The sequence below is a fragment of the Chelonia mydas genome, chromosome 1 (assembly GCF_015237465.2).
Source record: "Chelonia mydas isolate rCheMyd1 chromosome 1, rCheMyd1.pri.v2, whole genome shotgun sequence".
Lineage (NCBI taxonomy): Eukaryota > Metazoa > Chordata > Testudines > Cheloniidae > Chelonia > Chelonia mydas.
Window position 1 is genome coordinate 29,618,911 of NC_057849.1, and position 72,089 is coordinate 29,690,999.

Consider the following 72,089-nt stretch of genomic DNA (forward strand, 5'->3'; position numbering starts at 1 on the left):
AGTTGCAGCTGCACTTGCCGGTGGAATGAGAGGACGTGACGGAGGGCGGGGTCCTTGCAGCCCAGTGAGAGAGGGCTCAAAACAGAGATGGGCTTCCCCAGGGTAGAGAGGGCAGGTAACAGGGCAGCATTGGGAAGGAAGGGAGGGACGGAAGTCAGGACCAGGCGGATGCCCAGGTCGTCCAGCAGCTCCAGGGGGACTAACGCCCCCCACCGCCAGGCCCTACTCCACCGCCTCCTGGGCGGTGGCCTCTGATGCAGGAAGAAGACTACCTTCCCGTACATTTTGGAGGCTGCCACAATGGCTGTGGGCCCCAACGCCCTCGCCAACGCCCCCGCACGTACGTTTCCACGTGGGGCGAGGCGGGCACCAGGAGGCAACGAACGCCGTGCTTCCTGGTCATGGTGGGAAAGGGGCCCCGGCCGCTATAGCTGGTAGCGGAGGCGGTGGGTGGGAGAAATGACGTAGCAGCAGGCGGGGGGGCTGCCGCCACCTGGGCATACGCCCTGGGGGCCGGGGGAGGGACACCCACAGAGCTGGTGGAAGGAGCAGCAGGGTGGGAGGCCGCGGCTGGTGGCAGGGCCGCAGCAGTGAGGGCAGTCCCTGCCATGGAGGGCCTGGTCTTCTTCCTACCCTGGCCCTTCCCGCCGGCTGGGGGGGCTCCCCCAGAATCTAAGGGAGGAAGGGACGTGGCAGCAATGGAGGTCACCCTGGTGCCCGCCACTGCCGGCGCCCCGGAGGGGGTGGTGACAGGCAGTTTGGCAGCGGCGGTTGAGGTAGAGGCTTGGGGGGGGGTGACAGAGGGGCAGGCAGGGAAGGGGTATCTAGGGCTGCTGGAGGGACCCCACCCGTCGTATCCCCTGCCATAATGAGCAGGGAGGGAGAGGAAGACACCAGAGAGAGGAGGGGAAAGGGGAGGCAGGTCAACCACTCCTCCCCGCTAGGCTGCAGGCAGGGGAGGAGGGCGCCAAAAGGGATGGGCTGGACAGGGGGGCTTTCAAGGGCTTCTGGGGGACAGTCACCAACTCAGGGTAGGAAACCGGCTCCTCTAGCTGCACTAGGGGAGGGGGGTCATAACAACGTCCGGGGAGTGCATTGAGATTGGGGCAAACTCAAACAGGGGAAGGGCACAAGCGCATGGGAGGGGGCATGGGCGCACTGAGTAAGGGGCCAATCAGGGCAGGGGTATCACGTGGGGAGCAGGGAGAACCAGGCTGGAGGCAGGACAGGGAACCTAGGGGCTGACTTCAGAGGCAGGGGTGGGGCAGACAAACAAAGGCCGCAGAGGGAAAAGGGCAGGGCAGGCAAACAAACTGAAGCCAGAGAGGTGTTGGGGTAAAGGGGAGGGCAAAAAGGCTGCAAGGGGCAAAATGGGGCAGGGAGCCAAGGACAAAGCTGGGGGCTTGCTGAAGGGGGTCAGTCCAGGATGGGGCGGGGGGCACGTGCGCCCACGGGCGCTTGCAGAAGAGTCAGTGTGGGCTGGCTGATGCTGCAGGTCCAAAAGGTGGTGAAAGGGTGCGGCAGGCCAAGCAAGCATCGGAGTCCCAGAGGCAGGAGCTTGAGGCAGATGGTAAATGTCCACTGGGGGTGATGGAGGGGGCAGCGCCGATGGTGGTGGTGGTTGGGGGGGGGACACACTGATGGACTAGGGGGCAGGCTCCACGCCATACCCCCTGTGTCCCCACAAACACAGTCAGGACCCCCACCACAAGAGCACAGTCCAAAAGTTACTCAGCTTTCAAGCCCCCTCCACAGTGGTCTGCAGAGTCCCTGTGCGCTCCCCCAGCAGCAGATGGCCTCGTCCTCTCCTCCTTCAGGGTCCGGCAGCTCTCAGGCAGCAGCAGCAGCTCCAGGCAGCAGCCCAGTGGCCAGGCAGGCAGAGAGGACCCCTCATAGGTGGTGTTGATGGTGGTGATGGTATCCACAGCAGCGGTAGCAGCAACGGCTGGGGTAGGGGTCCCTCACTCCCCCCCTCTGGGGAGTGGGCCAACAGCCCCCCCAAAGGGTCTGTAGTTGGAACAGTAACAGCAGCACCCAAGGGTGGGTGGGGGAGTCCAGCAGCTAGCCAGCAACCAGGTAGCGGAGAAGGGGGGTGGGTGGAGAGCGTCCGGCCCGGCCAGGGGAGGAGCTGGAGCAGGGGCAGTGGCGGCAGCAGCAAGGGCCCATGGTCCAGCAACAGGAGCAGCAGTCTCCCTCCTCCCTCCAGGCCAGTTAGGTACAGCAGAGGAGCAGAAAGCCGATATGCTGGCCACTGGATTAGCAGTTTTCTGTTCCCTGACTGACCAGAGCAGGGGCTGCTCCAGGCTAATGAGAACACCTGACTCCAATTAACCTACAAAGAGTCAGGTGAAGCCATTAAGCAAATGTGACCACCTGACTCTAAGGCCCCTCTGATAATATAAAAGGGCTTACTCCAGTCAGGCAGAGAGGAGCCAGAGGAGCGGAAGTGTGGCTGAAGGGCTAGTTAATGAAGACACCCTCAGATTATTGGTAAGGGTGAAGAAGGGAGAAGCAGGAGAGCTGTGGGGAAGTGGCCCACAGAAATGTAGCAACTCTGGCAGTAGAAGGTTGGCTGCCAACAGCTGCTACCATTAGGGTCCCTGGGCCGGAACCCAGAGTAGAGCGCGGGCCTGGGTTCCCCCAACCCACCACTACAGAAACACCTCCTGGGAGGGGAAAATGGTTTAGCCTCCTGTCCTGACAGGGGCCTGTTTTGGCAGGAGGCCGTAGGAGCAACAGAGACTGTGGGAATTCTCTCATCAACCTCCAGTGCTGGCTTACGATGAAAAGGGCTCAGTAGACTGTATCCCTGGCCCTAGAGAGAGAAGTGTTGCAGTGAGCCTCTGAAGCTAGCATAAATCACCTGGAAGCGCGGGACCCACGGGGACAAGGTCTGAGCTCTGCCACAGTTCCAATCAGAGCAAAAGCACATTTTTGGCAAGACAGAGTTTGTTTGCCAGCCAGTCCTATATCCCCCAGGATGCTTTGAAAATCTCGTCAATAATATCTAATACAATTAAAACCCTAACCCTGACTAATGGTGGGGTTGTGGGGGAATGCCTATTAGAAGCTCTTTGGTCTACAAAACTGGCCTGGAAATTTCATGGCTCTACCATGAGTATATACTACATTGTGATTATAGATGGGTGAAAATACCCTGAATACAACCCTTCTAGCTCTCTTTTGGCACTTCTGCTTCTAGTTCTTGCAGGAACTAGGATGTGTAAAGCCCTGCAAAACTAAAGAAAAATTTGTTTATTTTTAAACTGGAGAAGAGATTCAATTTGGTCCTGTGATTTAGTTCAGTCCTTCCTAACCTTAGTCCCTTCCAAAGCAATATTGTCTGACCTGAAAGTGGAAGCATTTACCCAGTTCAGATACTCTCTGGTGCAGGGGCCCCCCCTGACCTTGGAAACCCTGCACAATACACTTGCTCTCTTTTTGGCATAGCAAATGTTCTTTCAGTCAAACTATTCTATGTTAGTCTCTTGTTTCTTTTCCTGTTGTTGCTTTGTATTCTCTAACTCACTTGCAAAGACTGGAAAGTGTTCCCTCACTTCCACCAAAGCTGTTTTATCTAATTGAAAGCAACCAGCAGGTTGCTCATGTAAAGTCTCATTAGCCTTTGATTGTGAGACACCTTTATGAAGGAATGGTTCATTATCGTACAGTTGGAAAGGCACCCTGCTTCCAGGCTAATTGTCAAGAATAGTAACGTATAGAACATTAGTTTCCTCAAGATTTATAAAAAAATACAATTCATCTGTCAGAGGGGCGTCCCCATAACTGTAGTTTCCAAATGCCTCACCCCCTTTAATGTATCCGCACAACACTCTGTGAGGTAGGGCAGTGCTCTCACCTTTGTATTACAGATTGGGAATGGAGGCAGGGAGACTATGGCCCAGGTGCCTAAATACTTTTGAGGATCTATCTGGTGCTTTAGTCACCCAAGTCTACCATTTAGGCACCACTAACACTTCCAAAATCACCAGTCACCTGCTGCCTTACCTGGAGGTGCCTTGGGACATTTCCACTACTTGGCATTCACAACATGCCTACCTAACCACTGACCCTGCCAATGAGCTGCTTAATGGCCTAGCCCAAGGCAAAGACCTGGAGGTTCGGAAGCAGGCTTCTCAAGCTAGGTGGGTATCCTTAGCGCACGCCTAAGTTCTGATACTTGGCAGACCCTGCAGCAGGAGAGCAAAGTGCAGGCTATGGGGAGTGGGGGTGGGACAGGGACGTGCAGCACCTGCACTGAAGATCGCTTGAGGCACAGGGGAACGTAGGGTGAGTGTGAGAGAGGTATTGAGTTTGAGCAGGAGACAGACATGATTTTGTCTTCTAGGGCATGTAGACACCTAAGCCAGGTCAGTTGCTTAACTCCTGGAGAGGCTTCATGGCTGAGGATCCCAAGTGGAGGGAAATGACTATCTCTGGCCCATCAACCAGGAGCATCAGGTCAGCTGCTTAGGCACCCAAGTCCCTCTCCTCTCCCTGCTATTTCACTCCTAGCTAGCTTAGACAGCTCAGCTTGCTAGGTTCTGAGGATCCCTTTCTTGGGCACCTAACTCTTCCCAGGCATCGTATGGGGAGTCTGGGCACCTAACACGGGGCTGAGGATTCTATTAGGTGACAGGATGCCTTGGGGTGAGGTGCTGCAATGCTGAGTAGAACAATGCGTCAGTATCTTTTGAGGGTGTGGGCCTAAGCGATTTGCCCACACTTACACAGGAAGTCGGTGGTGGAGCAGGAAATTGAACCTGGGTCTCCTGAGTTGCAGGCTAGGACCCTAACCTCTGGATCATCTTTCCCCTCTCAGGTACCAAAAGACCAACCGCCATGAAGGTCAGCTCCAGCAATCCTTAGTTTGGTAAACAGTTCTCGTCTTGGATCCCAGAATGACGAACACATTACAAAAAATCTAGTTAGATGGAAACATTTTGGCAAATCTTCTTTTGACCCTTCTTTTGTTGTCTGAGTAAAGATGGCAGCATTTTGGGCCAAATGCAGCTGAGCACAGTAATAGCAATTCTCACAGACACTTTCCCAGATACACCTCTTGGTGCATGTAAATGAAAGGGCCTGCCTGGGGCTAATAATAAAAACAACCCCATTCAATATTATCTTGGGGTGATTACCAGAAGAGGATGTATTTTCCTAGATTTGTGTATAATATGTGAATATATTTGTATTCTAACTTGTAATTGTTGTATATTATTTACAGCTTGGGATTGTTATTATACACATTTTAATAACTAAATGCATATTCATGACATAATAGTAAAATATATAACCATTTTGACATGATTTAGGATTCTGGGAATAATATTTATCTTTCAAATTTTCAGCATCTGAGCACACATTGAAATATTCTTCCTTTTCTCATTATCAGAGATTTTCAATGTACTATCTGGCCTAAAAATGAAGTGTGTATTTCACGCAACTTCTTCTGTTGTCTACAAAGAACCAGAATGAAAATTGCAATACCTCTCTATTCAGACCCAAATGCATCTGCTTCGGCAGCAAGAAGAAAAGTCTGATGTCCAAGCTTTTCTGGCTGATCAGGAACAATCTTGATGATAGATACAGACTCAGCATGCAACACAATCAGTTCCTTGGATTTCAGTGCGTTTCGCCTTATATACAGTACTAGTCTTTCCCAGAAGGCCCAGTTGAATCTCTTGAAGGATTAACACGCCCTCATGTCATTGAGTTATACCTCTGTTCCTCATTAATTATGATCAGACAGATCCTCAGTCAAAGGTGAACTGGCTAATGGCTAAAGGTGATTTTCATAGACCTCTACACTCAATTTCTTTAAAGCTATTTAGACATTGCTGTCCTCATCATTGCAACACCTCACTGATTTAGGAGCTTACCAGTCAATGGAATTTAGACTAAGTGCCTAAATCCCTTTTGAAAATTAGGATTTAGTTTCCTAAATCAATTGTGGTGTGGTCCTGAGTTCAGTAACATCTAACTAGCTTTAAAAATCTTAGAGAGGACAAGGAGATCCTTACCTCTGTTGCTTCTAGGTCCATAAAATACTGTGAACCATAAATCATTTTCCATGGCTTCCTATTTGCTAATAACTGGACTACTATAAACTCTCACTTGTAGTTGGCAATACAGACTTACAGTGTCTTCTCAGCTTCTTCCTCTTTTTAGGCTGCCTGCCTAGGTTGGCCAGCTACCCCAGAAAAATGTGAATGTTCTGATTCCCAAGGTCTGGCCCAGTCTTCTGAGCTCTTATAAACCATTTCCTAAACTGGGGAAATAGAGAATTAGCCCTGCTAAAATGCAAATACGACAGTGAAACTGGTACAGCTGCAGAGTATTTACGAAATCTGGTGTTAGATCTGTAAAGATGAAGCATTGTTGAAACTAACACCTGCACGGTGCAATTGTAAAGTGTGAGTCTTTGTTTTGAATGATGTATCTTGACACACTGCCAGTGACTTGATGAGATATGAAGCATTGGTTTACCTTGTCACCAGTTGCAATGATTTTACTAAATGAAGAGGTGACAAGACAGGATCCAAATGTACAGTGGCAGCCTCATCTTCAACCATCAGCATCCACCGCACAGATCCTTCAGATTTTGGGAAGACCTGGATGGATGATCCCAGAGGGATGAACCACTGTTGCTATCAATAACACAAAAGCTGTTGTAATCATCCCTCTAAGGTGGCTGGCTATAGCTGAGCTGGCTCTTCTGCACAATAGCTGAGTAATGGTGACCAAGTTGGGTTAAATTTTCAGAAAACTTTTCTTCGTGGCAAAAAATAAAATAAAATATAAAAATGCAGATTTGGGTTGACCAAAACACTTTGCAAATTTGTGTCAAACTTGTGGAATTAGTTCAGTTGAAAAAAATCAGTGTATTTTGTTTTAATATTTTGAAACAAAACATTCTGAGGTGACATCACTTTTCATTTAGAATTTTACTTTAATTTTATTTTTAGAAAATTTACAAAAACTCAGTGAAACATTTCTTTCATGTCAAACAATGTTTAATTTGATCCCCACTGAAATCTTTTTTATTTTTATCAGTTTGCCAAAAAAATCATTTTTGTTTGTTTTTGGGTTTACACAAACTGAATTTTTTTTAATTTTGTTTGTATTGGTTTGGCCAGTGAATCAAAAAATCAATTATTCACACTGCTCTAATTGTGACCTCTACCTAAATGCAGGGGCATCTTAATAGCATCAAAGTGAATGAACTGAGCATGGGATTGAGAGCAAGGGACTCCTGTAGTCTGAACTTCAGGCCAGGTGGCTCTGTGGTGTGATCACATTTTTATAAGAGAGGCAAAAACCTGGTTCAGAATCGTGCCCAAAATGGCAAGGACAAATCTATCTCGGACAGTGTGATGGATGAAAAGTAAACAAGTCTGAGTGCCTAATTTACATCAGGAACTCATACAGATCCACTCAGAGTATTAGCTGATAAAATGGCTGTGATAAATATAAACCATAGATTGTATCCATTAAATCCAAAGAAATACGTATTGACGCATTCATTTAAATGTGAAGTCTGCCTTAGTCTGCTATAACCATTACTCAAGTTGTAACTATTGGTGTTCATCAAAACTGGAGAATATCTCCCTTGTGTTACAAAAAGCTTGCTATGCTCACATTAATAGTGATTCTTAGATTTTGGAATTTGATGAGTACTGGATATTACTTTGAATTGTTGCGAGATGGTGGCATAAGGATCTTATTGGCTTGAATGGAGGTCTAAGCTGCAGACGTTTCAGCCGAACCCCAATGAAAAGTAACTAAAATGTATTCTGATACACAGAACAACTTGTTACAAGTTTTCAAATAACCCACTTTATTGTTGGCTCGAAGAGAGACTTAAACAACTTTCCATTTAACCTTTATTCTTGTTTCTCAAACAGCAATGGAAGTGATTTACTCTATCTATGGCAAATTTGTGTTACAGCTAGAGCTCCGCAAATTTATTTGATGACTTTATCATGCTGTATGTGGGATATCCAGGAGCAGATTGATTCCCTTGAGTTCTATTTGTTGTTTGAACTTAGTCAACAAATCTACTTTTGAACACTTTACTCTGTGGAATTGAAAATTCAAGCTGTGTTGCTCAGTTGTGATTAGTAGTGAAATCATGTGGTATTGTTTCTGCTTCATGTCAAGGTGACTACTCAAGCTCTTCTGGTACACTTGCTCCGAGGAGTGAATTACACAATTTCTGCAAATTTTTGCGTATGCTACTTTGAAATTCACTTTCTATAAATACCTGTGCAAGTAACGGGGCTCTGCACAAGAGGCAGGATCTACCCATAGCGAGCTGATTGCAAGATCAGGGTCTTAGATTGTCAGCTGTAATTGAGGGATGGATTCCACCAACCTTATTCAAGTCCAGCAGTAACTTACTCCACAAGCAGTCCCACTGAAAGAAATGGAACTCTTTGAAGAGCAAAGTACTGCTAAATGTGAGCCAAGGTGACAGAATGTGTCCCTTAGACTGTAAACTAATGGGTAGTAAGGTGCTATTAATTGTAGGGTGGCAACATTGGACTCAATGTGAGTAATGGTGGCAAAATTTTACCTTTTTGACTGTAAGCTCATTGGGGTAGAAAATGTCTTGAAATAAGTTAGTGCAGCACCCAGCAAAGTGGGGTTCTGATCCAGGTTGAAGCTCAGGGCATTACTGTAATATAATTAACAGTAATTATACTAATAAAGTACACATCATGTGATAGAGAACTCCTACTTCTTGCTGTCAGTGTCCTGACTTGTTTTCCAGAATTGATTTCATCTGGTTTTGCAGATGTTAAAACGAATGTACTGTAGAGTCAGTCATTAACACCATCATATTTACAAGTTGCACTAGTTAAACTTATTTCCCATTCTGAGAATAGGGGATACCACAACTTCTGTGGTAATTATAGAAGAGTAAATTGCAAGGGGAATTTCACTTTTATTCAAAAGAACAAGGGCAGAGTATACTATCATTACTTGGGTCATCCTCAGGCCTATGCATTACAGAACCTCATGTTATTAAAACATGTTTGGGACTATCATACTGTTTTGCACCAATATGAATCTGTTATGATATCTAACCTAGTACAATAATTTTAAACAAGGTAGAAATCCCTACTGTTTCATCAAGATGAGTTAATCTCCCTTTAGTAGAGGCAAAATTATCAGAAGCCATAAAATCTTTAAATTCCCATAAAAACCCAGGTAGAGATGGTTTTCCCATACAACTTTATAAAATATTTCAGGCTCAGTTGATTCCAGTTCTTCAAAAGGTATTTAAATATGATGAAAAGAATAGGTCTTTTTTCTATAATCCAAAGCATCTGTAGAGTCCCTTGCTCCTAAAGGGTTGAAGTTCCTTTGCATGGTCCCAATTATCTGCCCATTTCCCTAATTAATGCAGACAATCTCTGGTCACCTAGGACTTCAAAGATCTCACTGCAGTGTCTCCAGTGGACACCTAGAACTTCATGGCAACAGTGGGAATAGTATTCTGCTCTTTCTACGCCAAAAAGCACGGTTCCTCCCACTAAAGGACTTACAGATTAGTATTCTGCAATAAAAGGTCCTTTGAGTTTAGTGCAGTAATAGGCACACTCATTGATCAAGTGTGTTCCAACTCTGGGAAGTTGAAGGAGAGGAATAGATGGGAAATGTATAGCTGGCTACTTCCAAATCCATCTCCCACCCTGTGCAAATACGAATCTGTTGCTGTGGCTAGAGTGGCAGGCAGCTCTTGGGAAGATGCCTATCTTACCTTCTTGCATCTTTGGTGTCCCCTGACACAGCTTGTGTGTACCTGGCTGCAGACTCAGGCACTAGTTTGCCACTTAAAGGGATATGGGAATGACCACTAAAATGGGAAACAAGAGTACTGGAGCAAATGGATAGAAAATGGGTGTGGATGTGCAAAACAGAACCGAACAAAAGGGGAAGGGGGAGGGGATAAGAGATCAAAAAGGGCAGTGGAGAGAGAGAAAGGAGAGGTGTCAGCAACTTTTCTGAAACTTGTCTTAAAGGAACATAGGCAGACCCCCTGCTGGCAATCCACCCCAATAAGAAAGAGGGGAGAAAAAGGGAGCTACTGAACCAGACAGTCCATTCCAGTATTGTCCAAAAAGGAGGAAGTAGTACTTCCAACTATCATTCATCCACCTCGAGTGGATTTTGTATGGGCTAGATCCTCAGTGGGGATTGGGGCACCTAATGCATGTGTTCTGCACTGTGACGGATGTTGGCAGCCCTGCCCTCCCTCTAGGACCAGATCTCTTCCCACTGAGGTCAATGAGAGTTGAGTTCCATTCAGTGGAAGTTGTGTGCTTAACTCATAGACCACTTTGATCAATGAGCTCACTAGGGGAGAGGGGACTAAAATTCATGAAGGATGTTGTTAGTAACAAATAGTTCAGCCAGCTCTAAGCCCTGAGACCATCCAAAGGCAGATTTCCTATAGAGAAATGCCTAGTTCTAAAGAAAGTCACTACATCTTGTTTTGCAGAGAAGTTAATACCGACTAAGGAGGAAGTTTTCAATCCTCCCTGTGCTGTTACTGAAAATAAGAGATGCAGTTATGTGATGAAATAAGGCTGTGAATAGCTCTGTCAGCAACCTTTGTGATATGTAGAAGTTAGCTGCGCTTCATCAGAGCCATCATTAGCTGACTAGTAACTCACAGATTTTCTTTATGTGCAGCATTCACAAAGTAATAAAGGTTCTTGTCCTTGGTCCTGACAGAACTAAGACAGTGAGAAAGGCCTGGCTAGCTCTTCATGCATAAAATATATTTACTCATTATCAGTAACAATAAATCTTGGGAGAAAGAGAGACAGGAATTTGCTCCTAGCCACCATATCATCATTTCCCCAAAATCAATAGTACATTATGTAGCAAAGGATCAGATGGTGGGCAGTTATATTGAGCAGTTATTAAACTCGATTCTAATACATACACATCTGTGTTTAATTCTCTGCCCTATCCTGCCTTACTCAGGACTTGTGGATAGGGAACCTTGAAAAGTTTGTGCTGGGATTTCCAAAGGAGTCTACAGGAGTTAGGTGCCCAACTCCCATTGACATTCAATGGAAGTTGTGTGCTTAAATCTTAGACCACTTTGATCATCCCTGTCTTGGGTTTGCATTTCTTTCTGAGAAGCATCTAAGTAGGACCTGTTCCCCAGCTAGTGTTAATTGATGTAGTCCCACTGAAAGAAACGCTGATTTGCCCCAACTGATGATCTCTAAATGTCTAGGATGCTTGGGCAAAGCATCTCCAGAGCTCTTGAATATGTAAAATTGGATGGAAATGGTCATTCAGACAGCTTTCTTGAATGATTTCAGGCTCTTCTGCTACTAATCTTTGCTGGAAATACTACAAGTGTTTCCAAGTGGGCGTGCACACATGTGTGTGAGTCAGTGTGTTAGTTTTCCAAACTGGTTCACCTATGTCTATATTATTTTCCTCCTTTAAAAAAAAATTGAGCATGCTTGCCATTTCATCCAATCCAACGTATCCCCAAAGCCAAAACATGTTGTTTAGAGGAATCTGAGTTTGGGGTAGTGGGCTTCAAAGGAAGGCTGAGTTCTACCATTGTCAGAGAAATCACCCTCCTACTTTGAACTCCTACTTCAGTTCAATCGGAGGGCATATCATTTTCATGTGAAGGGATTTAAATTTGTAGTTCTCTGTGCCTCGCAAATTCTATTCCTGAACAAAACATGTACAAGGAAAAAGAGAGCTGGATAGGAGACAAAGTCTTCTAAGGCATCAGAAAGGGAAAATTTTAAAAGTCTGGAAAGAATTGAAGGAAAAAAAGAGGAATCACAAAAGGGGAGGAAAGAATAGTCCTATGTGATGCTGAGCAGTATCAGTGTTTAATGGAAAGCAATAATGCTCACCACCTTCCAGAGCTGCCCAGTGCCTTCCAGGATCAGACCCAATATCTGAGAGGATGAAAAAATAGGGAAGGATGCACCAATGCAGCATAAAAAGAGGGTTAGTTTAATGGCAGAAAAGTAAATGGAACCATTGTTCTTAAACTGTCTGTCGGTATTTAAAATGGACAAAATACTGATCCATTTTTAAGAAGGCGCCTTTGTAGGTTTAAAAGAGAGACAGAAAATGGCATATGAAAACAAAATGTCACAATACTCTGAAGGCCAGATCTTCAGCGCATGTAAACTGAAGTAGCATCATTAAAGTCAACCGAGAGACACTGATTTACACCAGCGAAGGATTTGGACTTGAGCATCTTGTTCTCTAATGCCTGGGCCCATAGATTTTTAGGCAGACTCCTCATTGATTTCAACTGGGATGGTTGCTTATGAATGGATGAGAGAATATGGCCCCCGTACTTCGTATAGTCATTAGCTATCTGTGCAAGTGCAGTACATTAATCAGAACAATCAATTGTCCTCTGACCCCCAACAGCATCCCAGTCAGAGGGAAAAAAAAGTGGCCCATCTTCCTTTCATTAATGAGCCCCAAGTATCCATTTCTGAAATAGACACCTTTTCTTTTTTTTAGAAATTATTTTAACTGGATGTAGAGCCTGATCCTGTGTTCACTGAAGACAACGGAATTCCTTCCATTAATTCCAATGGCTTTTGCATTGGGCCCTTTAAGATGCAGTGTCATTGGCTAATTTGTACTAACCCCTCGTGTGAAATGACTCTGATGGGATGCACTGGCTTCTCTAAACAGCTATGCTAAAAGGAATAATATTAGCACGGGGGTGGGAGGCAAAGATGAGCTCTATCAGACGAGGCTGGATAGGCACGTTTTCTTCATCGTTTAAAATGATAGATGTGCACAGTGTGCCAGCACACACAGCAGTCAGCACTTGCCAGTTATTCCCTTGTTACTTACTCAATGAATCAACTTAATGAGAGGAGGTAGAGTTCAGAATTTCAATAAACGCTTTCACATGGCACTTCTGAAACATGCCCTATTACCCATTTAATCTGTGCTGTACTCATTTTCTCCCACTGAGCCACATAGAATTTTTTTAAAACTTTACTCCTATTTACTTCTTGCCTGTTGGTCATTTAATGTCAGTGGGCTTTTTATTCTTCTCACTTATCCTAATGAATGTATCTCCCAGAGAGGAAGAGAGTAATAAAAATAGAGCATCTTTATTACTTTGCATGGCTGGGTTTTTCTTCTTTAATATTGAATTTTTTCTTTCCAGATGCCCTTCTCTCCATTAGCAAACCAGCAGTATTTTAATCTAGCTTTCATCAATAGAACTAGTTGGATTCATTCTGGTGTTCAATAATATTAAACTCAGCTGAACTATGCATGCAGGGTTTTTTCCCCCTTCTGCTTACAGAATCCATCAGAATGAAGCTAATTCCCCGGTCAGTTACATAATTGGGTCACCCCAAAATGTCATGTAATAAAGTAAATTGTGACGTTGTTGCTGTTCAGCTAAAAATTGCTGGAGTTAAGTGAAGTAAGCATATCCTTGTATGCCATTGTTAAACCACTGAAATGCATTGCTGTTAGGAATTTCACCAATTCAGACTCATAATTTACCTTTTAATACTTACACATACTGTTTTCCTTATTCATTCTAACTAGCTTCTACAAACCCATGCCAATACCAATTAAATTCTGTTAACACAGTGAACTTCTCTATAGCTGAGCAATGTCACTGTTAATATTAGATTAACAGCATACACTACATCACTCAAAAATACTCAGTTGTCTTTTACGTAGAGATACAGAGACTATTCTGAAGATACCCTTCCCAACTCTTCTACAGCTCTTCAAGGTGCATTTGCATCTTCATTTAATTTAATTCAGGAAACGAAAGCTAGCTACTAGAATATTTTTTTACTCTTTGCAACAATATTGAGAAGTCATAAACAGATGTTAGGAGTAGAGCTGTGCTGCTTACTTTAAGGTCATCATGGGAGGATAGGGAAGCATGCAAAAAAGGTGTTTACCAATATTTTGCCAAAAAGAGGGAAGTAAAAGTCCTAACATGTACAAGATGGTGGTTACACAAAAGAGTGATATTTACTGAGGTGTCCTCTGATCATTTTTGCCATCTCTAGAGAGGATGCTGGTTTTAGGCATTGTCAGTGACCAGGACATGGGAAGTCATGCCTAGTGGTTGGAGCAGGAGTCAGGTTCAGTGATTAGTCAGGTCTTGTGGTTAAAGCAGGGGTCAGTAGCCAGGAGTCAGAGCCCAGGGTCAGAACCAGGTTACCTGGAGTGGGGCTAGGTTCTGGCTAAGCAGACAAGCTTTCGCAGCCACGAGTAAATGCTTTGAGGAGCCAACAGTCAGCTGGTTTGCTGACTCTTCCAACGAATCGGGCAGTGTAGCCAGTCAGGCAGCCTACTATAGGTCAGCTATGCTTATTAGGGTGCCTGGAGACTAGCGATGCAGGCCCTACTTGCAGATTGATTCTGTTGCACGTCCTCATTCCTGACGGCGTAGGTGAAATAGGCAGCCACCTAGGGCACTGTGTTCAAAGTAGTGGGAAGATCAAGGGAGGATGGGAGACTGGGGGAAAATGGGGAAAAGTTTTCCCATGATATTGTGAATTAATTTCAAAATAATAACCCCTCTATGGCTCTGTGCTAATTAGTCCCCTGACCTCCCGGTGCAGTCTATTTCTGATTGGTATGACTTGTTCACTTGGTTTGTGACATCCTGGGGCGACAAATGGTGTCTCCTTCTATTTTCTGTGTAGTGTATAGTGTTCAGTACACAGCCCTGCTTGTTTTGCAGGAGCTTGATCCGAAGCCCGTTGAACTCAGTCCAAAGATTCTGATTGACTTTAATGGACTTTGGACAAGGTCCATTTTGCTCAGGAAATACATAATTATGCTAACTTACTTTGGATGTCTCTTTTCCTTACGCTAGGATCTGGGGGATCCAGTGGCTAACTGTTATGAGACAAATCTGTACATATGTAAATAATTAGTTAACAGATGAAGTGCCAGTAAATGGTGCTCAAGAACATGTAGCATAGTTCCTGGGTTTTGTACGACCAATAAGACTTCTTGTTTGCAGCGCTCTGCAGGAAGCATTGAGGAATCAAGCAGCCCTAGGAGAATCACTGGACCTAGCTTCTGACTAGGAAAGAGCTGGGCATGGGCCAGTCTCTCAGAGAATGATAAGTTGCATCAATTTCAAAAGCATCAGTTCTCTCAATATTCTATATTTATTTCTTGGAGGCAGTTGAACGTTAAGTTGTTTACAAAGCCTATTCCTTTATGAATGCTCTGATATCCCAAGTAATCAAATATTCAGTCATCAGTGTCTGTTTTCTGAAAATCATCTGACCACGTTTGCATTTCATCTGAATTAGCGGCAGAGATAAAATTTCAAATTTCCACTGACTCGTCACATTGCGAGAGGTGGCTCCTTGCTGGTGAAAAGTTTGTTTTAAATGAACAGATTGTTAGAAGTAGAGATAATCAAGGCATCAAAGTACCTCATTCAAAACTGACATTAAGGTGTTGTGCATTGTGTTGTACCTTTAGTTCATCCAGTATTGCGCTAGAAACCAGTTGTGAAGTTTCCTGCTCCTTCCCTCTGTGTGAAATCCTCACCTTTTGAGGGCCACTGTGGGTTTTCATTTTTTTCCCCAGTAGTTTTTGTCTAGGCTTTTGGCCCAGTTTACCTCCACTTCTGTGTGTAAAGTGTAAGCAGACTAGGCAGTTATCTCACTGGCTGACTTTGGGCTACGTTCTTGTCCTGGGTAAGGGGCGGGGCATTACAGCAGTAATGCAGACAAGGAATTGTGGTTCAGAGATGCATGATTCCCTCTCTCCTCCTACCGTGCTTCAGGGGAGTAGCGATTTGCTACTAGTTTAGATCTGCACCCTGTGCTTGGACCTACCTGCTTGTAGGGAGGGAGTAGTGGAAGCACAGCACCATTTACCATTGTTTGCTCAGAATCATGCTCCAGAGATACCATGCAGGAGCATAAGAAGTGATCTTACTCCCCCTTGTACCTTTGTGGACCTGTGCAGTCCATCTAACAATCTAGCCTTCTTGTTTTCATGAACATTTGGTCAGAACCTTAACATGTCAACTACTCAAGACAGAGCTCAGGCTCTTTCCTCCATCAGAGGGGAATCATGGGAGGTGTGAGTACCCTCAATTCCTGTAACTGAGGCCACTCAGTGCCTTGTAGGATTAGGTTTCAGCTACCAAGAAACCTTCCTGAGCATTCAAGGTCCTTATTCCTGCTATTAATATACAGACCATTGATTCTATGACACTGAAACACACTGTTGGAAAAATCCATCTTCTCTTGGTAAAGTGGAAAGTACTTGAAATTCTTTCTGACACATATGTAGTTAGTAATCTCCTGGGTTTCAACATAACACAAGTGTTAAGTACCAGAAGATGAGAATACAAAGATACAGGCAGAAGCCATTTCTGACAGGCACAAAACCCCCTGATCTGATTTACTTGGGACTATCACAATCAAAACCTCGTTAGCCACCAGAGCCTGTAATAATATTGGATAGGTAGAGGATTCCCTAAGACTGTTCTATCCATTACAAGAAGAACTTGCACTGAATTCCTCTGCTCATCTGAAAGGATATTTTTGTCTTCCCTTTCAAAACTGAAAGAAGACTGATCGCGTCAGCATGGATATTAAAATGATATAGTAATTCCATTGTCCTGTTCTCTCTCTCTCTCTCTGCTACCTAGTCTGCCATTTTTTTTCCTTGTCTGGGCTTTGAGCAAATAATTTAAAAAAAAAGTAAAATAATTACTTCAAAGTGCCCTGTATACTTTTCAGAGTATAAGATTCTCAGGATGCTGAGTTCCTGTGACAAAACAGTGAGATTTGCTTCAGTGAAATCAGTGACAAATGCCATCCACGATGACCCTTTTCCGCCCCCCCCCGTTCCTCAGTCTGCTGCTCAGAAAATCAAAATCAAGTAAATACTATACAGGATGTGCTTGAATGTTCCCTTATCACTTCATATTACGCTTTTGTAGCCTCTCCAAGTCTCATGTGGCTCAGAGCCGTTAGTTAAAAGTCCAAGCTGAAAAGGGATTTCCCCTCCCCCCAACATTAGCAAACTCACATCAACTGAGATTTTCAACAAGCCAGGAGACAATGATTGAGCAGAGTTTGAAATGCTGGTGAACAGCTTTCATGCCTTAGTGTCAGATCATCAGCTGGTGTATACTGCTGTAGCTCCGTGAACGTATGGCCCCTATTTTTTATTCCTTTCACTCATCAGTTGACTGGGAATCCGCACCTCTGACTGCTATTCTAGAAACTCAGTCTAACCTGCAACAGGCCATTTAACTTCTCCTTGCCTCCGTTGTCCCATACACAAAATAGGGAATGCATAATATTAACTTTGCTCACAGGACTGTTGTAAGGATTAATGCATTAAACTTTGAAAATGGGTTTCAGATGCTTGGATAAAAGGCACAATGTGCTAATGTCCTAATAATACTTTTAATAATATCAGACCAGCTGATGGGTTTAATTATGTTTGACCTGTGGTATATTCAATCAATTCATTATCTGCCACACACAAACACACACGTCCTGATATGGGAAGTAAAAACATATTGAAATAGGCCAAATTTCTCCCTGTTATACAGCAATGGAATTAAACCAGGGATTCATTTGCCCCAATGTGCTTTTTATTGTCAGATTATAAACTATGCAAGACCATGATTAATTGCAAATCTATTCCATGGAGATTCTCTTACAAGGAAATCCATAACTTTTGTCTAAGATTGTCAGACCAGCTCTTGATTTGGCCTAGCAATAAAGAAAACATGCATACAGTAATAAATTCCACTTTATTCTTATGTGGATCACCTAAAGGTCAGTTTAAACAGACTGGCATAGACGTAATTAGGATAATTTCTCAGATGGGTGGCTCATTTTCTTTTGAGAAATATGTTTTGGCAGTAGATAAAACAGTACTGAAGGCTCTATCCAACAGCAGATAGTTGATGATTATATAACACTTTCACATTTGGGACTTTCACAGCCCAACCTCCATGTCTGGGGGATTAGAAAGGTTTTTCTTCACTAAGTTCACAATTCTCCAACCGCCTTGGCTAATTGCACCATCTTCATTTTAATTCTCCTCGTAAGACCCATTAAACAAGGACCTAAACCTGAAGTCCTAACAACTTTCTCATGTTCACTTCATTGATAGTTTTGCCTGAAAAGGGGCTGGATAAAAACTGAGACTACATCTACACTGGAATTTGTTGCCAGTGCAATTATTTTGGTTGTCTGATTTTTTTAATTATATTTTTATACTGGCAAAATCCCTCGTGTAGATGCCGTAAAACCAAGGAAAAAGTGCTGGTGAGCTTATTTTGTTTCAAGCACTGGTATAAACTGTATCGGCAAAAGTATATTTTTGCTCATAGAAGTTGCATCTACACTAAGAACTTTTCTAGTGCAGGCTAGAACTACATAAAGGCTTCATGGTTTTTCTCCCAGTGATTTCTGTCACATTCTGGGTGCAATTCAGACCAGTGAGAGGCTGTATCACCACTTGCCTTGCAACCATGGGTGCCTCACGATGCTTTGCTGCTGTAGCTCCCAACCTGGGCTCCTCACAAACAGCATGCAGGTCACACACTGAGTGTCTGTGTATAGCTGCAGCCTGCCAGCAATGCTAGCAGCCTTGGCTACTGACTGCAGGATGACACTAACACAGTCCTGAATTTCCCTCCAAAACGTGTGTTCTGCACTATCCAGCCCTCTCCTGGATAGTTCAGGTATCATAAGTCTGTTGCCCTGGTAAGCAGTTAATATACAACAGTTTGCTACTTTAATTGGAGTTATCCAACATTTCAGTTTAAACAGAACACTGGATTAGTTTGATTAAGGAATAAACCAAGTTGATTTAACTACAAAGAAATAGATTTTAAGTGAGTACAAGTACAAGGCATTAAAATCAGAAATGGTTACAAGAAAAATAAAGATAAAATACTTTCTAGTGCTAAACCTTAACAAACTAGACTTGGTTCAAGATAAAATCCTTACTACAGGCTCCCAGCAACAGTATTGACCAAATTTTAGGTCAGGATCTCTCCTGAAGTGAAATGGCTGCTTCCTTTGTTGTCTTAGATGAAATAGAGATGGATAGGGAGCGATTCCTTAGTGTTTTTGCCCCTCACTTTTATACAGTCACCCTTTGAAATGCATTTTCCTGATGGTTACCCCTGGATACCCCTGCTGTGAGGTTCGAGTCATGGAGTCTGATGAAAGAGGTTCCATACTTTTGTTTGCTAAAATGTATATTGATGTGTTCCTGCCCCCTTCTTTGCCAAAGAATGGCCACTTGACAGGTGGCCCATCAACTTTGATGACAACTGGCTAGAGGGGTCAGCTTGTCCTTTGTCTCTGGGAAACAGGTTTATCCACTTCCCAGACTTATCTGGTAACCACATGTCACCTTATATGAATACTTTACATGTAATGTTGCTACATACATTTTACCATGATATTATTGACTAGCAAGTTGTTAGTTTTCAAATGATACCTCACAAAGCATATTTTGTTCAAAGATTATTACAATAGTGTGTAGGGTGTGAATAATAGCAGTGCATTTGGTCACAATTTATTTTATAAATATATACATTTAGAAGTGAAATATAGTAACTGTCTCAGAAGAAGAAGAAGTGGATAACTTGACATAAAAACATTCACATTTTTATAATTCATTATCTTCTCTTTCTCTGGGGAGCTTTCAACTTCTTTCCTCCCACCTTATTGTAACAGTCAAAAAATTGATTTCCTCAAACTCTGTTTTCCTGTTTCTTGGCATATTTTGACATTCTCCTTTTGTCGAAAAGCTGCTCAGCTGAGTGACAAGAACCTGGGATAGGTGTCTTATTGCTAATACAACAAGCTCTGATCTTCAGGTGTATACTGAGATTGGACTGATTTAGACCATTTCCAAGTACCTGTTTAGAACATTTCCAGGTCAGCACCATCCCTAAAATGCTTTATCACATTTTATATGGGCATTTATTGATGAAGATTCTTTCCCATTTCTTCTTCTATTCATAACTAATTTGATTCCATCTGCTAGTTTATGTAGCCCAATAATTTGCATTAAGTTTACAAATGAAGGGTAAGACAACTAATTACTGAGCTGATCAAAAATGGAAAACCAATCTTGTAAAACAAAAAAATTAAAATTGTTTTTGTTTTGAAGGTCCGAAAATGGACCAATTTTTAGGTTTTTCTTAACATTTTAAAAAGAATTTCTCCCTCCCCATATTCTCATTCAATTTTTTTACCAAAAATTATTGAAAATGTTATGCAAATAGTTATTTTTTGTATAATATTCTTGATATTTTCAATGCAAATTTTTTGTTAAACAATTTAGAAAAATATCAATCAATTCTACTAAATAAACTGCTTCTGGATTAATATGTTGAGGGTCATTGTTATAATATGCTGTACTTGGATGATCTAAAGGTGTTTGGAGTGTATTGCTTGCTATTGGGCTTGCTTTATTTATGTACTTAAGGAAGTCTAAGCATATTTGGTTTTAAAATGTCATTCTTAGTGTGCACTTAATGTGTACTGGTCTAAATCTTGTAACAGAACAGTATAATAGGCTAGTTGTCTTTTTTATTTTGTGATAGCCCAAAACATGGCAAGATTTCTTATACAGGAGAATTCGGGCTGTTCTGTGTCTCCATGTTCCCCTTAGAGCTGACTCAAGTTCCCAATCCAGGACCAATTCCGATAGAAGCGTTTTTGCTTGGAAAGATCCAATGACCCTATCTTCATTCCACTTGCTCTAGTGCATCTCTTAGTAAATTCTTCATACTAGTATGAATCTACATCTTCCGAGATATTAATTTTTATTTCCCAGTGACAACTTTTTGTGCTGTTACAAGTTAGATTAGGTCTCTGAATCAACCCGTTCCTCAAAGACAGGAGAATCCTTCAGAGACAATGAAGAGATGGAGATTGACTTCCATATTCCTCATTGGTTTACTTGTGCTCCAACAAAACTGGCTTAATTTCCTGTTGAAAAGATCAGTTCTAGATTCAGGCTTTTATCTTCTATACTCAATAAGGAGTCCTCAGAAATAGAAACCTAGCCAGAAAGTGGGTTGTCAGCTTCCGATTCATTTTACTGAAAGCTGTGCAGGAACCATAACTTCTATTCTGTGAAAAAAAATGAGATTTCAAAATTTTGCTTTCATTCTGAAAACATTTTCTGTGAAATTAAATTTTTGAAAAAAAATTTCACTTGGGTTGATTGGAACATTCTGTTTCTATAAAATCAAAATTCATTCTGTTTTTGAATTAAATGCAAAGTTGTTTTGGAATGAAAAATGGCCACATTTCATTCTGATAGTGTTGAAATGGAATGAGGGATTGTCAAAACACTTTCCTTTTTTATTAAAAGGTCCCTGTGGAACATTTCAATTACAATGAAATGGCATTTTTACCAGAAAATACATTCTGGCAGAAATTGTTTTTTGACCACCTCTGATTTTATTCCTAATGAGTTTGAGTGTCACTGGAAATCACTAAAAGGTGGTAACTGAGAATTTGGGGTGTCATGTCAGCATGGCCTGTTTGAAATGTGCTGAAAGGAAAACCTCAGATCCAAATACCATTGAACATTTGGAGGGGGGATTGGTTCTCAATATCATACTTCTGGCTCATCTCTTTTGAAACTAGTCCTAGCTATTGCTCTCTATGAGGCTTGTGTGAGTTTGTGGGATAATGATCAGTGTACAGATTAGCTCCAATTACAGATTTCTAATCTGGATCTGATTCAGGGATGTTTGATCCAAAGTTGCTTTTGCTCCACCTCTATTGCAAGGATGAATTCCTGGCCCTCCTAGAATCAAGGGGAGTTTTGTGATTGACCTCAGTGGGGCCAGGATTTCACTCATGGTGTTAGTTTGCCATGCCCAGTTCCAGCACAGAACTCTGCAGGCTTTGCTGCAGTCCTGGGCATAACTAGCAGTGTGAACCAAAGGTTGGGAACCAGAGTAGGCCTGGGTTTGTCAGAATAACCACACATTAAGTATTAGCTAACACCAAGTAAGCACATTTCTGACTGGACAGGAGGGTACACAAACCCACAGATGTCTCAAGTAACTATGTAAACACATTCCTAAGAGAAGGTACAGGAACACACCCACCCCTCAGAAAATAAGGATGGGATGACAGGATAATGGATAAGGATGTTTTGTTCGAACTAGCAGGTATAAGGATAAGGGTGGTAACAAACCATGTCAGGAGTGTAATATATAGCTTGTTTGTATTAATGTATAAAAGGAGAAGTCATACGAGGGTTAACGTTGTACCAGCGTAGGGGATAGGAAGGATCCTGGTGTCCTGACTGAGCTGGTACCTTGTCATTGGCATACATATGTTAGTGTACTTCTAGCTCCTATGGGTGCTCGGACCATGCTTTGTCAAGCCAGGAATTGAACTCCCATCACTTAAGTGCTAGAGCAGTGCCTTGACCACAAGATCATCCATCATCCCTGACTTCTCAGCGTGAGCTTGGAAGAAAATCTGCTGTCCAGCCTTGAGGTATTCATCCTTTTTTAAAGCATACATTGTGAAAACTCCATAGCTTTTAATCCCAAATACTCATAAAACATATTTTATTAGCAGCAGCAGCAGCTCTTGCTTAAAACAAACACAGAGGAAATCAGAGCTGTAAAATCTTTGCCACAGAGAGCATTGAGCTGCTAACCATTTCCTGGTCTCCGAATACAGCTATCCAGTTAGCTTAAAAGGTGCTTGAAGACCTTTCACAACCAGATTGGCCTAGGGCTTGTGATGGAGTAGAGTTTTTGTACTTTCAAGGAGAAGAAAGAAATAACAAGATTAAAAAAAGACAACCCATTTGTACATTTCTTGAGGGAGCCCATTGGGAGTTCTCTACAGAATACCTTCTCCTAAAGGAAAAAGCATAAATTGCTTGCGTAGGCTAAAAATAGAATGCCACAGTATATGTTTTAAATCCAGAGAAACTGACCAAACATTCAAATAAAGGACTAGGTTGCTTGCAGAAAAATGGTTTCATTGAGGGTAGGCTGTAATGCACTTTGGGTTTATTAACTCTTATTGATAAACAGCCAATATAGCATATATGCTGGGCTGTTGTCTGGACTGTCAGATTATTTTTTGGGTCCTTAATTTTAATAATTGTTTTGGGTGCATCTTAAAATATAATTGGTGCATTGCAATAAATCACCTTTAGATGTTTCATTCATAGTGAAGGATGGAAATGCATGCTCCTTCAGTATACTGTTCTTTAACTGGTAAGTGTTACAATTCATGAGTTTTTTTAAAAAAATGATATCTTTTCCCCCACCCTACTGTCCTGCAATACTCAGAAATTGTGACATAAATGTAAAACTTCTAGGAATAACGCTGTAGTTGAAGGCTGACCCCCACTGTGGGGTCACTCTATACACTTGGTAGTAAGCTTACAGCCCAGCATGCTAGTCACTTCAGAAGCTAATGCATATAGGGGCCAGAATCTGATGGGTTACCAATAAACACACCTTATCTAATAGGAAAGGTGTCTTTACTAGTGAAGGCAGAAAGGATAGTGTATAAACACCCTGGGTACAAAGTCTAAGTCGATGACAATAAAAGATAAATACTGCTTCTCCTTAAGGGCCTGCTAAAATCAATGGTAGTGCCAAGGTAGGTGCAAAAGTATTATTGCCTTTTGGTGCTCCTTCAATCTAGGATCTGAGGTACCCCTTAAAGGCTGTGCCATTATTAAAAGGTTCTGGTATTTCTCTGGAAAGAACTTGATTCAGGCCCTGGTTTCAGGGATGATCTCATCCCTGAGTGGCCCCTTTTCACTGTCTCCCTGCTGCACGCAATGTTGAATGTCCAATTTGGTTTGCCTGACACTCCCCTAACAGTAAGAACTCTCTCAGCTACATCTCATCGGTACGCATGGCTCCTTTCAGTCTAATCCTCTGTTGTGGCCCAATCCACAGGCTTGGCTGGTTGAGACTAACCTGATGGTCTGTTACTTTGAGGGTGGTCTGGAGGACCGGCTCACAGAGAAGGTCCCTCTGCTGAACTTATAAGGCTGATCTATTTGTTGAATGCAAGTGCTTTTGAAAACTTCTAATTGCTAGGGGTTAACAGTGCAGAGGTTAAAAGTTTTATGTTCTATGAATCAGATGAGCAAGGTGACTTGCTGTGTTAATAAGGCAAACAAAAGCAGTCATACATGAGGTGATTTTATAAAAGCCATAAAAGAGCCTAAACTCTTTTTTTATTTGATATCATCAAAATGAGGGTTTAATCAGCTATGATGTAGCTGAATTGAGCCAATAAAAAGTATCATTGATTATAACCTCTATATAGTGGTAATGGCAGCCATTTTTCATTGTATTGGCACTCAAAATTGCATTTCCTCTTTGTTTCAGGTCACTTACCATCCAAATGAGCATTTGTTAATGGAACCAGATCATTAGTGGCTGCTTTACTGATTTCCGTCACTGCCTGAGTGCACATTTAAATGTATACGAAATATTCAGGCCTGGCTTCTTTTGCCACCTGAGTATTGCTTCTGAGTTTTGACCGATTGCTCTTTTTTTCAGCTAACGGAGCAACTGTGCAGAAAATGCTGACTACTGACTAGGGCAGTCTAATTATCCCTAGAGAGAAGCTGGATCATTATTGCAATAGACATTAGAGGAAACTGAGGGAACAATAGAGCAGGTCAAAAAGACACAGCCTTGATGTTCATTATTTTCTGAGGCCTGTTTGAGGCAAACCTATTTGTTCACATTCAGTAAATATGGGGTTTGTGCTGAGATTGTGGGGATGGGGTGAATGTGTGGAAACGGATGCATTATTTCATTACTGCAGTGTCCGGGTTTATCTGTACTTGAGGTTATGTGCTGTATAATGCACAAATTTCCCCACTGATACCATGTGAAAGCAATGGTCACGTTTTTGGTGTGACGAACATGATGAATAGGAGCCTTAACCAAGGTTATGATCATGGATTGTGCTAAGCACTATGCAAACATATAGATGATCCCTGGCCTAAAGTGCTTACAATCTGAATGGACATGATTGACAAAGGGGATATTATCATTCCCATTTTACAGATGAGGGACTAAGGCACAGAGAGAGTGAATGACCTGCCTAAAATCATCTAGCAGGTAAAGAGGTAGTAGGATTTGAAGCCAAGTCTCCTAAGTGCCAATCCAGTGCCTGAATCCCTATACTTGCCTTCCTTTCCTACTTTATATAGCTGCTGTTGGATCACAGTTTCATTCAAAACTAGTATGATTATTTGTATGTATTAATGATTTGTTATGCATTAGCAGCATGCTCCGAGTTGTCCACAGTAGTTTACACATGATATTAAAAAAAAGTGGTGCACTCACAGCCCAGAGGAGGAAGTTAATGATTTGTGAGCATTACTGAAGATGTGAGGTTTTTAGTGGGATTAAGGAGGACAGATGGCACAGTGGTTAGGACATTAACCCTGGGCTTAGAAAACCCAGATTCAGTTTCCAGCTGCTCTCCAGACTTCTATGTGACTTTAGGCAAGTCCACCTCAATTACCCTTCTGTAAAATGGGGATAATAGCACAACCCTACCTCACAAGGGGTTCTGAGGATTGTTACATTAATGATTGTGATGTGCTCAGACACTGGGGTCATATATGTGCCTAAGATAACTGAGGGCAGGCAGTATGTTGGTGACATGGAATGGGAAGATTATTCCATCCAAAAAAAGCATGCAGATGGGAGTAGGAAACAATGATGAACAAGAAACTGAACCTGACACAGTTAGTGGAGCAGAAAGTGCGGCAAGAGGCAACCTGAGATGTCAGGGATTTGTGAACAGACTTGAAAGCGAGGACGAGATATTTAAACTTCATGCAGGGGTCAAGGCAAGCCAGGATAGAGATCTTTGGTCTGATTTTTTTCCCTTGCATCACTACACAATACCACCTAGTGCTCCAGTTCTGCTTTGTGGAAAATTTAGCCACAAAAACAGCCCCCCACTTTTTGTTTTTGCAAAAAGTCAAATGTCGTGAAAATGTTCAGTGTGAAAAGTAATTATTCTGCTAGTGCAAAAAAAAAAAAAGGGGGGGGGGGCATTCCATTGCACCCAACATGACAGAGCCTGAAGAAAAGTAAACACAAGTTTCTTGTAAAACTGGAGAGCATTTCACCACCCCAGTCCATCTTGCCCTTTTGGTGGTCTCTGAACCCTGGGTCTAAATCTCTAAACATTCCTCAGTAGTTTTGTTGTGACAAATGCATTGAAACACTTGTGCTGGGTGGGAGAGTTGAGTTCACTGCAAATCCACCCAGGTTATATCAGTGGGCAAAATGACACTACTAAAATCTCCAGCAACTCAGAAGGGATTCTTCCTCATTTCCTCTCATAAAACGTTGTGTAGGTCACTGTGTGCTTTTTAACTTCCTCCATGTTGCACCCTAGAAGTTGTTGCATTTCATTTATGGCTGAAATGAATCATAAATATGGTTATATTTTCCCCTCAGTGGACAATTTTTTTTTTATTATAGAGGGTAGCCTGGTATCATTTTAAATGATTTTAAAATGGACATAAATCTCTGTTTCTTAAAAAGCCTGCCAGTGTAAAATTCCATGCACACAGTTAGGCCCTTTGAATTCTTCATGCAGTTGTGGGTTCTGTTCATAACGTTTTACTAGAAAAAGGTTTGAAATTTGATTCTTTCTGAAATCATTTTGGCCGTCCCGCCATCCATTGCGGATTGATGTCTCTTCTAAAACATTGGTTCTCTGAACAAAGTTTAGTAGAGGGGTGAATCCATTGGTGCAACATGTAGTTAAAAGTAATAAATAAATAGACATTTTTGGCAGTCTTTTTTTCATCAGACGCAAAAATGTATGCCCAAAAGGTTACCGATTGGGAGGTTTTTTGTTCACACAATTTTTGCACATAAATTTATTATGTACAGTTGTGCCTCAACTTTATTATGTGCAGTGTATGTTCAGCCGTTGTTGCACAAGAATTTATGTGCAGTAGTTTTTGAACATAACAGAGCAGGCTTTTTTATGTGCAGCGCCTAGCACATAAAGGTTTATGAGCAGCTTCTGAGCAGAACAAAAAACACTTTCATCTGTAGCCTCTCTAGGGTTGCCAGACTTCCATCACCCCCCTTACCAGACTCTCCCAGCACAACACACACTATACCACACATTTACACCGACTAGTGTTAGGTGAGTGCAGTACAGAAAGGGTGTATAGCTAAGGGAATATTAAAGGAGACATTGTGAAGGCTGTGATGCATGGGTTATCTTCTACAATACTTGTGGTCAGGGGTAGGTGTGCGCCTCTGAATGGAGAGGTAGTGTAAGCAGGAAAGGAGGTCAATTTTTTGAATTTACCAAGGTGCTAGTTAGATTTTAAAACTGAAATCTAATGAACTAGATTTGCTAATTTGATGACTTTCATAGCGAATATTAGAATGGAATCTAACAGGATAATCCCTTTTTTTTATTAAGGTCCAGGAGCATTTGCTTACTAATGGCTGGAAGTTGAAGCTAGACCAATTCAGACTGGAAATAAGGCATACATTTTTAACAGTGAGTAATTTACTGCTTACCAAGGGTTGTGATGGATTCTCCATCATTGGCAAATATTAAATCAAGATTGGCTATTTTTCTAAATACTATGCTCTAACAATTATTTTGGGAAAAAGAAAAGGAGTACTTGTGGCACCTTAGAGACTAACAAATTTATTTGAGCATAAGCTTTCGTGAGCTACAGCTCACTTCACTGGATGCATTCAGTGGAAAACACAGTGGGGAGATTTGTATACATAGAGAACATGAAACAATGGGTGTTACCATACACACTGTAATGAGACTGATCATTTAAGGTGAGTTGTTACCAGCAGGAGAGCGGGGGCACGGGGGGGGGGAAGCCTTTTGTAGTGATAATCAAGGTGGGCCATTTCCAGCAGTTGACAAGAACATCTGAGGAACAGTGGGGGAGGGGGGTGAATAAACATGGGGAAATAGTTTTACTTTGTGTAATGACCCATCCACTCCCAGTCTCTATTCAAGCCTAATTTAATTGTATCCAGTTTGCAAATTAATTCCAATTCAGCAGTCTCTAGTTGGAGTCTGTTTTTGAAGTTTTTTTGTTGAAGAATTGCAACTTTTAGGTCTGTAATCGAGTGACCAAAGAGATTGAAATGTTGGTGTTTTCAGGAAGATCACCGATGGATTGTAGTTTCCTCAGGAAGTCAGTGGTGTCTCAAAGATAGCTGGGAGTGCTGGTAGTGTAGGGCCTGAGGAGGGAGTCTACATAGCCAGACAATCCTGCTGTGAGGGTGCCAATGCCTGAGATGATGGGGCGTCCAGGATTTCCAGGATTCAGGGGACACCATCATAGGGCCTAATCACATCAGCCACACTATCAGAGGCTCGTTCACCTGCACATCTACCAATGTGATATATGCCATCATGTGCCAGCAATGTCCCTCTGTCATGTACACTGGTCAAACTGGACAGTCTCTATGTAAAAGAATAAATGGACACAAATCACACGTCAAGAATTATAACATTCAAAAACCAGTTGGAGAACACTTCAATCTCTTTGGTCACTCGATTACAGACCTAAAAGTTGCAATTCTTCAACAAAAAATCTTCAAAAACAGACTCCAACAAGATATTGCTGAATTGGAATTAATTTGCAAACTGGATACAATTAACTTAGGCTTGAATAGAGACTGGGAATGGATGTGTCATTACACAAACTAAAACTCTTTCCCCATGTTTATTCCCCCCCCACCCGTTCCTCAGACGTTCTTGTCAACTGCTGGAAATGGCCCACCTTGATTATCACTACAAAAGGTTCCTCCCTCCCCTCTCCTCCCCCCGCCCCGCTCTCCTGCTAGTAATAGCTCACCTTAAGTGATCACTCTGGTTACAGTGTGTATGGTAACACCCATTGTTTCATGTTCTCTATGTATAGAAATCTCCCCACTGTATTTTCCACTGAATGCACTCGATGAAGTGAGCTGTAGCTCACGAAAGCTTATGCTCAGATAAATTTGTTAGTCTCTAAGGTGCCACAAGTACTCTTTTTCTTTTTGCGAATACAGACTAACATGGCTGCTACTCTGAAACCTGCAACTATTTTGGGAACATTCTATGGCCTATTCAGGAGGTCAGACTAGATGATCACAAAGGTCACTTCTGGCTTGGAGTCTATGGAATTTTAACACTGGGTTCTTTTTCAGACCAGTTTTGGACACTGTTTCTCAGATTGAGACACTTGTCTATTTTTAACAAATCAACAATTTATGAATTCACTGAGAACTGTATCAGTATACAATCAACAGCTCATCAATCAAGTGTAGACACAATTGATATTTTAGGCATGTACTGAACACACCAATACAGTTCTAAAAGCAGTTGTCAGAGACGATGGTTGAGGCTCAGCAGCAATGCCCTTGAACTATGCAAATCATCGGGACTTCTTATAATTTACTTAGGTTCTAAAGAATTAATGATCATAACACACTTATCACCTTTCCAGTAATTCCCCAGGGAGTAAGGATGTATCAGTCATTAATCCACTTTTGAGAGTGTGATTTGTGCTATTTCAATGGATTGATCCTAAAGAGATAAGTTTGGAATATCAAAAGCATTTGCTTAAAGTTATGGTTCAAATCTCTCATACACCAGTTTGTTTGGATTTATAAAGGAGAGCATGTATATAGCATTAGTTAAAATCTAAACTATAGTTATTTCATGTCTTACTAGAGAGTGTAGCCTTAACAAGGTAAACTTCAGTTATTTATATTAAAGAACAGAAGGGAAAATACAATATTTGAAATGAATTTTCATCACTTTTTAACTGGACATTAGTCTCACGGGGGGTTCTGCACCTTCCTTGTGGATTCAGTCATCACTTAGTCCTCTGACCCCAGACAAGGGGGACAGTCTTTCCCACACAGGGGCTTGGCAACCTCCCTCTGGAAAATTCTGAGGTTCCACACAATGACTCAATGTCATATACCCTGATTTCAGGGCTCCTTGCAGGGGCCACCCTCTAATTTCTACTGCTCATTTGCCAACTGCCTCTTAGATTTTGCAGTTTCTTTGCTTCTTTTGTCAATATCCAGCAGGTGGTGTCAGTGTATAACACATTTCTTTCTGTCTTTCTTTTAGTCGGAGAATTCAATTCACTTCATGGATTGTATTTCATTTGCAGTTCTGGCTACCAGTTGGGGTCCCCCTTTTTAGGCAATTTCTCTTAATATTTCAAATTTATACCTTGGTTAGGTGATTATATCTTTCAACATTCCTTTTTGTGCTATGCAACTTTTATCATAAGAACCCAAGAATGGCCAATGGTCCATCTAGCCCACTATTCTGTCTTCCAACAGTGTCCAGTGCCAGATGCTTCAGAAGGAATGAACAGAACAGGGCAATTATTGAGTGTTCCATCCTATTGTATAGTCCCAGCTTCTGGTGGTCAGAAGCTTAGGGACATCAAGAGCATGGGGTTGAGTCCCTGACTGTCTTGGCTAATAACCACTGATGAATGTATCTGTCACACACTAATTTAATTCTTTTTTGAGACCAGTTATACTTTTGGTCTTCACAGCATCCTCGACAATATGTTTCACAGATTGTGTGTTGTATAAAGAAGTTCTTCTTTACACTTGTTTTAAACCTGCTGCCTGTTAATTGCATTTGGGTGATCCCCTGGTTCTTGTGTTATGTGAATGGGTAAATAACACTTTCCTATTCACTTTCTTCATACCAGTGATAATTTCATAATGATATTTCTCTATCATATCCCCTCTTAATCCTCTCTTATCTAAGATGAATAGTTCCAGTCTTTTTAAATCTCTCCTCATATGGAAGCTGTTTCATATGCCTAATCATTTTTGTTGCCCTTTTCTGTATCTTTTCCAATTCTAATTATATATATATATATATATATAATATGAGAAAGAGAGATGTGCGAAGACCAAAACTGCACACAGTATTCCAGGTATGGGTGTACCCTGGATTTATATAATGGCATTATTTTTTCTTATTATCTATCCCTTTCCTAATGGTTCCTAATGTTGCTACCTTTTTTTACTGCTGTTGCAAACTGAGTAGATGTTTTCAGAGGACAATCCATGATGACACCAAGATCTCTTTCTTGAGTGGTAACAGCTAATTTAGATGCCATCATTCTGCATGCATAGTTGGGATTATGTTTTCCAATGTGCATTACTTTGCATTTATCAACACTGAATTTCTTCTGTCATTTTATAGTTTTGTAGGATCCCTTTGTAATTCTTCAGTCAGCTATGAAATTAACGGTCTCGAATAATGTTGTACTGTCGGCAAACTTTGCCACCTCACTGTTTACCCTTTTCCCAGATCATTTATGAATATGTTGAACAGCACAGGTTGCAGTACAGATCCTTGGGGGACACTGCTATTATACCTCTCTCCACTCTGAAAATTGACCATTTATTCCTACTCTTTGTTTTTTATCTCCTTAGCTAGTTATTGATCCATTATAGGACAGTCCCACTTAACCCACGACTGCTTTTCTTACTTAAGAGCCTTTCATGTGGGACCTTGTCAAAGGCTTCTGAAAGTTCAAGTATGCTATATTAATTGGATCACCGTTGTCCACATGCTTGTTGACACCCTCAAATAATTCTAATAGATTGGTGAGGCATGATTTCCTTTTACAAAAGCCATGTTGACTCTTCTCCAAAATATCATGTTCATCTGTGTCTGATAATTCTGTTCTTTACTGTAGTTTCAAGTTTGCCTGGTACTGAAGTTAGGCTTACTGACCTGTAGCTGCCTGGAGCCTTTTTTAAAAAAATCAATGTTACATTAGCTATCTTCCAGCCATCTGGTAGAGAGGCTGATTAAAGCAATAAGTTACATTCCACATTAGAAGTTCTGCAATTTCATATTTGAGATCCTTCAGAATTCTTGGATGAATACAATCTGTTCCTGGTGACTTATTACTGTTGAATTAATCAATTTGTTTCAAACCCTCCTCTGGGTGCAACAATTGTTTACACGGAAAACAAACAAAATCCTGTATAGTCTTCCAAATCTAGTGGTCATCATCTCTACAGTCTTGGATATAACCAAATATTTTTCACTTCACATCTTTCAAGGCTTATCACAGGATGAGATATTACATTAGGAAGAACAAGAGAAATTGTTCACAGATAGTTCAAGGCAAACAAATGTACAGTTTCTAAGTTGAGGTGAAATATTTTATATATGTGATGGAGTGGACTAGGTCCAGAGGCCCCCTGCTGGAGGCCTCTGGATCCTACCGCACCCCATCCCAGAGAGGAGCAGAAGAGAAGTCCTCCAAGTGGTCTAGAGTGGTTGCAGGGAAGCAGCCACTGAGGGAGGCTGCAGGGAGCAGCCAATCCAGGCTCAGCAGGCCCATGTGCAGGGAGCTGCAGTGCAGAGCAGAGAGCAGTTGTTACCTGGAGCTGGAGGAATGAGGGCTGTGTTCATGGCTAGCTGAAGGAGCAGCAGGACCACGGACAGATCAGTCTGCTGGCCGGGACTGGGGGAGCAAGAAGGAGCTCCTGGCTGGCTGCTAGGACCGAGTTGAGGGTGGGCTGCAGGAAGACAGTGTCTCCAGGGAGGAAGCCCTGGAGGTATGGCCCCATACCAGGGCCAGGACTATTTAAAGACTGAGCCCAAGGAGGGCTACAGAGATACCAACAGAGGATAGGCCCCAGTGGACTGTATACCCCAGAAGGGATCTGTTCTGTTTCACATACAGATTGTGTGTGTGACTCTGCTGGACGGCTGAGTCATTGAAAACCCACCTGCGAAACCACTGATAGGGGTCACTGCAAGCTGAAAGACGTCAGACACACCTGACCAGAAAGGGGTGCTCATGACAGGTGGGTGCCACCCTGTTACACTATATAACAGGAATGGATAACCTTTTTTCTACCAGGGGCCATTGACCCACAGGCGGGCACAGAGGCTCAGGGCTTCTCCTAGGCTTCGGGTTGGGGCCAGAAATGATGTGTTCAGGGTAGGGTGTGGGAGGGAGCTCTGGGCTGGGGCAGGGGGTTGGGGTGCGTGAGGGAGTGAGGACTCTGGCTGGGGGTGCGAGCTCTGGGGTGGGACTGGGGATGAGGGGTTTGGGGTACAGGAGGAGGCTCAATGCTGGGGCCAGGGGGTTTGGAGTGCAGGAGTAGCTTTGGGGTGTGGGCAGAGGTTGGGGATGTGGGCTCCGGGAGGGAGTTTGGGTGTCGGAGGGGGCTCAGGGCTGGGGCAAGGGGTTGGGGTGCAGGGTCTGGGAGGGAGTTAAGGTGTGGGAGGGGGTCCTGATATGGGTTTGGGGTGTGCACTCTGGCCGGGCAGTGCTTACCTCAGTCGGCTCCTGGTCGGCAGCACAGCAGGGCAGCTAAGGCAGGCACCCTACCGGCCCTGGCTTTGCGCTGCTCCTGGAAGCGTCTGGCATGTCCGGCCCCTAGGTGGAGGTGCAGGCAAGGTGACTCTGCACGGTGCATGGTGACCGTACCTGCAGGCACTTCCCCCATAGCTCCCATTGGCTGCGGTTCCCAGCCAATGGGAGCTGCGGAGCCGGCACTGGGGGTGGGGGCAGCACGTGGCGCTTCCCTGATCGCCCCTGCACCTTGAGGCCGCAGAGACATGCTGGCCGTTTTCTGGAGCTGTGCGGAGCCGACCAGACTTTTAACGGCCTGGCAACCTTTAGCTTCCCCCTGCAGTGGGGCAATCCGGAACTTGTGGCTCTAGCCCTGCAGGGGGTGGGAGCGCTGAGGCTTGGGGCTTTCGGCCCACGGCATGGAGACTTTCTGTGGGCCGGATGAAATTAAGCAATGGGTGGTTCGCCATCCCGGCAATATAATATAGATATTTAGGCATCAGGAAGCTTGACCTCTGAAACTTCCAGGTTCTTGGGTCACCAGCAACTTATTCCTAACTGGTTTTAACCAACATTTTGTTTTTCCTTTCCTCTGACTCTTAATTAAAACACACAGGATACCACAGGGCACTCTACACAAGAAAGGGGGCAGTTATTTTTTTGTCACCTGGCAGGAGTTCTACTTAACTAGACCAACGGAGATGGAAGTCACATCCATAAATAAATTATGGATGTCTTCATTTTGAGAAACAGTAGTTGGAAAAACCTCTATCAGAGCTTTCCCGTTCTCGGAATTGTGTATTTTAGCTTCATTTAATGCTCCCTAGACAAGATGTCCCACCTGTTGGGATGGGTCTATTGACTCACACTGTCTTTACCTGTGGGAGGAAGCTAAGGTTTGCAATATGCATAAGGGTGATGCCACCAAATAGTTAAAAGGACAGAGAGAGAGTTGCCATCAACATATTTTCAAGGCATATTTTAAAGTCTATACGTCTTACAGTAGTGGGTATGTACTGATTGATAGGTAGTTTCACTTCCTTGCTTTTGTGTGAGCTTAGTGTGTGTGGGTGTAGCAACCCTAACGGTTTCACAACAACTTCTTTTTGTCTGTTCATTATTATTTGTGTTGTGGTAGCACCCCAGGGGCTGGATAAGGGCCTCATTATGCTGGGTTCTGAACACACATAACAAAAACTGGTCCCTATATCAACAAGATTGCACTCTAAGCTGTAACTCCCACTCATGTTTCCTGAATGCTGCAGGGGATTTACCTTCCTTTGAGGCATGCATGTTCTCGGGTGTAGCTTTGTAAACTACTTAAACTCTTCTGGGATGAAAGTCCCTATAAATATAAAAGATGTTTAGTTATTCTCTCTCTCTTTTATTCTAGCGTCATTTTCACTGTTGAGTTCCCTTGAACTCCGTAGTCACAATTGTCACAAGATTTCCCATGCAAAGATTTCTTCTTGTCTCATAAATTCAAATTCAAAAAGGGATCAGATGTTTATATGGATCATGAATAGCCAGAGGTATCATTAATGAAAACACCAATTTTAGATGGGATAATAAAGCTCATGCTTCAGTGCTTTAGCCAATCTCTAACTGTGCAGGATCAGGATGAGACCTAATGGGGGTGGGGATGGTCAGGTTGCCCCACATCTGCCTATTGTGGGATTCTTACACCTTCCACTGAAGCCTCTGTCACTGGCCACTGTTGGAGACAGCTACTGGACATGGTGGACTTTGAATCTGAGCCAGTGTGGTAATTCCTGGTTCCTATGCAAAAAAAAACAAAACAAAAAAACAAAGCAAACCAAAACAATATTATAGAGAGGGGAAGAAAAACCTCCTCCATGCAAAGATATAAAGTTGGTTAGCCCTCGCTGTGTCATGTTTATTATAGAAACTTATATGGTTAATGTGGTGAGAAGGGAGGGTTTAATTTCCACTGAGAGATCTGGCACTGACCTCTGCCAGAAGTAGATGAACCCATGGTGTGTCAAACCCAATGTTCTGCTATCCTTAGTGACAGTGGGTGGCTCTCTGCCTTTAATAATGTATATTCTTTTCAAATACACTTCTATCAACATACAGTGAAAGTACATCACTGCTGGGAAGAAAGTGCCTTTTAAAAAAAACAAAAAACAAAACCCCTACCATTGTAGGCAGTGAGGGAGGGGAAAAGTGAGTTGCATTATTAGCTTGATTGGCCAACGGAGGAGCCGTTCAAGGCTCCCCTGCAGCATTATAAATGTGTGTAATTATAGTAATGTGTTGGGTTTTTTTGCTGTGGCATGTTAAAATTCCAACTATTTATACATTTGTCGATAACACAAAGCCCCTGAGAATATGTGCATGGTTTTTATATAGTAAATGAAAGGCATTTCCCAATGGCCCTCTCTTTTCCACATCAATATTTTATTAATCTAAAATCCATCCCCATCATGATTACATAGCGGATTCAAATGTCAACATTTGTGTAAAATACACACAAGCCATATTTTCAGTCCACAGAAATCCTTCAGAAGCATCATCTTGATCTATTTCTTAAAGCAAGTGCCCCCAAAGTGCAATACACAATTAAGACATACAGTTTTGTATCTTATTTGGATTCAAGGAATGGCACTAGGGTAACATGTTAATGCAAGACACAGGACCTTCTAAAATAGGACTTACTATATACGATAGGTGTGACTTCTGTGACCACTTATTGATATTGCCTCTTGGACAGGGCTACAATGGGCCTGTGGGATTCTCCATAAAAATGGTCCCAAAGAAAAAAAAATCAAAGTTTAAGACCACAGATGGCTGCAGACTGATGGATGAGGGAGTATAAGGAAATAGGGACCACATTGGTCGGCATGCTAGGCAGTCATGTCAGCACACCAGTAGCCTAATTGTCAAGTTACTAGGTTTGGAGTGAGCCCTGTAGCCTTTTCTAGAATGGGTAAAGCATACACTGGATAGGTTTCAGAGTAGCAGCCGTGTTAGTCTGTATTCACAAAAAGAAAAGGAGTACTGTATTTTCCACTGAATGCATCCGATGAAGTGAGCTGTACCTCACAAAAGCTTATGCTCAAATAAATATGTTAGTTTCTAAGGTGCCACAAGTACTCCTTTTCTTTATACACTGGATAGCCATCTGTCTTGGGTGGTTTAGACACAACAAATCCTGCATCTTGGCAGGCGGTTAGACTAGATGATCCTAGTGGTCCCTTCTAACCCTATGGTTCTACGATTCTATACACCAAGATGTGATGTGCTGGGATCTCCATGAGCGGATTCTTCCCTAGATCTTCCCTCAGATGGATTCCTCACAGAAGGGCTCTAGGCTTTAGCTAGTAATTAGTTTCCTAGTGCTGCTCTAACTATGGAACAGGCAACTGCGTATCAGCATAGCCAGTTTCTGTTTTGCTTGTCTTATTTGGGTATTTTATTTGTAGTGCTTCCTAGACAGTGGGTGTCACTAGACTGGGCCAGACACAGAGAACGGCTTCCAGAAAGCAAGACGGCTCCTTTACTGAGAGCAACATAGTGCTTTTTCTCCCCACTAGTGTGGCAGAAGGGCCAGTGCACACAAAGGGGGAGAGAGAAAAGAGACTAGGCAAGCTTAGGGATGGTAGCCTCTGTATCTAATCAAGCTTGTCTAAGCTAAATTCTCACTACAAAAAGTGGGAAAAAAAGGGGATGAGGATAGAGGAGTTGCATGAAAATTGACACAGTAGCTGGCAAGAGATGACAAGAACTTTAGGGTCACGTCTCACCTCAGGGGTGGTGATGTCATCTGGTCTCCCTTTCCTCATCTAGTCCAGTCAGAAAGTTTCAGGACCAGAAAAAAGAAGGCTCAGTGGAGTGATGGCGAATCCCTGGGGTGTGATTCTCCATTGCCTTGCACCTGTACAGCTGTTTACACCTGTGCAAAGTGGCCATCCAGCGCTACCAGATCAGAACGGTAGAATTTTACAGCCATTTTGCATTCACTTTATACGGATGTAAATAACTGCACAAGATGCAGGCCAATGGTGATTCAGTTCCCTGGGCTGACTGCCCTGGTGGTGATGCTGCTGCTGAGCCTGATGATAATGCCTGATGCCGTGCAACAGCTCCTCGTTGTGCTGTGTGAGCTGCCTAGTGCTCCCCAGAAAAGAAGTGTCCCAAAGGAAGGGCAACCTTGGCCCAATCCAAACAAGTTTGTATAATCCATAGAAAGGGACTTTATCCTACCTTAAGAAGATTCTGATCTGCTGCTATGTGAGAATTCTGTAACCTCATCAGGAGCCTTAACAGCCCTAATCAGCAATTCCTCAGTTGACACCATTTCTTTAATCTATTCTGTGCTCTCCTGTCCCCAACAATTTTGCTATATTATGTAGAGTCATAGAACCATAGGGCTAGAAGGGACTGCAAGGGGCATCTAGTCTAAAGCCCCTGCCAAGATGTAGGATTGGCCACTATAAGATTTCAAGAAAGTTTGGGGCTCACTATAAAAGAGGGAGTGAATTGGATTGTGTTCTATCTTGTGCATCATCACCAGAATTGGTTACTGAGTTTCAGACTGTTTTACCTGTGCAATACATTGAAAGCTATAGGTTGCACAGGTCCTAGTGCATAATCTGACAGTGGGTTTACACTGCTGTAACTGAGGATCTTAGCTGGCCTGTTGAATCTTTACTATTAGTGATGATTCATGAAATGGAAGAAATCCGGCTTGATGCTGAGCTCCCAGAATGCTGGGTCAGCAGTTTAAAAAAACAAAACAAAACTTTGTACTTGAAATCTGAGCCCACTTGATAAAGAATCGTTGAGACACGACCAACACAAAAGCCCATGCTGCAGTTTTTTCCAGCTACACTGTTCAGACTAGAATCCCGGTTCGATGAGTTCCCCTGTGACGTGGGTGGTGATAAAAAATTATTCTCCTGTGTGGATGGCAGCCTAGGTGGTTGACAATGAATGTGAGCCATTTCAAGTTTAAGGATGTTTTCTTTTATTAACAAGGAATGGAGTTTGCAAGACTAGTGCAAATGTGGCAGAGAAATAAAATCTAGGATCAAATTATATACTGGTTTGCACAGGGTGTAAATCAGCAAAAATTTGTTTTCTGGAGTGCACACTGTAAAAGCATAGAAGTCGTATGTAGAAGAATAAATGTTTGTTTATGAAATGCCAAAAGAAAAAAGAATAAAAACAAAGTGAGAGTGGGAGAAATGCTTTCTTACTATGAAAAGTGTTTTAGTTTCAGGGGTCAAACATCTTGATGTTTTTTAAAATGCAAAGAACCCAACTGTTTGCATCTGCAGATCCATTCCTTTTGCAAGATTGTAAGAATCTTCAATATAGAACTATTACAGGAGAACACAAAGCCCCTTCAGTATAATAATCATTTCAATTATTTTGAAATATGTTTTAAAAATATTCTTTAGCTGCTCGCTGTGAGACACCGGTATGTAGCTGCCATTAGCGTCCGGACTGCTGTTCCTGAGAGATCTCACGTTTGATAGTCTGAGAATACATAATGCTTGGCTGACATAAATGCCTCTGCCTGAGGCAGTCTTTATTGCCAGTGTCATTAGATGCCAAAATTTATTGTTCCTCGGATATTCTAACTAGAAAATAATGGAAGAAACTCATGTTTAAAGTAAATTACACATAGTGCCAGGTAATAGCTGAAATTTGCTTCTGTTTATGACACAGGGCAGGCAATCACTTTTTAGAAGTACATAAATATGAAATATCTAAATAACCCCAGTTTTATGTGACCTCCCTGACATGTTGGTTTTCTCTCCTCAGCGATGTGCTTACTGAGACAGCGATGTGCCTTATATACACTGTATGTACAAATGATCTGTTATGATGATCAGGGCAACTGCACCTGTATGTCCTCTCAGTGGTCCAGCAAGGGCACCCACTCTCAGCTCTCCAGCTCCCTAGCTGTTGTCTTTCTTGGGTGGAGACCTCTATTTCTCTCCTTTCTGACTGGGGTGTTTCCAGACTGCACAGTTCCCTGCCTTCACAGTGGTATTTGCTTTTCTCTTCTAAGATTGATAACAGAGTGATTGTCAACAGTTTTAAGTTAAACACACAGCTCTTTCTATGCCAGCCTATTTTATTCTTAAGGAAAAAGCACTACACAGAAAACATTAAAAGCAATAAAAGAGCCTACATCAATGCTAATAAGCTTACTAGAATTCACCTGAACCCTAACACGGGCTCTGGCAGGAGCAATCTTTCAATAGCCCACCTGTTATAACACACAGGTCTCAAACATACACAGTTCATGGGAGTTGCCACACTCTAACCTTCCACCTGGCAGCCTGCTGACAATGGCTTATCTGGGACCCATAAAGCCCAGCCCTCATGTGAGGCTCCACCCCTGAGGCCTGAGCGGTGGACTCCCAGAGCAGCTGATTGGCCAGCAGCAGGAACAGGTAGCTGTCCTAACAACTGGTCTTCTCTCTGGTCTGGGCTGTGTCTTGTGCTTCTTCAGCTTGATTTCCTGGCATCCCAAACCGGCTTGACTTCTGGCATCTGACTTGTGGTTCCCAACCCACAGTTTGGCTCCTGCCTCTGACCCCCTGGTATCTGGACATGGCCTGACTCTGGTTCCTGACTAGTTATTCTGATCTCCAGTTTGTTTTTTGCTTCTGTATCCTGACCCAGCCAACTCTTGACTCCTGTCTTGTGAGTTTGGGATCTGGCTCCTACTAGTAGGTCTAGCCACCCATGACCCAGCTATGATAGCTTGTTTGGACCATAATAATCCTATGGAACCGAGCCTGGTGCGAGAGGGATGGACCCAGCAGCACCAACAAAGCCACCAGAAGCATTCAACTCCCCCCAAATCAAGCACTGCAAACCCAAGTTGGGCAGCTGATCTTGGACAACCAGTGGCTGCAGGAGCAAGTGAGGCAGCTTGCCTCCAAGAATACTGTGCTGCGAACAGCCTGCAGTGCCTTGCCCTGGATAAGGGCCTGTGATTCCCTTGCTTGCACAGTTCGGGAACCACTGGTGGTTCTGGAGTTTAATGAACCAGTGCCACCTACTGTTTCTGATGCTTCTCCAAATCTATACCTCTGACCAGGCCAAGGTGGCCTTGGTAATCAGCCTGCTGACAGGAGACTCATTAGACTTGGCCTCCTCGTGGCGAACGGGGGAAGTCCCAGATGACTGGAAAAAGGCTAATGTAGTGCCAATCTTTAAAAAAGGGAAGAAGGAGGATCCTGGGAACTACAGGCCAGTCAGCCTCACCTCAGTCCCCGGAAAAATCATGGAGCAGGTCCTCAAGGAATCAATCCTGAAGCACTTACACGAGAGGAAAGTGATCAGGAACAGTCAGCATGGATTCACCAAGGGTAGGTCATGCCTGACTAATCTAATCGCCTTCTATGATGAGATTACTGGTTCTGTGGATGAAGGGAAAGCAGTGGATGTATTGTTTCTTGACTTTAGCAAAGCTTTTGACACGGTCTCCCACAGTATTCTTGTCAGCAAGTTAAACAAGTATGGGCTGGATGAATGCACTATAAGGTGGGTAGAAAGTTGGCTAGATTGTCGGGCTCAAAGGGTAGTGATCAATGGCTCCATGTCTAGTTGGCAGCCGGTGTCAAGTGGAGTGCCCCAGGGGTTGGTCCTGGGGCTGGTTTTGTTCAATATCTTCATAAATGATCTGGAGGATGGTGTGGATTGCACTCTCAGCAAATTTGCGGATGATACTAAACTGGGAGGAGTGGTAGATACGCTGGAGGGCAGGGATAGGATACGGAGGGACCTAGACAAATTGGAGGATTGGGCCAAAAGAAACCTGATGAGGTTCAATAAGGATAAGTGCAGGGTCCTGCACTTAGGACGGAAGAACCCAATGCACAGCTACAGACTAGGGACCGAATGGCTAGGCAGCAGTTCCGCGGAAAAGGACCTAGGGGTTACAGTGGACGAGAAGCTGGATATGAGTCAGCAGTGTGCCCTTGTTGCCAAGAAGGCCAATGGCATTTTGGGATGTATAAGTAGGGGCATAGCGAGCAGATTGAGGGACGTGATCGTTCCCCTCTATTCGACATTGGTGAGGCCTCATCTGGAGTACTGTGTCCAGTTTTGGGCCCCACACTACAAGAAGGACGTGGATAAATTGGAGAGAGTCCAGCGAAGGGCAACAAAAATGATTAGGGGTCTGGAACACATGACTTATGAGGAGAGGCTGAGGGAACTGGGATTGGTTAGTCTGCAGAAGAGAAGAATGAGGGGGGATTTGATAGCTGCTTTCAACTACCTGAGAGGTGGTTCCAGAGAGGATGGTTCTAGACTATTCTCAGTGGTAGAAGAGGACAGGACAAGGAGTAATGGTCTCAAGTTGCAGTGGGGGAGGTTTAGGTTGGATATTAGGAAAAACTTTTTCACTAGGAGGGTGGTGAAACACTGGAATGCGTTACCTAGGGAGGTGGTAGAATCTCCTTCCTTGGAAGTTTTTAAGGTCAGGCTTGACAAAGCCCTGGCTGGGATGATTTGATTGGGGATTGGTCCTGCTTTGAGCAGGGGGTTGGACTAGATGACCTCCTGAGGTCCCTTCCAACCCTGATATTCTATGATTCTATGATTCCTCGCTGCTGGAAGGCCATAGCCAGGTGCTGTCAAACTGGGATGCATTTCTCCAGTTGATGTCAACCATCTTCAGTGACCTGCACTGAGCTCAAATGGCCAATGCCTTCCTGAGGGGATTCCGGCACAGGCAAGGCACAGTGGCCTCCTATGCAGCATGCTTTCATTGCCTCACATACAGAGTGGAATGAAGCAGCGCAGCTGTACCTGTTCTAGCGGAGCTTGAAGGAAGAAATCCTTCAAAGTTCAAGGTGAACTGGCCTGTGTAGAGATGCTTATGGGCCTAGACGCCCTGGTGTTCCTGACCATGCATGCAGATACCTGCTGCAAGAACAAAGGGAGGAGAAAAGAGGTTCCCTACAGCTTCCTACATGCATGACCTCACCTTCTGTATCGCTTGCCGAACCCATGCAAGTCTATCTGGCTTATCAGTTACTCACCCCCATAAATGCCACCTGTGCTTCTACTGTGGTGAACCTGGCCATGCCATTTCAGCCTGCCCAGTGCAAATGCCGAGGAGCTTGAAGAAGCAAGCTGGTCCAGGCACAGTATGGGGAACCAGTCTGGGCCTTGACAGAAGAGAATTTCCCCCTGTCTGACTCCTCATGGACCCTGAGCCCCATCCAGGGTCTTCTCATTTGCAGGTGCCTATCAGCTGCACATTCTGGGGGACCCCCAATAGATTCTCCTCCCACAGGACCTCATCAGTTTGGGATCAGTGGACAATTTTATGGCTGCATCTACAGCTTGTGCCCTACAGATTCCTCTGCTACACAAGGCCATGTGTGACACGGTTGACCTATTGACAGTTCCTCACTGTCTTCAGGTGCAGTTGTGGGGGAGACTGTCCCCTGGGAAGCCATTATTCAAGGACACAGAGAAATAATACAATCCAGTGTGATCCATTCCCTGCATTTCACCCTGATCCTTGGCACCACCTGGCTGACCCTTCATAATCCGCTCTTCATGGTGAAAACAGAAGGTCACTTTCCCATCCGAATTTGTTGACAACATGGTCAGTGGCCAGTAAATGTTACACCTAAACCCATGAAGGTTCAAGTAGGTGCAGTTGCCTGCACTGAAATACCTACGTGGGGAACTGTGGAACTTCTCTCTAAGTACCATAACTCCACAGATGATCTGTGAGAAGAAGAATGCAAAAAACCTCTCCCAACATAGGGATTACAATTGCCGCATAGATGTTAATCCAGGGGTGAAGATACCATGTGGGCAGATATACACAATGTCAGAGCCTGAACTGGCTGCGTTGTGAGAATATTTCCAAAAGAACCTGGCCTGTGGATTCATCTGCAAGTCAACTTCTCCAATCCTTCATGTAAAAAAAGGATGGTAGCTTCCACCTCTGTGTTTGATTACCAAGCCCTAAATCAAATAACAATCCAGAAGCGTTACTTGTTACCGCTGATCCCTGATTTGCTGGACTGTTGGATGGCTGCCCACATATTCACTAAACTGGATCTCCTGGGAGTTTATAATCTTGTCCATATCAAAGAGGTAGATGAATGGAAGACTGCCTTTTGAACCTGCTATGACCACTTTTGAATATTTAATTGTCATTCATACTGGCTAATGTCCCAGTGATGTTCCAGCACTTAATTAACAATGTGCTACAAAACCTCCTGGACCGGTTTGTAGTGGTGTACTTATATCATATATTGATCTTTTCAGACTACATAGACCAACACACCATTCAAGTCCGTGCAGTCCTGGAGAGACTAGGACAACACAGTCTCTATGCTAAACTTGCAACTTCATTTGATCAGACTTCCACTGAGTTCCTGGGTTTCATCTGTCCCTGGCAGGAATCAAGATGGATCAGCACAAGTTCCAGGCTGTATGTGACTGGGCAGTCCCTCACAATGTGTATGACCTATAATGCTTTTTCTCTTTGCAAACTTTTACGGGATGTTTGTGTCAAAGTTTTTCAAAACAAACTCAGCCCCTCACTGCCCTACTGCAGAAAAACTGGTTGCTCAAAGCCTGGCATACATTCAAGCAGTTGAAATTTGCCCACTGCTCCAGGATTAGCCCATCCAGACATGAGAGAAACTTTTGTTGTGGAAGCCGATGCCTCTAGCATGACAATTGGGGCAGTACTCTCCCAAAGGCTTGGAAATGAGCAAACTACTACTTGAGAAAAGCTTACCCCTGCTGAGTGAAACTATGAGAACTTGGACAAAGAACTTCTGGCAATTAAGACTACCTTTGAAGAGTGGTGACACTACTTGGAAGGGGCCTGTCATCCAGACCAAGTGTTTACTGATCATAACAACCTGGACTATGTGCTCAGGGTCAAGGCCCTAAATCAGTGACAGCTCTGGTGGGCCCTATTCTTCTGCCAGTTTTATTTGACCTAGATCTATTGCCCTGGAACTAGAAATGGCAAGACTGATGTCTTGTCCTGAAGCTATGGCTTTGACCTACAAGGCTCAGAACCAGACACAGAAACTTAGAATATTAGGGTTGGAAGAGGCCTCAGGAGGTCATCTAGTCTAATCCCCTGCTCAATACCAACTAAATCATCCCAGCCAGGGCTATGTCAAGCCGGGCCTTAAAAACCTCTAAGGATGGAGATTCTACCTTCATTCTCATTCCATCATTCTCAAGTCCCACACTTTGCTCAGTGCGACTTGCCACCAGAATCTGCTCATACTCATCTGCTATGCCTTTGTCTCTGGAATTCCACCAGATGAGTTGGCCATTATCAACAGAGAACCATATGACCCCTAGGAGGGGATCACATTTGCAAGGGACGACATCTATGTTCCCCGAGGACCTGCGAGAGTGGTGGTTCTTTAACTATGCCATGACTCCACCCTGCAAGAACATTTAGGGTGGTATAAACTCCAATGATTAACATCGCATTACTTCTGGTGGCCACCTATGTGCCTCATGATAGAGACTTTTGTAGCTTTCTGCCAGGTGTGTGCCTGCACCAAGATCCCATCCCAGAAACCCTACAGTCTTCTCCAATCTCTGGACACCGCATCCTGGCCCTGGGAGGCCACTTTCTTGGACTTTGTGGTGGAACTACCAGAATCCAGTGGTTTCATGATCATTCCGGTAGTGGTAGATTGCTTTTCTAAGATGGCTCACTTCATTCCTTGAATGGGTTTACCCTCCATGGGTGAAACCACCCAACTCTAGATAAACAGTCTGGAGTTGAGTGCATGACAATACTGATCCTCTATAAACTAGAGTGAAACCACCATCTTATCTCAAACAGGCCACAAAACAATGCACAACTTTTCCAGTGAGAACGCTTTGGACCTGTCAGAGCAGTGACCAGAAGATCAGTGTATTGCTTTAACACATACAAAATGAGAAATGATTGCCTACAAAGGAGTACTGCATAAAGGGATCAGAGGGTTATAGTGGATCACAAACTAAATATGAGTCCACAATGTAACACTATTGCAAAAAAAGAAAACATTTGTTCTGGGATGTATTAGCAGGAATGTTGTAAGCAAAACATGAGAGAGAATTCTTCTGCTGTACTCCACACTGATTAGGCCTCAACTAGAGTGTTACTCGCATATTATGTCCAGTTCTGGTTGCCACATTTCAGGAAAGAGATTGACAAATTGGAGAAAGTCTGGAGGAGAGCAACAAAAATGATTAAAGGTCTAGAAAACATGGCCAATGAGGAAATATTGAAAAAACTGGGTTTGTTTCTTCAGGAGAAGAGAAGACTGAGATGGGACTTCATAACAGTTTTCAAGTACATAAAAGTTATTACAAGGAGGAGGGAGAAATATTGTTCTCCTTAACCTCTGAGGATAGGAAAAAAAGCAATGAGCTTAAATTGCAGCAAGGGCTCTTTAGGTAGGTCATTAGGAAAAAGCTTCCTAGCTGTCAGGGTGGTTAAGAACTGGAATAAATTGCATCGGGAGGTTGTGGAATCCCTGTCATTGGAGATTTTTAAGAGCAGGTTAGACCACCACCTGCCAGGAATGGTCTAGATAATACTTAGTCCTGCCATGAATGCAGGGGACTGGTCTAGATGACCTCTCAAGGTTCCTTCTAGTCCTAACATAAGAATGTCAGGATAACATACTGGGTCAGACCAAAGGTCCATCCAGCCCAGTATCCTGTCGACCGATAGTGGCCATTGCCAGATGCCCCAGAGGGAGTGAACCTAACAGGTCTCTCTCTCCTGCCATCCATCTCCACCCTCTGACGAACAGAGGCTAGGGACACCATTCCTTACCCATCCTGGCTAATAGCCATTAATGGACTTAACCTCCATGAATTTATCCAGTTCTCTTTTAAACCCTGTTATAGTCCTAGCCTTCACAACCTCCTCAGGCAAGGAGTTCCACAGGTTGACTGTGCACTGAGTGAAGAAGAACTTCCTTTTATTTGTTTTAAACCTGCTACCCATTAATTTCATTTGGTGGCCCCTAATTCTTATATTATTGGAACAAGTAAATAACTTTTCCTTATTCACTTTCTCCACACCACTCATGATTTTATAAACCTCTATCATATCCCCCCTTAGTCTCCTCTTTTTCAGGCTAAAAAGTCCTAGCCTCTTTAATCTCTCCTCATATGGGACCCGTTCCAAACCCCTAATAATTTTAGTTGCCCTTTTCTGAACCTTTTCTAATGCCAATATATCTTTTTTTGAGATGAGGGGACCACATCTGTACGCAGTATTCAAGAAGTGGGCGTACCATGGATTCATATAAGGGCAATAAGATATTCTCCATATTATTCTCTATCCCTTTTTTAATGATTCCTAACATCCTGTTTGCTTTTTTGACCGCCACTGCACACTGCGTGGACGTCTTCAGAGAAATATCCATGATGACTTCAAGAACTTTTTCCTGATTAGTTGTAGCTAAATTAGCCCCCATCATATTGTATGTATAGTTGGGGTTATTTTTTCCAATGTGCATTACTTTACATTTATCCGCATTAAATTTCACTTGCCATTTTGTTGCCCAATCACTTAGTTTTGTGAGATCTTTTTGAAGTTCTTCACAGTCTGCTTTGGTCTTAACTATATTGAGCAATTTAGTATCATCTGCAAACTTTGCCACCTCACTGTTTACCCCTTTCTCCAGATCATTTATGAATAAGTTGAATAGGATTGGTTCCAGGACTGACCCTTGGGGAACACCACTAGTTACCCTCTCCATTCTGAAAATTTACCATTTATTCCTACCCTTTCTTCCCTGTCTTTTAACCAATTCTCAATCCATGAAAGGATCTTCCCTCTTATCCCATGACAACTTAATTTACATAAGAGCCTTTGGTGAGGTACCTTGTCAAAGGCGTTCTGGAAATCTAAGTACACTATGTCCACTGGATCCCCCTTGTCCACATGTTTGTTGACCCCTTCAAAGAACTCTAATAGATTAGTAAGACTTGATTTTCCTTTACAGAAACCATGTTGACTTTTGCCCAACAATTTATGTTCTTCTATGTGTCTGACAATTTTATTCCTTTACTATTGTTTCAACTAATTTGCCCGGTACTGACATTAGACTTACTGGTCTGTAATTGCCAGGATCACCTCTAGAGCCCTTTTAAAATATTGGCGTTACATTAGCTATCTTCTAGTCATTCTATGATTTTCACTTCCATTTTAAATCAGTACAGATATAAGTGGCTTTGTGTGTGTGTGTGTGGTGCTTTAATTTCCCTTCTTGCAAACCCTTAAGAGACTTTTTATAAGTCTATCAAAAGACTTAGGAAATGACTAACAGTGATTTCACTTCTCCTTACACTAAGCAGCAGACTGTTTAATGTGAAATCTTCCTGTGAACTCCACCGGGCTGAAAATTAGCTACCTGTAGAAAGCAATGAGTGAAATGATGGATACCAGTGGTATATGTCCCATGTAGATACATGTTCAGCATATACATTTTCACAATAATCTTATTAAAATACTGTAAATTGATAAACAAAAACTGTAAAACAGTAAATGTTCAAACACTGTTGTGATTAAATTGGGTGAATCAGAGTACCAGATGCTATTTTTGGTCATGTACCGTGATGAGATTTTGTTATTGTTACTGACATGCACAACAGCTGCAAGGATAATTTTTATGTTCATTATATTTACTGTGTTGCTGAGAGAATTAGAAGCCTCTGAAGTACATCTTAAAAGGTTTTATTGCCCTATAAAAGGCTCTCTGTCGCTTTAAACTCCATTAGGAGAGCTGTTTGGGTTAGTAATGAGATTCTTCGGAAGAGACCAAGACAATAGAGTGTCAAGGTTTTATCCCAGCTCCTTGCAGACAGTAGTGCATGTCATGCGGTGACCAAGAGACAACAATTTTCATAAAGGTTCATTGAATTTATGGAACTGCAGTATGGATTCAGCTGGACCTCTGTTTGTTCCTTTGTTTAGAGCTGTACAATACATCTATCCTAAATTCTGGGTTGATAGGCGATATGTGATAATGCTGAAGAAATATTTGCCTAAACTTGTGGTAATTCTACCCTATTTCTTTTGAAGCTGTTGCTTCAAATTGTAAAACTGATTTTTTTTATTGTACATGACACAGTGGAGAGCTCAGCAATATATGAAGTACTTCATGGTAGACTACCCTGTTCAGTGACAAACACAAAATGTTATTACAACCTTTCATGAAAGGCAACATAGATTGGCTTGATCCTAAGCGATGCTAAGCACCTGTGTCTCCCACAGAAGTTAATATGAGTCCAGGTGCTCATTGTTATACAAAGGGTTAGCATGTACAAACACTGTCTTCCTCCTGAGACTGATCCCACTGACAATAATAGGCTACTACTTATACATAATCAAAGGGATTTTTCCTTTAGCTAATATGGTAGAGGTCTGTGGTCTTCAGTGTTGAAGTTCTACAGTTCAAGTCCTGCTGACAAAAGTAGAAATGTGTGTTGTTTTTTCCCCCCAAATTTTTAAAAAAAACACCAGTTTTCATTTCGTTTGAATTTTTTTACGTGTTTTGCCCTTTGTGGGGAAAAATGTTTGGAATTTTTGCTACATTGCCTCCTTTTTTCTTTCTAAAAGCCTCCCACCTCCCTCTGTTTTCTAGTGGAAAATGGCAGGGGTAATAATTTTTTTTAAAAAAGAGAGAAATGGGATATGGTGGTGATGTGGGTGGGGGGAAGTAAAGAGACTGGGATATTTTTCCACCTTTTTAATGGAAAATTTCAAAACATTTTGACTCTTCCCTCCCCTTCCCCCCGAAATATTTAATTCAAAACGTTGGAAAACAATGATTTTCAGCCACAAACACATTTTTCATAATTTTTTTTACTAGCTCTAAGTAGTGATGTCATATGTATGTATGGTTTGTTTCCTCAGAATCAATTAGGATCAGGCCTTATGCTATTAAATTTTCTGTATAACAGCCCTTTTTATTTATTAATATGTAGAGCAGACTTACAAGCTGCTACTTCTCCACTCGCTTGAAGCAAGCCACCAGTTCTGGTGGGTGTTCATTGTTTATCAAACAATGTCATCCTCATGATAAAGTGTGGATTGGCATTTTCTGCACTGGGGCTACCCAATTTTTAACGAAAGTCTTGGGTGGCTGGTAAAAAATGCCTGCTACTTGCTGTCCATTTTCAGTATATATTGTTGTCTGTTGTGCTTTGTTGCCTTCAGCTGAGCTACATCAATTTTAAACTTTGCTGAGGATCTGGCCCTGAACACTGAATGTTGTGGGGTACCTTTCAAAGCAGGATATGATGGCTGCAGGATGGGTCATTTCAGGACTTTCTCCCTGTTTGCATGAGCACTGCTTCCTGTTTTGCATCCTGAAATTCCCCTTTGTGCACACAAATGTTACCCTGCTTGGGTGCAAGTACCTGTTGAGCCCTGCTTTGAAAATCGATCCCTAAAACTCTAGCAGAAATTTTTCCATTGCAAACCAGACCAAATTTATTTCTGACCTCAGTGTAATTTTCTAGTTTATCAGATTTAGATACAAAATTACTTATTTATGAATTGGTTGGAGCCAAATAGGGGGATATCTTTTTCTCCACATATCACATGTAAAATATCTTGACAGTTAAGTGCTCTCCTAGGCTTGTATTTTTTATTGGAATCTCCTGGTGCCTCATGCAATGTGCAAAGCATTTCTTTTTGTTATCTCTCCATAGCTACCCAGAAAGAACTAGGAATGTGAAAAAGATACATGCAGAATCTCTGTTTCAGTAGTTATAAAATGAACTCCTAGATTTAGTTTTATGTCTTCCTTTACATTAAACTGTACATTTCAAAATATATCACTCAGAACCTTTCCTCAATGACAGTCATTGCTGTGGGGAAAAGAAAACCCACCCAGTTTAATCAAAAGGAGATTATTTTGTCATGGCCAAGAGTAATAGAATGACTTACAGCCACTGTTTTTCTTCGCTGTGGGCATCCCTGAATATGAATTGAGTATGCTTCAGCAGTTAATGACTGTGTAGGAATTGACAACTTTCCTTAAAGGTACTTTAAACTTGTCTTCCGACAAAATCTATTTTAATAAGTGCCTGCCTTACTGGGGATTTTTCAACGTTTTCATAAAAATGCATTACTTAAGATGAAGCAGCATATAGATGTATGTCTATCAATCTATATATGTGTCCATTCTTTCACAGAGAGATTAGAAGGGGGTGGAAGGGAGGAAGAGTGAGCCCCTGCAGGGGCTGACTATGTTATGGAATGTATTTTCCATGCATAGGGAAAGGAGTGATAACTCACTTGTGCTCTGTAACTTTGTTATCATGTTTATCTTTGTGAGTAAAGATAAAAGTCAAAACAACACCCAGCACCCCAAATTATACATTTTTTTCTTGTCCATTGTTCTTGTTGTTTTATAAAAGTTTTCCAATTTTCTATCCTGAATCTTTTTGTGAAAAAATGGGCATTATTAAAGGAAGCAAGACGACTTGGCTGGCTGATGCTACTCTACTCTGTCTAGCGGATACTCAATGAAAATCTTGTAGAATTACCAATACATTTCTGTGTGGACATTAAACATTTATGGACCCCACACAGAGGTATCCCCAATACTGCCATTCTCTACATAGGACATAACTGCCATTTTCAGATAACACTTTGTAGCAACCATTGAGCAAATGTTGCTTTTTTCCTACTGCAATCACTGTTTATTTGCTATCACTTTCCCTACAGTGTAAATGACCTCAATAGCAGACAATAAGGGTAATGGCCTGATCCCACAATCCTAACACATATGAGTAATCCTGAAGTCAATGGGGACTACTTGCATGAGTAAGGATTCACTCACATGGGTAAGGATTGCAGGATTGGGTGCAAACTGACTCCTTGGAAGAGGCTGGAAATATGGCTATTTCGGCAAGTTCTCAGTGATTGTGTTTGGATCCACATTTACATTATGGTTTAGGATCAGGTTTGAGCTCAGGGTTGAATTAGGACAAGGGTTCAGGTTCAGATTCAACAGAACTTTCTCAGAGGCCTTGACCATCAGTTTATGGATGGTGGAAGTAAACTCAGCTTCCCCCAACAAAATCTCAGACCTAAGGGCCACCCCATGTGAAGACATCTCTATCTATTTCATCAGAAATATCAACTAAATACCAGACAGCTCAGGAATGAAAGGCACCAAGCCAGAGAAGAGTAGATCTAGGACCATCTTACCCTCCAATGAAGGGTAAGTTTGTCTGTGTCTGGAACACATCAGGAAAGGGATGTTGGGGCTGTGCGTTCGGTGGGAGACCGGATGGAATCAACTTACAGCATAATGCAGCCACATACTTGGAACATGCTTAGGTGCTCCTGGATGCAGATATTAAAAGGGGAGGATCATCACAGTACCCCAAAGTTTACTGGGTCTCTCCCACAAAAGATATACAGACATGATTCTTAACCAGTGATCTGACAAGACAATATCAGACATGCCATAGGGCTTGGTCCTGCTCCATTGAAGTCAATGGGAACAGGATCAGACCTGTCATGAAGGGGCTAACGAGACAATAGGGAGGTCGGAGAAGGAAGGACAGGGTCCATCAGTAAAAGAATGCAGTAGCTTAGCAAGGGCTAATTTTTTTGGAATAAAGTAAATAAATTTTGTCTTATTTGCTAATTACCTGTAGGCTTCATGGAAGAAATGGGTTTTGGAGAGAGAATCTCCTGTCTCTCCTTTCTGATGACTGGTTGCTCTTGGCATCAATACAAAGACATGAGCCCTGGTGAGCAGGAAGAGGAGGGGCTTTTTGTTACTGCTGTAGTTTATTTTTTTGCAGCACTCACATGCTTCTGAGTTGTGGCACTCTGCAAATAAAATGCTGGATTCACCACCATGTCTCTTCAGCTGTATGGCAGTGTAACTGCATTAAGTTCAACGGGCTGCACTGGTGTTAAGGTGAAGTGATGGTGGCAATGAGTTAAGCCAAAAATGATTATTGCCACCATGCTGAGAGCAGGGAAATATGTTCAATTACAAATGCACATTAAGGTGGGTAATTCTGTTTTTATTTAACTTATCTCTATAGTTATAAATTCTTTCGTTCTGTGGACTGATGGTGAAAGATCAAAAAGACATTTCAAACTTGGACTTTTCATGCAATGTTTTTTGCTGACTGAGGAGGAGCTGGTCAGTGTTTCACTTTGCCCATGGCCCAGTGATGGACCAACAAGCTACCAACAAAAATATTTGAGCTCTTTAATATTATACCATGTAGCATCCAGGCTCTTTGCAGCCAGGCTCATGGAGATTGGCCTGCCACCTAGCTTTCTGATCTTTCTTGAGTTGCTTCATTTCCTATGTTATCCTAGTCTCTCCCCTCTCCCCATTTACATTACAAAATGAAGGTTTATTATTTTTGGGGGGGGAAGGTGATTCAAAAAATGTCATGCAAATAAAGTCTAGGATTGGTACAGCCCAGTTCTTGCTCCTAACATTTTGCTTTTTTTGTGAAAATTTTAGACAATTAAATTTTACTTATCAAATGATGCAAAGAGCAATAAGCTGCTCTTGCACGAGTGTTATGCTTATGAAACTTCAAAGAGAAGCAGGCATGGTTTGTGACCATTTGTGACATTTTTCGTGGAAGAACATGAGATGGGAGAGAGAAGGAGAAAACTTTATTACCTGGCCTCCAGTAAAGCTGACTTGTACCACTGGAGCAGCAAGAAGCAGCCTTAAAGCTGCCCTTACACTGCACCTGGGTCTTTCTGTGACTTGGGGAATCTCGTATTGGTATAGTTGGTTCTACATCACTCTCTTCTGTGCTCCCTGTGATGGGGTGTTCACCCCACACCAGCCCAGAGGGGAGTTAAGGTGTCCCAAAAGGGGCCAATTAACCTTCCTGGTTGCACCTGACAGGAAGCCCAGGGATTTAGAAACACTAATTTCCGATTAAACCCAGCTGGGAGAAGAAGTTTGTAGCAGCCAAGGGCTGCAGGGGGAAAGTCTACAGTCACTTTCTAGGAGCAGAGAGGGGGAGGGAACTCACTGGGGATAAGCCCCGGGATCCCAGCCCTGGAAGAAGGGTCAAGGCCAGAGGAGTTGTAGGGAAAACAAGCCTAAGAAGCAGGGTAGGGGGAAGCCGAGGGAGATTGGGCTGGAACCCCAGTATAGAGGAATGGCCTCGGTTCCCCTACCTGACATGGGGAAGTGGCACAGGCTTGTTGGAGATGCCACCCAGACCACTGGTGCAGTGAGACACTGATGCTCTGAAAGGGGGGGAGGGGGCTATTCATTGACCTAGCTTGGGGAGCTGAGTCATGAAGATGGAGCACCCTGAGTTCAGAGAGGAAGCAACAAATGGAGGGGATGCTAGACCAGGTGAGAGCTGAGCCTAAGAATGAGCCACAAGGACGTGTCTCTGCAGTGAATGTACCCTGTTACTCCCAGCATAGGGGACATGCCAGATTTGAAGGGGACATGTTGGGGTTTAGCCAGTGTACACTGCCCCCTGATCATCCTCACCTTGTATAATGACCCTTACCCTCATGGAGCCATCAGAAACTGGTGTAGGTAAGAGCATCCCTGAGGTTACCCTAACATACAACAGAAATTGAACTGGTCCCCAGCTACCTAAAACTCAGGATAACATAACATTGCTTGTTGCCCCCTCTGGAAACTTTTGGAAGCTTATCATCATCATCATTGTTTTCTCTCTCCACCCTTCACAAAACATAAAAAAATGCCAAACCTTCTAATCACATGGGGTAGGAAGGACTCTGTGACTTCAGTCATATGACAGAACTCAACCAGACCACCTCTAAGGTTGAAAGTACACAGCTGTGAAGAGGTGTATCACATTTGGAGTGGACATTCACATGGTGGGACGGGGTCGGGGGAGTGCCGTGTTGCACTTTGAAAATATGGGCACTGATGCAGAAAACATTTACAGGAAGCAGTGTTTTTGGCAGAAACTCTGATAACTAGAGAAGGATCAGATGCCAAGTGTTTAAATGTAGTAACCTATTTCGCACTGCTGTCTTCATTTCCTGTGAGTAAGTCAAAAATAGCCTTCCACCATGGGATATCTAGATGCAGGGAATAGAAATCTGATAAAAGAAGGCTCTTTAATCTTGCAGACAAAGAACCAGGAACCAGTGGCTGAAAGCTGAAGTTACATTCAGATTAGAAATGAGGCTCACATTTTTAACAGTGAGAGTAATTAACCACTAGGACAACTTACCCAGATTTTTGGTGGATTTTTTATCCCTGGCGATTTAAAAATCAAGATAGGATATTTTTCTAGAAGACGTGCTCTAGTTCAACCACAGCTATTGGAGTTGAAGCAATAATCAATCCTGGGAAGTCCAATGGCCTGTGTTATGCAGGAAGTCAAACTAAACAATCACAATGGTACCTTCTAGCCTTAAAATCTGTGAATTTATTAACCATACCTGTTATACAAGGAATTATGGAAGAAAACAGTCCTGGAGTTTTTACTAATAACATACTCCTTAGCTTAATTTCTGCATATTTGCTCTATCAGCTCTTATCTGAATAATTCAAATAACTCATAATTAATCGGCTGACTTTGTTAAAGGCCTATGTTATCAGCGACTGTTTATTGCTTCCTTGATCTAACTGCTCTAGATCACCTGACTTGTCTTTAATTTCTATCGAACTGCTTCTATCAGCCAAAATATTTTCTTTCAGCATCTGCACGTGAGTTTTCCCTTGCCACATCTAGGCAGAATACAAAAGGGTCATCATTAACCTCCAAAACCAGTGCACTTAGCTTCAACAGACATGGTTTCTCTCTGGAAACCTCATTGTATATATTCACACAAAATCATCTTCATGTAAACCTTCAGTGTCACCTTCTCCATCCAATCTTGATTTAACGAGTTCAATTTATGAAACATCCACCATTTCCTTAGGTAATTAGCTATTGGAACAATTTACCTTCACTTAAAGGTCTGACTTATTTCTACTCTGAATTGGTTTAGGTTCAGCTTCCACCCATTATATCTTGTTATGCCTTTATCTGTAGAATAAAGAGCCTCTGCAATCAGAAACCTTCTCATCATATAGGTATATGTAAACCATGATCAAGTCACTACTTAACCTTCTTTTGGATAAATTAAGTAGATTGAGTTTCTCTGGTGTCTCCTGATCGCAACTCATTTTTGTAGCTCTTTTCTGAACCTTTTTCAATTTATCAGCATAGCATCTTTTTTAACCGGAAACCAGAACAGGATTCCAGCAGTGGTCAGGGCTGTATTTAGGGGCAGGTGACCCAGGTGACTGCCGAGCTTGGGGGGCACCGGGCTCCAGGTGCTGTTTTTGTTGTTAGCGACAAAAGGGAAAATAGAATGTTTGAAGTAAAATGTTCCAGGTATTCCATATGTTGATTCATTTTTCACTAACGTCCTAGAATGTTCTGGATCTTTGGAGAATCTTGTGGAACCTTCCAGACTTTCTGAGAACTACATTTTCCTTGCTTTGTATTTATTCATGTTGTATATAAATAAATAAGATTTACATATCCTACTGTACAACTTTATGGTTTTTGTATGACAGGGATAATTCATGCATTCATATTGTCCATCAAAGTCATGAAATAGGCTACACATTCTATAAAAAATAAGGTATTCAAAAGTTTAGCATATGGAAGGGGTGTGTGTGCCAAAGGTGCTCCTCACCTGGGGCACCATTTGGTCTAGAGCCGGCCCTGCCAGCGGTCTCACTTATTCCATATACAGTGGCAATAATACCTTCCTGCTTCTGTTTGATATTCCCTGTGCTTATATATCCAAGGACTGTGTTTGCTGTCTTAGCCACCGCATTGCACATGTTCCCTTGGCTGTCCATTGTACCCCTAGATAAGCGGATCTGCACAATGGGCCAAACCCAGAAGTCCTCACTCAGTTTTTACTCAGGCCAAATTGTTAGTGACATCGCTAGAATGTCGAGTAAATACCGAGGGCCAGATTCTGCCTGGCCCTTAGGTGGGCATGCTCTGTAAGGGGAAGAGTGCAAGAAGCCTCCCCCCTCTGAGCTGCCCACATAATGATTAGGCAGAATTATCTAGATATACTCAGGAGTGCAGGGGCTGCTCTCTGATCTCTGTGCCACTTGGGTGCCTGGCACTCCAAAAAAAGTGGAGAGGAAATAGGGCCATGTCCTTTATTTACACTGGCCACTTGAGCTCTTTGTCCATGTTGTGCGGGGAGGTAGTAAGATGCACTGCTCAAAGGGCGATAGCAGCATGCTCAGTGCCTCCATGGCACACAGGAGGATTCAGAAGGTTTTTCTGGGGGTGGTGCAGTTTCACATTACCCTCGACACAGACCCCCGAAGTGGATTCAAGCCCCGAGTCAGAGGTTAAAGTCCTGCAATGAGAGGGGTGCTTCCTTGGAGGTGATACTGACCATTCTCAACCCCCTTGGACTGAAATGAGAGTTGAGGATGCACAATGGCACCTCCTACTGGACACTCACTGCCTTTTGGGATTAGGCTCTGTCAAGGTTCCTTCCCCACTCTGAACTCTAGAGTACAGATGCGGGGACCTGCATGAAACCCCCCCCCCCAAGCTTATTTTTTACCAGCTTAGGTTAAAACTTCCCCAAGGTACAAACTATTTTACCTTTTGCGCTTGGACTTTATTGCTGCCACCACCAAGCGTCTAACAAATATATAACAGGGAAAGAGCCTGCCTGGAAACGTCTTTCCCCCCAAAATCCTCCCCAAACCCTACACCCCCTTTCCTGGGGAAGGCTTGATAAAAATCCTCACCAGTTTGCATAGGTGAACACAGACCCAAACCCTTGGATCTTAAGAACAATGAAAAAGCAATCGGGTTCTTAAAAGAAGAATTTTAATTGAAGAAAAAGTAAAAGAATCACCTCTGTAAAATCAGGATGGTAAATACCTTACAGGGTAATCAAATTCAAAACATAGAGAATCCCTCTAGGCAAAACCTTAAGTTACAAAAAGACACAAAAACAGGAATATACATTCCATTCAGCACAACTTTTTTTATCAGCCATTTAAACAAAACAGAATCTAACGCATATCTAGCTAGATTACTTATTTCAGGGTAGCAGCCGTGTTAGTCTGTATTCGCAAAAAAGAAAAGGAGTACTAGTGGCACCTTAGAGACTAACCAATTTATTTGAGCATAAGCTTTCGTGAGCTACAGCTCACTTCATCGGATGCATTCAGTGTAAAATACAGTGAGGAGATTTATATACATAGAGAACATGAAACAATGGGTGTTACCATACACACTGTAACCAGAGTGATCACTTAAGGTGAGCTATTACCAGCAGGAGAGCGGGGGGAGGGGCGGGGGGGAGAAAACCTTTTGTAGTGATAATCAAGGTGGGCCATTTCCAGCAGTTAACAGTTAACAGCACTGCTCCTCGGACCTTCCTGTTAACTGCTGGAAATGGCCCACCTTGATTATCACTACAAAATGTTTTCTCCCCCCCCGCCTCCCTGCTGGTAATAGCTCATCTTAAGTGATCACTCTCCTTACAGTGTGTATGATAACACCCATTTTTTTCACGTTCTCTGTGTATATAAATCTCCCCACTGTATTTTCCACAGTATGCATCCGATGAATTGAGCTGTAGCTCACGAAAGCTTATGCTCAAATAAATTGGTTTCTCTAAGTCTCTAAAGTCTCTAAGGTGCCACTAGTACTCCTTTTCTTTCTAGATTACTTACTAAGTTCTAAGACTCCATTCCTTTTCTGTTCCTGGCAAAAATAACATACAGACAGAGAGAACCTTTCTTTCTCCCCCACTCCAACTTTGAAAGTATCTTTTCTCCTCATTGGTCATTTTGGTCAGGTGCCAGCGAGGTTATCCTAGCTTCTTAACCCTTTACAGGTGACAGGGTTTTTCCTCTGGCCAGGAGGGATTTTAAAGGTGTTTACCCTTCCCTTCATATTTATTACAGGCTCTGTGCACCTAACTATCTCTAGTTACATGCCAGTGCATATAGTAATGACAGCTGTTATTAAAAGAGCTAAACCAGAAAGTAGCACTTCATGCTTGATATTTACATAAGAAAGTACAATAGTTAGTTAGTGTGGATGTAAATTTGGCATCATATATTTTTCTGCCTATTTTATTCTTGTGCTGAATTATTTTCTCTGTGTTTACAGCTGACAGTTCTTTATGTTGGTTTTCCCCCTTGCACTGTATATAGCATTGCCTTATCATTAATAGTGCCACCTGTCATCTTCTCACTCATAATGGCAATCCTCTTGCAGAATAAACTGCAAGAGAGAAAAATAGCCCAGACGTTAGTTTTGTGGAACAGGAGATCAGTTGCTTTAAGGAATATTTTTTTCAGTGAATTAAGGTTAAATTAACTGTAACACTTGGGTTATCTTATCAGATCTCCAAACTAAACAGGGTGAGCACGGAGGTGTGACAATGATTGGTGCATTTCAAATGCCTAAAACAGATCACTGAACAGGAGTGGCAGCAACCACTACAGTAAGAACTTCCCTGTTTTCAGTCCCCTAGAACTTTTTAAAGCTTTCACTTTTTGAATACTTGTGGCACCTTAGAGACTAACCAATTTATTTGAGCATAAGTTTTTGTGAGCTATAGCTCACTTCAAATGCATCCGATGAAGTGAGCTGTAGCTCACGAAAGCTTATGCTCAAATAAATTGGTTAGTCTCTAAGGTGCCACAAGTACTCCTTTTCTTTTTGCGAATACAGACTAACACGGCTGCTGCTCTGAAACCTGTCACTTTTTGAATGACATTTTCCAGGCTTGTTCCCTGTTTGGTTGTGAATTTTTGTTGAAACTTTGAGCCAAAACAATTCAGCTGTTTTTAAAGTATGACAAGAATAAAACCAAAACACTTTCCCCCGATAAACTCCATTCTAATAGGGCTTGATCCACCTCCTACTGTAATCAACATGAATCAGTTTATGCCCATAATTGAACTCTCCAACAGGCCACATAGTAAAGCCCTATATCCCTCAACCCATCTCTCCTGCTTTGGCCTGGAAGACAGATGTCCTTTGAAATATGGTTGGAAGTTTAACAACTCCAGGTTCTGGCAGTTCAAGGAAGGAAGTGGGGAAGATTTGTGGGGCCTTTATGGAGAATACTCTGCCAGCACACCTTCCTTTTAAATCAAGGAATCTCCAGCTAACAGCCTCCAATGGTCGTTACTATAAAACATTATCTGGGGGGTGGGGGAGAGAAAAAAAGGAGAAACTTTTAAAAGAGCCTTAATGATTTAGAAGCAATGAAGTCAATGGAATCTATGTTTCTAATTACAGGTGGTCAGATTTTTTTTGTTGAAAAGTGTTTTTGACAAAAATGCCATTTTGGCGATATTAAAACACAGGAAAAAAGTGTCAGTTTTGATAACATTTAGTTTAAAAAACCCTGATGCATTACAATATTGAAATAGTCTGTTCTGATATTTTCAGAATTGAATGTTTTGTCTCTCTTACTGAGTTTTTGAAACAAAATTTAATTGTTATATACTTTAAAAAAGGTTTTAAAAGATCAAAATTTGAATGAGTTGTTTAGATTTTATCAAAGGAAATCATCTTAATTGGCCCTGTGGAGAAAAAATTCAGTGGACCCAAGTAGGCCTAAAACTTTGGTCAAGCTAACTGTGTATATGAAGCATAAGAAGAGAGTGTGGAAAATTCCACTGAGGGACGATTGTGAAGGACATAAATCCACACCGTGTAGAGGTCAAGCATAGGAGTTTACTACATACAGCGCTGATGGAGTGTCACCTCACTTATTAGGCTCAGAGACACTATCAATTGATTACAATGGAATATATGGATTTTCCATGGGTTGGGAAAGTGACGAGGTAGGCAGTCCCACATCCCCGGATAGATTTAGCTGCAAGACATGATAGCACAGTAGCCAATGGTTAAAAGGTTACATAATGTCTCTGCCCATGGTCTCAAGTTAACAAATTAACATTTAGCATTTAATTAGTACTTTAATAAATGTATTAGTATAGATTATATGTTGGATTCAATTTGGGGTCTATAGGAATGAAGTAGCTCCTTTGATTGTCCAACAGATATATATCTAGGGGTAAAAGCAAAGAAACAGTGAAAGTATATGGCAATAAAGATTGTCTTTCCAGTTGCTTATTTGTGTTTTAAGGCAGGCATTGGTTCCTGGGAAAGGGAGGTGGGAGGAGGCCATATCTTATACTGACATGTTCCAACCTTTCATAAACTCAAGGTTGGATGTGTTGGAGGAACATCTCCCTACAGGAGAAACTAACACAACAGAAACAGGGCTTCTTTGTTCTATTTGCAACTTTGAATAAGACACAATTATTGCCCCCAACATCTGGCGTTTTGCTGACCAGACATATCTTAACAAAAACAAGGTTATCTTTGGTTATTCTGCTTTCTCTTAGCTATTGCTAGGCCTCTACTTCTTGACCAAACTCTGGATTTTGAGCCTGTACACAAATCCATATACCAGGTTATTACATCAGCAATGGATTTTAACCCTTCAAATTGCAAACAGCACAGCTTAAGAAATGTAACCATAACCGCTAGACGTTAAAAAAACAACATTAACCACAAAGAAAACACCTGTCAATAACAGGAAAAGCTTGCTTTTGCTAAACTCCAAATAAGGCAGAGCTACTGTTGAAGCTTGCACTATATGCCAAATAAGAAAAATGCTGTTGAAGGAAGTGGGTTTGACGAATTGTGGTCTTCAGCAATATAAGCTCCTGTATTTTCTGTATATGTGAGAGCAGCTCCGGCTGATTCTCCCTGTATGCGCATGCTTGAATAAAGGGACCTCAGGTTTGTTCTGATCCAAACACAAGGCATGGTTAACTTTTCCATGACAACCCCAAACAAAAATTTGTTCAGAATTTTGATTTCTGGGAAGTCTTGAAATTTTTTGCACTCCAAAATCCTGTTCCCACCCAGATGTATTCCAAAGTCCATTTGGTGAATTTGAAAGCTAATCTGTTCCAAAGCATTGGCTTGTGTGTTTTCCAGCTGGAGGAGAATTTCAGAAATGTTGAGGTTAACCGAATAAGATATCGCAAAAAGAAAAGGAGTACTAGTGGCACCTTTGAGGAAAAAAAGTCATATTTTACCTTTTGAAAGGTTCTCCAACATTTTTTGTAAAGCCCTCATCCAGCCTAGAAAATTATTCTGATCATTTGTCCACAGGCAGTTAAGAGTTCAGCTTGGTTGTCTGACAAGAAATATGGTTGAACCAGTTTTGGGGCTTTGGCTTCACTGCTGCTGTGATCGTCTGATGACACTTCTCAGCATTCTGCTTGTTTTGTTTTGGACCGTTGTGCTAGGGTTTTTGATTTTTATTCTCTTGTTATTAGTGTCTGACTTTTACTTGGACCTTATGTTTCATTTTGCCAGTGCTTCAATATACATTAAAATGCCACTGCCACTACCAATCTGAGACATAACTGAGCCTACGTAATAGCGGATATGAAATTTGGGTAAAACCCCCTCTAATACCTATATAATAGATTAAAAAGTCTTTCACTCCATGGATGTTAATATAGATTGATCCAAGATTAAGGCTATTTTTGCCTGCAATTGGCAGAGTAATTTAATATCTCTGAATTATTTTTTTTCTTATTGTGTAAGCCAATGTTAAACAAAGTGGCTAACTCTTGGATGATCTCATGTTGCATTCTGTGGAGAAATCTAGTAGTAGGAGCATCTTGTAGACAAAGTAAACACATTTTATGCATTTCACTTGAGCAACAGAACAGTCATCTATATATAGGGAAAAATTAAAACTGGTGGAATAGTGAGAAGATGGGTAGTATTGTAGCTAAGGCCCTTGGGCCTCAGGATGTTTGGGTTCAATCTCCAGTTCTGCCATACATTTCTTCTATGAGCTTGGCCAAGTTGCTTAATTCCTCCCCTGTAAAATAGGGATAATAACACTTTGTCAAGATTATAAACTCCTTGGAGCAAGGTCTGTCTCTTACTCTATGTATGTGCAGTGCCTATCACAATGAGACCTGGATCTTTGTTGGGGTCTCTGGGCACTACTATAATTCAAACATGTACTTAATAGCAAAAGTCCCTTTTGGCTTCAGTGGGTACAGGATCAGGCACATAGTAGAGATGTGCTGTTATGTGGAACAGTCCTTGCCATTTAAAGCTTCTTACATCACTTCATTGAATTGTTTCCTTATGACCTCCATTTCTTTCATGTTATTTCTCAATGTCCTTGAAAGTTTTTATCTTAACACACATTTTCCAGCTGGAAATTCCTGGATACAGCTGCTTACAGAGTCTTTAGTGTCTCACGGTACAGAAGAGACAAAACTGTTGTAACAAATATAAAGTGAACCCTTCACTGGCCAAAGACAGACCCTGTAGCTCTCTGTCTCTCTAACACTTGGACTGATTACTACTATTCCCACCGTGCTTGATCCTTGCTTCTCTTCCTGCCCTTATGCCTCGCCTCCAATCCTCAGTGATCAGTCCTGGCTCTGACCCCAGCCTCTGATTTCTCACCCTGATTCTGACCCTTGGCTCTGGCATTTGCATATGACCTTGTCTCTGACCCACAGCTTTACCCCCTGTTTCTGGCTCTGGTAAGTGACAGTTGACTCTGGTGTTAAGCCTTAGCTTCATCCCCCAACCTGTATATCTGCTCTGCCCACTAGACCTGACAGCCCACATCCCGGCCCATAACAAAGGCCTGCAGAGAGGAGAAACCGTTGTTCATTGCTACTCTTTAAGTTCACTTCACATATCACTGGTATGGTATAACACTTTGGTCAATGTTTTGGGGCTGATTCATATGTTATCCAAGCTAGTTATCCAAGCCAGCTCTAGTTAATTAATATCCTATCGCACTAGAAGAGCATAATATATTTAAAATAACTTAAACTTAAATTCCAATGAAAACTGCATTCAGATACATGGTTGACTAAACCCTGTCCCAGTACCAGTGAGTGATCACTGGATTTTCCAAAGCACATATTGGTGAATATCATGTAGCCCCTGTCTCTGTCCTGATGCAGAGAAAAGAGCTGCATATAGCCAAGTGCAAGAACATAAGAAATTCTTGAGACTTCTAAGTCTGTGATGAAGAAGAAAATTTGCTCACCAAAATGAAAGTCATCTCTAGGAAAGGGACAGATTTATTGAAACTAGAAACTATAAAAGATCCAAAGAATAAATGTGTTCAGCTTTCTGATTCTTTAATGACTTGCCTAATGCTATAGAGAGCAGAATTTTCAGGTCTGTATGTGATACTAAACAGGGAAAAAATACCAAAAAAATGAACAATGAAGTTAGTCATATACGGACATAAATAATGTAGATGCTTTTTTCTAAGAGACAAATGCAGAATGTAGAAACAAATTCTGGCACAAAGAATCCAATGAGGTAACAAATAGAGAGGCTCTGTGGCATATTACTAGGAGTTTGAAACAAATTTGGGAGTTGTTATTAGAGAAATTCCCCATGGCCTTCAACCCACTCTGCTTCTGTATTGAAGAAGGAAAGAGAATTGCCAGAGAAATACAATATAAATCAAAGAAGATAGTATTATTGTATATAAAGTAGTTAGAAGGCACCCTGAGTACTATAAACAACAGCGAACATCACATCTTAGAAAAGATGTAAGTGTCCACGAGGGTGCAATATTGAGCAGACAGATTTGGTCTCAGAGGTATTTGTGTGAGGAACCTGGGGATGTTTTTAATGGTAAATGGAAGATTTTATGCTGATGTATTTAAGATTTTCAAAATTATATAAAAGATTAGTAGAATAGGCTCACCCTGATCTTCCAGTTATTCATCAGCTGAATTGCACCTGCCCAATGCAATACAGGGGCTTTGGCATGTATTCAAGGGGTTACGTCTTGTTTGTCCGCCTACCCAGCCCTTAATTCCATTGGAACTATGGACAATACCCTCTAACGTTAGCCATTGAAAGGGTGAACGGAGTGGAAAACTTGCTCAGATGTCAAAATCTGTTCCAGGAGACTAGTTTAGCTAAGTGACATTATGCCCTCTGACCTGCAAAAGTCCTTCAAGCTCGGCCTAGTTGGGCTCCAGCGTTTGTGGTAGAGTAGAGCAGGAAGGGGTTGGAATCAGTCAAGATCTACTCTATGTAGGAATTACGAAGCTACAAGAAAGAATCAGTCCTGACCCTGTCAGGGTTAACAACAATGTATTTCTGCTGTGCATGTCCCAGCCACCATGCCCCAGTCATGGACAAGGATGCAAGGGCAGTGGGACTCCTGAGGAGCTGTTGTCATAAGGGACGTGTGTTTTTTGTGGGTGCTCTGAGATCCAAGTGATTTCTACGAGGGACACCTGTGGAGCTAGAGGCTTGTGTTACCATTGGTGGGCTATTAGACATTGCCAACTGGAAACGCTTGAACATGTGAACATTGACATTTCCAAAACCAGCCGTTAAATAGAAAGAACGCTACAATTGTTATTTTTTTAATTTCATGATTTTGTTGGGAGCCTGACTCAATGATTTTTGAGTGTTTGGGGTTGGCAATAGTGTAAACTAGTTAAGTAAAAAAGATCCACCCTTACAAAGGGTTGCTTTTTGAAACCCAAACGGTGTGACTCTCAGTCAGTTCTCACTGACTGCATATGTGGCCATCAAGTACCCACTAAAACTGATCCAATATCTGATTTTTTTTAATACAAAAAGAAAACAGAACTTCAAAACACACAGGAAGATGTTTAGTATATAGTGGTAAAACATGTGACATAAATCTGTGTACATCAGAACTGGCACAACAGGTAATTTGTAACCTAATTCAGAAAAGACAAATAGCAATAAAAGATAATATATAGCTTCATTTTAAAACTGTCAACCAAAAGATAAGCTAATAATTAGGTAATTGGTTTTCATGTTCTATTAAAATCTGTTAATTATTTTTTGCAAAAAAAAAAAATGCTTTCATGTTTGTGAAACGACCCATCAGTGATCTATGCAGTGATGCAGAAGTTTTTTATTAGAACTACTTTTACATCCAAAGTTAGAATATTCAGTTGATTTTTGGTGAATCAATTTGGGGCAGAAGAGTCTGGTACTTCAATGTAATAAGACAGGAATATTTGAAGGGATAAACCAGTAACATTATTAAACTTGTGGGTTACATTATCCTAGAAGTAAAGTAATACAAGTAGACAGTGAAATATCATTAAAAGGTTGCACCAGAGATGATAATACCTGGTTTACCAGGTATGAGGTTCAGATATGCCATCTATGGATGGCTGTAATGGAAAATGAAACAACTTATGAGAATAACATTGAAGATGGAGTGAGTCTTCTAAATAAGAGAAAGAAATTAGTAGTTTTCCCTTGCTTACATTTATGGACCCTCACTAACTTGGATGGGGTTGCATATGTATAACAGATCTTTTCCAGATTTCTAAGCTTATGTGAATCAATTCCCCATGTCTACCAGAATGAATGTGGAAGACAAGTAGATAGAAAATGCCTGGGCTGGAACAGATGAGTAGGGGATGAGGAGCAGTTGAGAGGGGCTGTGGTACAGCAGACACAAGGAGCCACTACAGTTGCAAGGGAACAGCAAAGAGAGAATGGAAGCTGGCCAGTATCATAGTCAATATGATGGGATATGAGTGAATGAGGTCTCTTGATTTCCCGATCTTGTCAACTCCTCTTGTTTTACTCATATTGCCTCAGTCTGTTCACAAACACACATAATTTCCAAAAGCTCCTGGTTGACAGCTGCAGAAAAACAGCTACTTCATTTGCCTAAAAGGTAAATAACACAAGTACGAGATGCAAAATTAACCCAACCACTGAGCCCCAACAGTAGCACACGGATTTAAGGGGTGCATGAAAATGTATAGCTCTTTATGTAATATGGAGCACTTCAGATGTCTGGAAACCATCTTCTCAACCAACGATGAAAACCTACTCAATGCAATAAACTCCAACTGAGTTATTGCTTAAAATGCTTTTGAATCTTATTAGATTGGAACAGCTCTTTAATACATTCATGAAGGTTGCATTGATTGTGGGATGTTTGTCTTGGAATCAGATGATCATGGCTTCAAAACGCATGACTTCAAAATGCCTGTTGGATGTTTAATGTTTCTTTAATCTTAATTCTGACCTCTTTAGAAGTCTGAGTTTGTGAAGTACTGTACAAACCTATGTTGGGGGAATGGGCACATTCACCCAGTTATTAAGATCAACAATGATCCTCTCAAGTCCATGCAGAAGTTTTGTTACATAGGGAGCATGCTGTTACAGAATGCCATGATTGATTTTGAGATTGCCTATTGATTAGCCAAGGCCAGCTCTGAATTTGAAATGCTGTCACACTGTCTATGGAATGATAGGGACATCTGTTAGGCAGTTGTGCTTTTATGTGGTTGTGAGACATGGACAATGTATTGTTGCCATATCAGGAAACTTCATCATTCCATAGGCACTGTCTGCATGGTCAAATGGTGGGACAAGTTTAGTAATACCAAAATCCTTAATCACTGTCAGATGTCTGATATTCTAAGTATAGTCATAACCACTCAGTTGTGTTGGTCTGGGCACCTCGTTCATATAGCTGACACAGAAATACCCAAGGTCATATTTTTTGTTAAAATGTTAAAGCAAGGCACCTGCTTTTATGGTGGTCAGTATAAAGATATGCTGAGGTCAAACTTGACAGCATTTCAGGTCAATCCTAGTATAGTAGAACCTCCAAGTTACGAACACCTAGAGTTATGAACTGACCAGTCCACCACACACCTCATTTGGAACCAGAAGTACGCAATCAGCCAGCAGCAGAGACAAAAAAAAAAAAAAAAAAGAAAAGAAAAGGAAAAAAAAAGGCCAATACAGTACAGTGGTATGTTGAACATAAATGACTAAAAAAAAGAAAGGGAAAGATTTTTTTAAAAAAGATTTGACAAGGTAAGTAAACTGTTTCTGTGCTTGTTTCATTTAAATTAATAGATTCATAGATATTAAGGTCAGAAGGGACCATTATGATCATCTAGTCTGACCTCCTGCACAATGCAGGCCACCAAATCTCACCCACCCACTCCTGCAATAAACCTCTCACCTATGTCTGAGCTATTGAAGTCCTCAAATCATGGTTTAAAGACTTCAAGGTGCAGAGAATCCTCCAGCAAGTGACCCGTGACCCATGCTGCAGAGAGGTCGAAAATCCCCCAGGGCCTCTTCCAGTCTGCCCTGGAGGAAAATTCCTTCCTGACCCCAATTATGGCGATCAGCTGACCCCTGAGCATGTGGGCAAGATTCACCAGCCAGATACCCAGGAAAGAATTCTCTGTAGTAACTCAGATCCCACCCCATCTAACATCCCATCACAGGGCATTGGGCCTATTTACTATGAATAGTTAAAGATCAATTAATTGACAAAATCATGTTATCCCATCATACCTTCTCCTCCATAAACTTATCGAGTTTAATCTTGAAGCCAGATAGGTCTTTTGCCCCCACTGCTTCCCTTGGAAGGCTGTTCCAGAACTTCACTCCTCTGATGGTTAAAAACCTTTGTCTAATTTCAAGTCTAAACTTCCTGATGGCCAGTTTATATCCATTTGTTCTTGTGTCCACATTGGTACTGAGCTTAAATAATTCCTCTCCCTCCCTGGTATTTATCCCTCTGATCTATTTATAGAGAGCAATCATATCTCCCCTCAGCCTTCTTTTGGTTAGCCTAAACAAGCCAAGCTCCTTGAGTCTCCTTTCATAAGACAGGTTTTACATTCCTCGGATCATCCTAGTAGCCTTTCTCTGTACCTGTTCCAGTCTGAATTCATCTTTCTTAAACATGGGAGACCAGAACTGCACACAATATTCCAGATGAGGTCTCACCAGTGCCTTGTATAATGGTACTAACACCTCCTTATCTCTACTGGAAATACCTCGCCTGACGCATCCCAAGACTGCATTAGCTTTTTTCACGGCCGCATCACATTGGCAGCTCATAGTTTCAAAGCTGTATTAAGTCAGTGTTCAGCTGAAAGCTTTAGAAAGAACAACCGTAATGTTTTGTTCAGAGTTATGCACATTTCAGAGTTACGAGCAACTTCCATTCCCAAGGTGCTTGTAACTCTGAGGTTCTACTGTAACTGGGCAGCAAGAGCCCATGACAGAGCGAGGTGGCAGTAGATTTGTCCTGTTGCCATTAATCATCCTGAAACAAGCCACATCAACAACTTATGCGAAAAGTGTGAACAGTGCAAAGCCAGGATACTGTAGCCTACAAATGTCATGGGCATTTTGTCCCACATGTAACCATGTTTGCGGTTCCCCACATCAGTCTGATCTCTCATATACCTGTTCATTTATATTGTTCTCTGAATCCTTGTACATCGACACCAACATCAGACTCCTTCCCTCCTGTACCATTTAGGGTATTCCAAATACTATTTATAATGTTTGCTGTGTGCGTTAAATGTTTGTGTTACTAAGAAACTGCATGGTGCTCTCTCTTTGCTATTGACTGGGAACTACTGACATCTATTTATCAAGTTTTTACATACGATAGCCCGGACGTTTAACTGGGGCTGTGCAATGCTTTCTGAATAGTCCTGAAAAGACAGAACTCTGGCCTGTGCTTTTGTGAAACTGAGGTGCAGGAAGACGGGGAGTGAAATAGTTATGCATAATGTTGCCTCAGCAGCCACCTTCCCTGTTACAAATGCACATCTATTTTCTTTGTCCCTTGTCTTGACCCTCTTCCCTTCCCTATAAGCCCATCCCTCTTCTGCTGCTCTCCTCTTAAGCTCTTTCAATAGAGAATCTGGGCTGGATTCTCATTTACACTAAAGCGACTCTGGCAGCATAATGAGGATTTAAGGTATGTGTAAAAGTAGCTTACATTCAGTTTCATGTCCCTTTAGACTGCCAAATTTCTGTAATGTGGTGTAGCATAAATAAGAATACCTAGCTCTTCTTCACTCTCTCACTTTCATACATATATCTCAAAAGCATTTTACAAAGAGGCTTAGTTTCATTATCCCCGTTTTAAAGATGGGGAAACTGAGGCACAGGGTGGTGATGCACTCAAGGTGGCCAGCAGCAGAGCTGGGAACAAAACCCAGGTCTCCTGAGTCCCAGTCTAATGCTTTATCTAGTAGTCCAGAGTGCCTTTTAAATGAGAATCAGACTCACTGTGTTTATCTGTTCTGCACCACGCACATCTGTAGAGCAGTGTAAGTAGTGAAGAATTAGTATGCTCAAACATTAGACTGTGGCGTGTTTGAGAAATCGAGAGTCTACAAGGAGAAAATGGTCTCTCACTCTCCCACAAATATTTTCCCTTCCTGTTGCTAACGGTCTCTCATCCACGCAACACTCCCCCATTTTTCTTTTCCTCGCAATGAACTTGGCACTTTGTTATATAAATTAGATTACTGCAAACTCTTTGGAGGAGGGGTCTTTGATGTTTTTATTCAGCTGTAAAGTGCCCTGCTCACTTATGGACTATAAATATAATTTGAGCTGCTGAAGGACTGGTATGGAAGAAAGGCTGAAATTTTCAATGCAAGACCAGTTCTGTGGGCTCTGCCTAGATTGAGGCAAGCAAAGGAAATGATTTGTGGTTCCTAGGAGTACCAGGAGGAGAATGTGTTTCCACATTGGTAGCAGTTCTCTGTAGCAAGAGTTCAGATTGATGAAGCAGGCAGTGAGTAAATCCAGAATAACACAACTCTGAGGCAGAGCACCCCAGCTAAGAATAAGAGAGTTTTCAGCTGCTTATTGGGCTGGGAATTTGAAATCTGCACAGGGTGAGGGGATTAAAATTCTATAGTTATTTACTTTTGATTTGTGCAATATTTGCTTTTAAAGTCAGAAGAGCAAATTAATAAAAGTAGTACACAACAGGGAGAATATGAGCTGCGGAGAACACATGAGCTAGGTTGAGGTTAACAAATAACATAATTAGTTTTCTACATGTTTTGTTTATTTGGGAATATGGTTATATTAATATAAAAGATTAGATGTAATCAGTGATACCTAGTGGTTTGTACGTGTACGTGCTTGGCTGAACAATGAGAATTTGAAATGCAAAGAGTAGAACTCCTACAACCTGGAGTCATGAATTTCATAATAAGTTTCTTGGAGAACACAGCTGACAGGTCGGCTTCACAATGTCCTTCCTGTGCAGCTGGGTAACTTCTGTGCCCTTGCTTTTCACTGTATTGTCCCTCGCAGTGAACAGAAACAGGGCATGGTTGTCCTAAATCGAAAGGGAATTCTTACTGAGGCTATTGGTCTCAGAAGAGACTCTTGTTCTTGCTTGCTAGTTAGTAGTTATGTGACTAAAGCTAGCCTAAGCTGCTTTGTGTCAACACACAGAATCTCCCTAAATCCTGATCTGAACTACTCAGTTATAGATGGGACTGCAGACTATATCCTATTATTCGCTGTGCTTGTGTGTTATACTTTACCCCACCCAATGTCTGTCTGGTCTATTTAGATTGTAAGATCCTCAGGGCAGCGACTGTGTACTAATGTGTCTGTACAACACGTAGCACAACGGGGCCCAATCTTGGCACTACTGTAATAAACATGGTTAATAATACATCCATGATTCAGTATGTTATTGTGCTGCAGAATAATCTTTATATTAAAATAATTTTTCAGCCTTATAAACAATTATTTGCATTCTTATCATTGAGCAAGGAAGGCATGACTAGGGAGAAAACTAACCTCCCTCCGCCCCGCCAAAACTTTGTACAAAACATACTTACCTGCTCTGTCTTCTCACAGCTAACAACTACCCGGGCTCTTTATTTCTATAAACTTCTGCTACTGGAGTGGAGGTCTCGCTTCAAAATGGAAACTTAACAGTGATACATTCAACTAACCATCTTTAGCTTGACTGTCATCAGCATACACTTTAGGGCAGATCCTCAACAGGTGGAAATTGTAATAGGTCCATTGACTTATAGGTCCTCTTATTCTCATTAGTATCTATGCACAACATATACCCTTCAGGACAGGACATTCCATGATGTTACAATCAGGTGCCTTGTGATCTTGTCAATACGTTGCAGTTTATTGGAATCTAGTTTTTTGTAGTATCACCTATTGGCACATATTTTACAGTAATCTTGTGCCCTTACTGGTATAAGATTATTCCTAAGTAACACACTCATGTCAAGTGTTCTTAAGCCTATCGCCTAGTAACTTCAATCTATTTAGCATAAATTGATTATATATGAAATGGCATATGAATTGACCATAACATCACATAATACAACGATAAATGAATGATAAAGTGAACTAATTGGCTATATAGAGTATTTAATTAATTTCTGAACACATAACTGCCAGAAAGATGCTGACAAATTGGAGTATGTTTAAAGATGAGAAACAAAAATTATTATAGAGCTGGACAAACTTTTAAAGAAATATTTAATACTAAATATTGGCTAAATGATAACTAAGGTAACAGCTGGGGCGTGATAACTATCCCACAAGTATTTGACAAATGTTTAACATCAAGAATTGAGAGCAATTTCAGGAGGTGCGAAGGGGTAAAACTAACAGTAAATGGGATGGTACACAAGCTGGAAGCAATACCAGTTGGGACATATACACCTGGACTGGGCAAAGCACTTAAACCAGGGAGCAATCCTGCACTTGCATGGAAGGTTAAGATGACCTTACAG

General features: G+C 42.1%; 1 long non-coding RNA gene across 1 annotated transcript; it reads left to right on the forward strand.

The window, feature by feature from the left end:
* The first annotated feature begins 28,857 nt into the window (after positions 1 to 28,857).
* LOC122461990 lies at positions 28,858 to 45,471 on the forward strand. The gene is made up of 3 exons (XR_006284307.1): positions 28,858 to 28,868; positions 40,744 to 40,748; positions 45,323 to 45,471. It is a non-coding gene; the product is annotated as an uncharacterized LOC122461990 (long non-coding RNA).
* Positions 45,472 to 72,089: the final 26,618 nt, after the last annotated feature.